The sequence below is a fragment of the Podarcis cretensis genome (assembly GCF_951804945.1).
Source record: "Podarcis cretensis genome assembly, chromosome: 4".
NCBI classification, from domain to species: Eukaryota; Metazoa; Chordata; class Lepidosauria; order Squamata; family Lacertidae; genus Podarcis; species Podarcis cretensis.
The window spans coordinates 65073174-65135497 of NC_137173.1; the positions used below are offsets into that span (position 1 = coordinate 65073174).

A 62324-nucleotide genomic window follows, 5' to 3' on the forward strand; every position below is an offset into this window, starting at 1 on the left:
TACAAAAGGGTAACTGTTAGTACACTGCAGCAAAAACAAGTCTTGTGGCAGCCTTTTAAAGACTGTTCAAAACCAGACATTAACCCTGTCCTGCAGCTCATTAACTGATGACACCACCAGCGAAATCAGCTGACTGGGGGGGGGGGGGCAAAGTCTTTGCAAATCTCCCCAGTGATATCAATGAAATTTCATGGGTCTAAAAGTACATTATAAACAAGTGCAGCAAAGAACCACTGAATAAAAGATTACACCAGTTTGTGGTCGCTAGCATGAAAAACAGTTTATTTGCTTATGAATGCAAATAATTAAGAAAAAACCCTACCAGTGTGTACACTGTACACATTTGAATGACACTTACAAGAATGAAGTTATATACAATATACATTTCAGGATCACAGGTGTACTGATGAGGGGTTGGAGACAGACAAGTAACTTGACTCTGTAACTGTCACTGCCTGTGGGATTAGAGTCCCAAAACTCCAGCAAACAATCATATTTATGCCACTGGTAATAAAGCTTTTGAATTAGGGTCCATATTAACTTATTTCATTACTACAAGGTTGGATAGGAAACAGGAAGGACAGTCAAAAAGGAATTATTGGATGCAAATTGCTATTGTCCTGAGAGCTCAGTTCCTCACTCTTCAGCTGCCATCTTCATCAAGTACTCCTTGTCTATTTTGAAAAGTCTCCATCCTTCCTCAGAAGACAGGTCAGAAGCTCCCCGTCTCTTGTAGAACCTGATGGAAGGCTCATTCCACTCAGCTACTAAGAAGTGCATACTGCTGCAACGACATTTGACAGCCACCTAAAGAAAGAAAATGGGCAAGAATAAGTGAGGTGCTGGGATGTGGTACTGCTTCTTTAAAAAAGTTCTATGTAGGGAATTTCCAGATGTGGTAGCAGTTACGTTGTTTCACTGAATCCCTACTTGATCTATTTTCTAGGTTCCCTAGTCCACTATAAATCTATTGAAAACGAAGATCTCTAGGATAAGTTACAAAAAACATTCCCAATGTGCTTCTTGAGCAGTTCGCAACCTTGAACAAATAATGTCAATATGCAACTGAAGCAGAAGGGGAACCCTAAATATCTGAATGGCCTGGTGGATATTGCAATATTCACAAGTTCAAACATAGTGGTGTGCTACTGCTGTACAGTATTTCCTTGAAATAAGACACATGGTACTGAGCCACACTACATTTGGTCATGCGGTTTACTGCTTATACCTCCTTTGAGAGGATGTTTCCAAAGTGGACTGGTCATCTGAACACTCCCATCATCAGAACAATGAGGCAGTGTGCTACCACAGAGAACTCTATCATGGGCTAGGCTGTCACAAAGAAGGCAGCATCATTAATCCAAGGAAGGATATTTAAAAGCAGCATGAGAGATATCCCAATAGGTGCAGGAAATGCTTTAATGACACAACTCTGTTAAAAACATTTATGCAAAAAAAATTACATGTTGGGACATGTTCTAAATAAAAGTACTTCTTGTACCTATTGGGATACTGCTTTCTATGCTGTATTAATGCAAACTGAATCAAAGGCACACTTATCCATGGGCACTGCACAATCTGGATGAATAATTTCCCACCTAAGTGTGACTTTGGTTAAGTGATCATTTTAGAACACTTTTCCCATATCAGCTTCTTACCTGACTTAAATTCTTTAGAATTTCTGAACCAATGCCCAAACCTAAAAATAAAACAAGTGCAATTTTATTAGTCATGTTTTTAGAAGAGTTGAATCAAACTTAATTGTAAAATGTTTCCTTAAAATTTAAATGGTACCTCTGAACTCATTCATGACAAAGAAGTCTTCAAGATACAGCAGTTTTCCAATCCATGGGTCATACGTGAAGTAATACATGGCAAAGCCCACAACACTGTATCCTGCAACAAAACATATTTACTTTACATACATGTGCATACAGAGTACCTTTTTAATAAAGCAACTAGTTAGTATATACGAAACATCACATGCTTGTGCCAAAATAGTCACTTCGAACATGCAAAATTAATCTTATGCTGCAATAAGCCAAGTTTAGCACTCATCACATTATAACGAATTGCAGTTTAAATAAGATAGGAATTCCTAGCAAGTTAAGGCCATCCTGGAAAGTTCTAAGACCCTCAACAACCAGCATCATAATTTTTGGTCAGTTTCATGTTGTTCTTGCACATACCCAGGAATTATGTAATTGCAACACCTGGCAAGTTGTGTCAACAATTACGGTACATCATAATTATAGCCTTTTGCTGGAGAGTCTCTGTACATACCCTATTGATACCACTTTGGAAAACAATTCAGGCTTCTACAATTTTACACGGCAGATCAGAATATTGTGGCAAACATTTCAGCTCTGCTTCCTTCTAGATTTTGGAACATAAAACTCCCAAAGCAAAAGCCCCTGAAGTTTGTTTTCCACGTTAATTGATGTCCATTTGTTTACAATGCAATCACTCTTTTTTTTTAAAGGACGAGACTACTGTACAGGATTGCCTTTGTGACAGCTAAGAGCAAATACAGCAGCTATTATTTTTTCAATATGAATATTTCAAGGAAATAGTGATTGCTTTCAAGTGTTTTCTTTGTTTCATTGCTTGCGTCATTCTCCTATGGTTCTGCTTGCAAAGGGAACAATTGTTCACTATCCTTACTACATCCTAGTCAATATTCATATTTAGAACTTCAATCTTGTTACATGTAATCCAAGGAACAGAGTTACATGCAGGATTTCTGATCTACCGAGTGTTTTGTATATGCTTTTTTCTCTTTCTTTTTGAGGTACATGTTTTGGAATAGGATTTGACCCTGGAGACCTTACCTCATATATCATGATCATCTACTTTATTGTGTAACGGATCTTTTAGTTACCTCCCCGCCCATCCATGTACACGGAAGGGCCATGTACATGGCGAAGCTAGAGACTGTAACCTGAAGATTGGGGACAAATTAAAGAAAACATGTGATTCAACAGGATTACATAGTGATAAGTCAGGGTCAAACAAAAACAGCCATGTAACGAAGTGGAATTATAGTTTTGTTCTTTTACGATTATATCTGGTTCTCCATCACCTTCAGGATAACTGAACAATAAGATACCATTTGAAAAGTTCAGGAAGTTTTAGCATTCACCTTTGCAATGAAGTACAGATAGAGTCTTACTTATTTTAAGCATTGTTATTTACATTCTGTGATTTTCTAATTAATTTTTTAAAAGTTTCACCTTCAGCTGTCCAGTGTTCTTTTGGCACTTCTGCAACAAGGCAGTGGTAGAAGGGATGTTCTCCAAAGCCGTCCTCAAGTAGATCTACAGGATTACAATAAATGTATTATCTAGCTAGCTTTCCTATCCCCAGCTTGAATTGTCACAAAACTGTCCTCGTAATCTTATTTTATATTACCTTTTTCAGTCAGTACCACTTGATCCTCCATTTCTTCATATTTAGCAAGCTCCTGTCCAAAACAAAGCATGTATGTTTGGTTATATTTCATTGGACCAACTTCTGTTAACATATTTTGCCCTTCTTTTTCTTGCGCCATGGACCATAGTCTATATAGAAAAACCCATTTTATAGAGTACTATCTGCTTCTCTTCTGAGAAGAGTGAAAATTCAGTAGGGAACTATACAGTTAATGGATTATGTACAGTATTGATTCTACACCCTGAAGGACCTGAGGGAATTGCCTAAAGAAGATTAAGGAGGCAGCCCTCACACACATTGCCCCCAAAAGCAGGCCCTATCGAACACTTGAGACTTACTTCCAAATAAGGATGTATGGAATTGAGCTGTTCCACGCCTGAAATGTTTTAAGCATTTAAAATGACAGGAACAAAAGGGTTAATAATAATTCCAATGTATTTAAGAAATGTAAGTTAATGCTAAACCTTTGGGGGGGGGGAGCGGGGAAAATTCCCAAGTGAAATATGTGTTCCTCAATGTTTGTATCTAATGGGACATCCCATCAAAGGAATTAGACCAGATGAACAGCTGAATCACTTTCAAGTGCAGTTCTGGAGCTGGGTCCTTGCTTTTTTTTTTTCTTTACAGCAGTCACATGTGCAGAGGGTAGAAACTGTCGGCAGCCAATTTCGCAACAGCAGGAAGAGGATGTTTTGCCAACTCAGGAGGGCAAAGGTGTCTGTGCCCAGAAGGAAGTTATTTCGCTCGCAGAACAAACAGTTCCCACCCTCAGTGGCCTACCTTTGCCCTTGAACTGTATGTGCTAAGCTAGACAAGAACTGGACGGGGGGGGGGGCTCCTGAAAGATCGAAAACACAAGATCGTTTTTGCTTCCAGAGTAACTGCCATGGTGAGAAATTCTAGGCATGTTCACACTCCCAACGCATAGGATTGCAGTTTAAACTGGTGTGTCGCCGAGTACATACGTGGGGAATTTCTCTCTCGCTATACACACGTCAAACGTTAGCATTTTGGTTTGCTACACAAACCACCTAAAGCAGGTGCAGGCTTATTTAGGGGTAAAAATACTAAGAGATCCGTGCCGTCCAGTCTCTTACTTTTATCCCACCTTAACTAATTTTTGTTGTCGTTCCTTTTTTAAAAAGTCGGGAGGCGTGTGGTGGCAACTGATAAAAATGCCCTACTTTGGCGTGACTCGCTAACCAGACCCTCTGGTTGGCAAAGATAAAAGCGCGCAATCCTTCCTTCCCCCTCCGCCACCCAGGACGGCGCGCTCAGTTCAGAGAACAACTTTTATTATATTTAAAAAAAGAAAAAACCTCTCAAGAGGCCAGTGGAAGTGACTTTTGTTTGTCCACTCTTGTTCATTGCATCTGCTTGTTTCTTGCCTGCGCGTGGCCTGGCGCAGCGCGAGATCTACCTTTATGAGGCGCAGGAGGTCGGCGCAGTCCTCGGGCCGCGCGGCGCGGATATGGAACGAGGCCATTTTCGGCGGCGTTTCCCTTTGCGTCCCCCGCCTCGCGTGAGTCCCCGATAGTTGAAGAGCAGGAGGAGCAGTTTCTTCATTCGCGTCCCGGGCGCGGCGTGGGCAGCTGCGGCGGCGGCACAGGCACAGTCAGGCTGCCAGCATCCCGTAGCGGCTCTCGGAGCGAAACAGCGAAGCCACCGAACGAGGGCGCAGCGGACTCTACTCCGGGTGCCCGCCGAGCAGCCCCTATTTATGCCACCGCCATCCCGACTCCCAGCCAATCACAAGTTGTCCCTCTATTCTCCTCCCCCCCCCCTCGCCGTTCTTCCTTCGCTTCTTACCTCATCTTTCCAGGAAATGATGCCGGGTGGAAACTTCTGACTCATCAAGGCCCGAGGCAAAAGGCAAGCAAGGCTGTGCGGAGACCGCCACCTTCTGGAGCGAGCAACCCGCACATTACCGCGCCCTGGAGGGAGAGGGCCTTTGTCTCAGGCTTCCCGGCCTCCTTGCAACCCCCCTTCCACAAAGGCTATGATCCCACCTACTGATGTATATGCTCACAAGGGAGGACTAAATAGATATGGCAGTTTAGCATCCTATGCACACGTGTTTTTCACATCATCTGCACAGCATTGTTGCCATCCAGGCGGCAGCCCAAGCTGCCCCCCATATTTAATTCGGATTTTCCTGATCCTGAGGAGACGCAGGTGGCGCTGTGGGTTAAACCACAGAGCCTAGGACTTGCCAATCAGAAGGTCGGTGGTTTGAATCCCCGCGATGGGGTGAGCTCCCGTTGCTCGGTTCCTGCTCCTGCCCACCTAGCAGTTCGAAAGCACGTCGAAGTGCAAGTAGATAAATAGGTACCGCTCCAGCGGGAAGGTAAACGGCGTTTCCGTGCGCTGCTCTGGTTCGCCAGAAGCAGCTTAGTCATGCTGGCAACATGACATGGCTGAACACCGGCTCCCTCGGCCAATAAAACGAGATGAGTGCCGCAACCCCAGAGTCGGTCACGACTGGACCTAACGGTCAGGGGTCCCTTTACCTTTTACCTTCCTGATCCCCAGTTGGGCTTATCCATACCTCTGTTTGCCCCTTGCTTCCCCCAGGGGAATCAGGACAAACAGCAATCAGCCCTCAATGTGGTAATAGGGGGAAATCTAACATAAATCATATGCTACTCAACTATGAGGGTATTGACATTCATTTTGTAGGTGGGTTTTGGTTCTACATGTGTGCTGTGCGGTAATGTTTTGCTAGGTGCCATCTATCACCACATCCCCCAGTTCTGTTGGCCAGACACTCCTCCGTGGGCTGGTCACAGGCCACAGAATTAAGACAAAAACAAAAACCTGCTTTGTGCAAGTCTGGTATATCGGAACACTTGTTTGGCACACACCCTGTTTGGCACACACTCCACACACATTTGCATATACATGTACACAGGCAGGGAGCCTCGATGGCGACCTTCTGGAGGGTTCACCCGGGGCAAAAAACCCAGCTAGCCCCTCCGTTTCCAGCTATGGCACTGCCTAAAGGTACATATCTTATGTGACACCTCTCATTGTCTTTATGTTTACTTCAAAGTAGCTGCCAGAGAAGGGCCACAATTTGATCAAGGAAGTGGTGCTGTGGAAAGGGAGGGGAGCAAAGAAACCTATGCCAGTTCCCCAGTCTGAATTGTCTCACAGAGGTTGCTATTAGCCCTGCTCAAAAAGGAATGCCACAGTTGAGTAGCTTTGGGGTAACAATTTTACAAGAACTCCAGAAACCACCTTATGCGATTGATTGGTCTGCCTACCTCAGTATTGTCAATGCTGACTGGCTGTAGCTTTCCAGGGATTTTGTCTGGAGTCTTTCCCATCCCTGTCTGGAGGTGCCGGGAACAGAACCCTGGACCTTTTGCCTGCAAAGCCTGTGAATTTTTAACTTTGTTGTAACAGGTTGAACACCATCTTCTGTTAAGACTTGTTCCATCTAACTCCTTGCTTTAAGGAGACAAACAGAGAGGAATCAGTGTTATATGGTAATCTTCTTTCTAATAAATGTACAAGCAGCTTGGCCATTTGGTTTTGTTTTTAGGCAGATGCAGAGATGTGGGGCCTCTAGGACTTTTTATAGGTTTATAAACAAATAAGTCAGATGGAAATTATGGCCAGTGACGCAGTCACCATCTGGATTGTATTAACTATGGTTAGCCTCTCCCACATATATAAATGTATGGTTTGGGAAATAGGGTTGCCATATTTCAAAATAAAATTCCGAACACCCACAAATTTATTGTGCTTTTTGGGTTTTTTTGTGATTTTAAACTCACATCGGTCCCAGCCAGTGTAACCGGTGGTTTGAGGTGTTTGGAGTGGTGGTTCAACAAAATCTGGAGGGGCATAGGTTGATCATCCTGATAGGTAAAAGAACAAAATTTATTAGAGAGCAGGAAAAATGACCTTGTATGTTTCCAATTACATGTGTGGGAGGGAAGAGAAAAAGAAATAAACTGCCACATCCCATGCATGTTTCGCCCAGAAGGGGAGGAGAAAACACAGCACAGAAAATCCAAAAACAGCATAAAAAAGTAGACATTTTCCCCAGTATCCTGGGAAAAAACACTACAGCCCATTAACTGGGGACCATGCTGGCAACCACACCCATCTGCCACCCACATACAGAGGCAAGCAACTGAAAAATAACTGAGCACGTGGCCCCTGCGCATACACCTGCACCAATGGAAACACAATGCACACAATGCCACAGTGTTCCCATTCCATCAGCCACAGTGGCGTAGTTTCTAGTGTAGCCAGTCTCCAGACACCTCTCATGCAAGGATTCGGTTTCATTAAAGCTTTTCCTGAGCACTGTTTTCTGAGAGCAACACACTGTGGCTGTGTACCAGCTACCATTTAGTCTAGCTTCAGTGAGCTCCCACCGCTGGTGTTTGTAGCGGTGTAAAAAAAAAAAAAAATACACATGACTTTAGCCACAATCCATATCTATCCTATACAGTAGTTGCTTGACAAATACTGCTGTTTCATGCATTCTCTCCATCTGATTTGAAAAGGTAAGCCAAGACGTTCCTGTCACAATTAAGCTGAGATGTGGAGATGTGTATGTTTGAGACAGCTGCTGCATGTGCACAGATGCCAGCTTCAAAAACAGAGTGTGGGACACAGCCGTGCTGTGTTTTAAGCTGCTAGTGTGCATATAGCCTCAAAGGGAAGGAAGAAGAGGCAACATAATACGAAGCATGAGCTTCAGCCCCACTAAGGAGGTGGTGGCAAATATGGCCTCATTTTGCCTTTTGCATGTATAGCAAGAAAGAAAAAGCCACCTCCTTGTAACCCACTATCATCCATATACAGTGGTACCTTGGTTTGCATATATATTGGTTTGCATACATTTTGGATTACAAACATGTCAAACCCGGAAGTGCATGTCTCAGTTTGCAACGTTTTTTTGGATTACAACCCTTTTTTCTTTTTTCTTTTTGGATTATGAACAAAAATTTTTGGAGGCCCCATTAGCGAAAGCGCACCTTGGGTTACAAATGGACCTCTGGAACAGATTATGGTTGTAAACCAAGGTACTACTATATATACATACAGGGGAAATGATATTATTATAAAGCAGTTATGTAACTCAAGTGACGGCAGTAACTCAGTACATTTTAACCATCTCTTTGCAATTTCATTAGAGCAACAAACCCATTCTGTGTATTACAAATATCTTCTTGATTGCCTTAAGGATGCACAGAACGAAAAAGGAACAGTAGTGGAATCGGAAGGGCACCTACCCTGACATGCTACATGCTGAGCTTGCTCCAACAGCTACCTCTAGGAAGAGAAGAGGGAAGGGGAATTGCTACACCTTATGTAGGTAAGTGCATTTTCAGTTCTGCTTCTACCATCTGCAGTATACATTTAAAATAGCACCATACCATTTTAAACACTTTCTTCCAAATAATCCTGGGAAGTGTAGTCTGTTAAGGGTGCTGAGAGTTGTTAGGAGACCTCTTTCCCCCTGCACAGAGCTTCATTTTCCAGAGTGGTTTAACAATCAATTCCTCTTCCCAGGGAACTCTGGGAATTGTAGCTCTGTAAGGGAAATAGGGATCTCCTAACAGCCCTCTGCACCTTTAACAAACTATACTTCCCAGGATTCTTGGGGGGGGGGGGAGCCATGACTGTTTAAAGTGGTATGGTACCAACTGAAATCTATGGTGCAGATGGGGCCTTAGGAATATGAACAGCATTATGGATAAAACAAGACTTGCCGGGTGTGTGGAATAGCCCATGTTTTACATGCAGAGGGACCTACCCAACACAAGGAAGGGACGAGTTAAGAGAAGTACTGTATGCACTAACTGTTTGGCTTCTGTACAGGTGCTAACCAGTCCTTTTGGCTTTCCTCTGGAAAACTGTGTGACCATCCGCTCACCCTGTTTTGCCTGACAGACCAGTCCTGTGAGTTAGCCACTGGACATACCTTGTCCTGCTCCTTCCTTATCTCTTCCTTCCTGCCCCCTCCTTGCAAGTGACTGCCTCATATGCCCTTCACAGCAACACCCATTTGATCTGTGAACCCTGAGACACCATCCCTCCTTGCAGTCCTGAGTGAGCAAACAATTAAGGGGCCCAATGCCATTCAACATGAGGGCAGTCGCCACTAAAACTGACAAGTATTCTATGAAGGAATTTCTGCTAACGTTGAAATACATGTGGACGCGCTCATGAACAGCATGCTATAAAAACCGGATGCACATAACTCAAATAAACCAGTGCAGCTGCACTTGAGAATGGGTGTGTGTGTGCGTGTGTGTCATATTAGGCCAATGTTGAGGATTAAGATACAAAAATGCTTAATCCACATTCCACAGCTAGGCTGCAGCCATGGATGATTTCACATGCTGCCCATGTGAAAAAAACACACAACTATAATTGCAAAACAAGCTGCATCTCCCTTTTCTTAACCCGCTTAACAAAAAATCAGACAACAGATTGGGAAGCAAATTTAAAATATTATTTACTTACTTATAGTCGTGCATTGGTTCTCAGCTACAACAGTAGTAAAAGCTATGCAGGTAAAATATTTATATTTACAGTAGAAACAGCCTTGGGCACGTGCCTGAGCTGGAGCAACAGGAGGCATGTCTGCCCCCATCAAAGGTCAAAATGGGGGGGGGGGGGAGAGAGGGAGAGGGAGAGAGAGAGAGAGAACAGGAAATTACTGCAGTGTATGCTCCTTTCCCCTCTCTATCAATTACCGTTTCTATGGTCTGAATCTCTGCCTTGTCAGCAATACACTGGTACCTCGGGTTACAGACGCTTCAGGTTTACAGACGTTTCAGGTTACAGACTCCGCTAACCCAGAAATAGTACCTCACGTTAAGAACTTCGTCTAGCGGTTTTTTCGTCTTGCGAAGCAAGCCCATTGACGGCTTAGCGGATTAGCGCTATTAGCGGCTTTTAGCGTCTTATCAGCTTAGCGGATAAGCAGATAAGCGGCTTAGCGGCTTAGAAAAAGGGGGGAGGAAGGAAAAAAATGTCGGAAAAACTCGCAAGACATTTCGTCTTGCGAAGCAAGCCCATAGGGAAATTTGTTTTGCGAAGCGCCTCCAAAACGGAAAACCCTTTCGTCTAGCGGGTTTTCCGTCTTGCGAGGCATTCATCTTGCGGGGCACCACTGTATTGTATTGCATTTTAATTGTAAACTTGCTTGATAAGTCACACTGGAGTGAAAAGTCGTATACAGTGGAACCTCGGGTTGTGAACATGATCCGTGCAGGAAGCACATTTGCAACCCACAGCGTTTGCATCCCGCAGCGCCGCGTCTGCACACACAGCGATTTAGTGCTTCTGCGCACAGCGCGATTTAATGTTTCTGCGCATGCACGAGCGCCGAAACCCGGAAGTAACCTGTTCCGGTGCTTCTGGGTTTGGCGCAGTGCACAACCCAAAAACGCGTAACCTGAAGCATCTGTAACCCGAGGTACCACTGTATATACAAAGTAGGAAATAAATAAGTAAAAGGAGCCCAATGATGAAACCAATATGGTGCCCTCTGGATCTTGCTGGACTTCAACTCCCAGAACCTCCTGGCCATGCTGGCTGGGGTGGGGCTCATGGGAGTTGGAGTCCAATGGGAGGGCACCCTATTGCCTTCCCTTAAGGACTGAACTCCTAACTCCAGCCTTTATGCATGCGTTGAACGGGTGAGAAAAAGCCTAATTTTGAATCTAGCCCACTATGGAGTAGATCCCAGCACTCTCAAACACACTGACTTGGGAGCAAGTCCCCACTGATTGGCGTTGCGCTGCAAACTCGCCACCCTAACCCTCTCCGCACGGCCCTGAACTCGCAAGCACACCGGAGAATCAAGCCTAGCAGTATGAGGGGGGACGAAGTCAACGAGAGCGGCTCCTCCGAATGTAATGGACGAACCCGACGCCTAAGCGCGGAGATAGGCCCTTGGGAGCAACTACTGCGGGGAAGAGGGGCGCGTTCTGCCGCAGAAACCAGCAACCCCTCCGAAGAGCTTGCCGGTCCAGGCGGCGGGGCCGAGTTCCTGTTCCAGGCGTGGCTGCTGCGTGCCTTGGTAGAGTGAGTCACAGGGCTGCCAAGGCGGTTTCCCAAGTGCCGCAGGAAGGCGGGCTGCAGCCTGTGCAAGGAGCAAAATGTTGTCCCCGAGGTAAGGCAATTCCTGGCGGCATCGTCTACATCCAGCCGGCTCGGGGCGGGGAAGAGGGCTCCGCACAGGCAGGCGCGCGACACTTCCAGGGCCGAGTGGCAGCGCCGAGGCGGGTTAATAGAAAGCCAGGCAGAGGCGACCGTTTAGGGAGAGCGGAGGCCCGCCCCTCCTTCCCCTTTCTCCCCGCTTCGGCCTGCGCCCTGTCGGAGAAATGCAGGCAGGACGGGAAGACCCGGCCGGAGCCCAGCATTGCTTTCGGACGTACGCCTTGTCTGGGGCCTCCTTTTCCTGGGAGACAAGCGCTAGACACGGCACACGGTCTCTGGGCTCCAGAGGACTAGCCTCGGGACAGCAGGAAGCAGCAAGACGTGCAGTTTGAATCACGCTGACTCCGAAGTCAAGTCCTCCCTGGTTTCCCTGGAACTTACACCTGCGTAAATGTGACTAGGATCGCGGACTTGAAAGACCACCCAGTACTGTTAATTCTAGGAGAAGAATTTGGTGGGGTTGGACACCAGTGAGTCACTCTGGACAGAGTCATTGAGTGGAAGTTCTGCCACCCATTTTTGAGTATTTTAATGCAACGTTTGGCCAAGTATGAAAGTTAAAAGTTATTCTACACTCAACTGTGTATTCATAAAGTACCAGGGCACACAGGACAGGGGGTGCTTAGGCCAATAGCCTTGGCCAGTTTGTGCTTTTGCCTCCCCACCACTGACAGGCCAGCCCTGCAAGGTAGCATCTCCGCATGCTTCAGTGCTCCTTGCTTGTGCCTGGCAGGAGCACCTTGTTGAGAGAGGAACCGCTACTGCTGCTGAACCCATACAACTTCCCTGCTGTCGCATGAAAACCCCCTTGTGAGGCTAACTAAAGCTAGATGATACTAGGATGTGGGAAAGGTTTCCCTATCTACAAAGGAAACCAGCAGATGTACCAAAGCCTATATTATCCAGGCTGGGGTAGATCATGAAAGGGAAAGACAGTTGGTCACCCCAGCAGGGTCAGTGGCATGACGCATAGCAGGGATAGCAGGCACAATATCTCTTCTGGTTTCAGCTGCAAGTTAGGAAAACCTTCACCTGTTGCATAACAGCCATGGAACATGCAATTGTACAGGAACCCACTTGGAGCAAGTAAATTAAGAACCCTACTGAGAAACAGCCAGGCGCATCCTAGTTAGTGCTGCCTTTCTATTGATCTGCATACAGAGGACAGCCCAAAGCAATGAGCAACAGTTAACAGCCAGAGCACAGAGTTCCTCAACCTGGATGCACCATAGGTATTGTAAAGAAGAAGGGGAGGGGTGGTCCCACCAGCTCAACCACTGTTGGTGTTTCAGACTCCTCCCTCATGGGGTGGGGTGGGGGGGAAATGAGTGACTGCAAGTATACTTCTCCCTTCCTTGTTGCAGCGGCCCTCTTAGTGTAGTGACACCTTATTCTTCCTGGATCCAGACACTGATTCTGCAAGGCAAAAATGTTTGTGCCTGTTTGGCCAGCAGTGGCAATGCTGTCAGTGGCCCACAACTTTCCTGCATTTTAGCTGTTCAGCCAGCATTTCTGTTCTGATAGTGATGCTTGCATACTTCCAGCCAGGTGGGACTTCTGCCATATCCTCTGGTTCCCATTTCATGGATCTCAAGTATAGGATTGCACCTTTAATGCCACCTATGATATCATACTCTTGACAGTATTCATTCTCCTTTTGATGCAGGTGGTTTTCATTAAGCAAGGCCTGTCCTGCCCTGGCCAGGATGCTGACTTCCTCCACCAGTGGCTCCCAGGTTTCCCAGACTATGGAGGAAGGTAATGTAACTGGGCTGCAGGCAGGTGTGAGAATACGACCAGAAAGGTTGATCTGTTTGTTTAGTGGCATCTATAGCAGTAATAGCTGTAACTGGGCTTCTATTTATGTGGGAACTGTTTTCGAAGCTAATATGTTCTTAGTGTAACTTTTCCCAGCAGTAAACAGAAAGTAAAAGCAACAAACACAGTGAGTTGTCATTAGAAGCACATCACACCATAGCACCAAATTGCTTAGTGGAAGAAAACTGGACCCTCCAGAGTGATACCCAGTGACCTTGAGGCCTCTCTGCATCAACATCCCCATTTACATGTGACAAGAAGGGAAACTATATTTTTTATAAAATGGCCTTGCCCTATGGCTGCAGTGGGTGAGGGGTGTCTCAATCATGTTGGATGCCTCAGCAGCGCTTGACTTAGGGCAGTGCGGGCAGTTCCCCCGCATGGGGAACCGAGTTGAGGGGGCGCAAAATAATAACAATAACAACCACAATAAAAGCCATCTATTATATATAGGTGTTGTGTGCCAAATTTTGTCCCGGCTCAAGGTGCCATATTACCAAAGTCTAACACGGTCTAGCAAACCAGCCCTGTTATCTTAACCTTCCCACAATTGACAGTGACTGGCTAGTTCCATGCAGGCAGTGGCCTGCATCATCAACACCAGTTCCTTATAACACTTTATTATGTGAGCCATAATAGATAAAAGTGCAAACACGTGTTTTGAATTAAGTAGTTGTTTAACCACGTCTGTTATTATTCTGTATACTGCAGCCTAGAATGTCTGCATTTGCAGGCAGACCCACCACTGATGAAATAAAATTTCTTTCTCTCTTACAATACCCCGGTTTAGCACATGGGAGACATTCTGTTCAGTTTTATCTATGATACACAATTTTGTTACCTTTTTTAAATTTAGATTTTAGGAATCTTACTGAAAGTCATTGTGTTTTTATTATACTTTGTGTAATGTAACTATAATAATAGTTATGAGAAACGTGGAATAGAGGATGAAGATAAAGGAAGCAAACACAGCTATTGAGTATCCTGCAGTGCTATGTACATTTGGAAAACAAACAGAGGGACATCTTAACTTTAGCACAGAAATAAATGATCAGTACAACAGAATTAAATCATATGTTAGCACACTTGTGCATACACTTCTGCATTTTGTGACTGAGTCCAAAATGATCAGGAAAACAATGCAATTAGGGTTTTTGCCTTGTGTTTTATGACACTGATAATCTAAATGACTTTTTCTGCTTTTCAGGACATTCACCCATTCATGTGAATAATGGTGTGTTGTGGTAACCTGTATGCATTTTAATATGGCTATATATCTGCTTCTATCTTGCTTTTATCTTTCTTTGATGGACGGTTACTGAAATATACACATTAATATTTTCTGGCACCGGTTGCAAGTTAGCATTGTTGGTGGCACTAAATGGGTTCACACTGCTAAGCAAATAAAGCATGTCTTTTTAATCAAAATATCGTCTCTGTATGCCTGCATCTTGTGCTGTTATTTATGTTTACAATAAATCAGAAGACAAGTACCCAGGGACTTGTATAAATTTATGTTGAATCTAGAACCCTGTATTCAAATAACTGGTGAGCAAGCTGTGCCTCTTAAATCCCTGGCTCATGACCTCCAGTTTTCCAAAGCTTTCTTAAGTCCATGTCCTTCCAATGGTTCAAAGTGTCATTTACAGACCAACATAAGAAAAAGAGAGGTTGGTAAGCGTGACATTTTGTAATACTTTAGAAATAAATATGGGTCCAATCATACGCATGCAACCTCTTATTCCTAGTCCCTGTGTGAGGATTTGCCTCAGTCCTACTTTTTTGTTTTGTTTTCCTTACTCAGCTCCATACCGTTGCTACCCACTTTTTCCTAATGTTCAAACTTCAGACCAATGACTTCTTTCCCCCATTTCCTTTAACAGTTTACCAGATGGGCCTATAGGGACATTGCTAGTCAACACCTAACCAATTATATGTGCTTCCTTTAATAAGAGTTTGACAGAACAAAGGGCAGTAGCTCAGCGATAGCATATCTGCTTTGGCATCTCTAGGTAGGGCTGGGAAGGACTCCTGCCTGAACTCCTGGAGAGCCACTGCTACTCAAATGTTGACAGTACTAAGTTAGATGGACCAGTGGTGTGACTCTATAAGGCACCCTCGTGTGCACTGTCTTAAGATACTTCATTTGTAGTAATTTGCAATGCTGTTTCCATATTTGCGCGTGATGGTAATACAGCTTGTAACTATTCTTTCAGGCAGTCTTTCCCCAATTTGGACAGACGTAAGCAGAACAGATGTGTTGGGTGGGAAGCAATTTCACTCCTCAACAGTGGTGCAATATCCATGATTAAGGATGAATTATCTCTGTCTCTCAAGGGGCAAATAGCTTTCTGAAGGACAACTTTCAGAGCTGGTGCTATGTGTCAATGAGTTGTGGCCAGCAGTAGCATATCAGCTCACAGAAAGATAAGGAAAGCAAACAATACAGCTTGTATAGTTGAGCAACACCACTTTACAATATGAAAATTGGGTTGTTTTGATACTGTTAGGCTAATTACTGCGAATGAGCAACACCAGACAATTATTGTGTTATTGGGGCCATCAAGAAAAAAAGTCATATTCCTTGATAGCTGGAAATATCTCCCTTTTTTGGATTTAGGCAGTGGAGTAGCAGAGAAATGCTGTTGTTTGAATGTGGGGACAATGAAGAATCATAGAGATACTGGGAGGTTTTTGAGCTTGAGTTTAGCTGTGCCAGAAGCAGCATGGAAGGAACTACAGGGGCCCACTCTATACAGTTGCTCTGTGGAAACCTGAGGATTAGTGATTGTGTTTCCCATTTTAAGGGTCAGCTTGTTTCCACTAAGCTCTGCTTGAATAAGATCATTAGTTTCCAATTCTCTCTTGTGCAAAGGAAACAAAAACCTGTGGTGCTGCTTCTGGAATCTCCTACGACTTGAGAAAGGAAAAGTGTTCAACAAGAAATGTTACTTCTTTTATAGCGCAAAAGAAATACAAACGTGTATAATGGTGGGTTGTTGTTTTTTGGGTTTTTTTTAAGACTGAATGTACTTGGGGAGGGAACATCTGATCCCTACAGTCCAGACAGAAGGAACATCTGGTTGATGTGGCTTCCCTGCTTGTCCTACTGGGTAGATGGCAGAATAGTCTGTATAGGCTGATTCCTGCAGAGGGGTGATATTGATCCATAGGAAATAATACCTGCAGCTCCCAAGGACATTCCTTCAGGAGTATTGACCACTGCTGTACAGATGTACCCTAAACACAAGGACATTCCTTCAGGAGTATTGACCACTGCTGTACAGATGTACCCTAAACACAAGGACATTCCTTCAGGAGTATTGACCACTGCTGTACAGATGTACTGTAAACACAGCCTATGGATGGAAGTCAGTGTTGGCCTTACCATGAGATGAAGTGAAGCTACTGTCTCAGATCATGGACTGAAAAACTGAGGGCAGCAAAAACGGGCCACTCCTTAAATTTCAAAATGTATACATGAAGCACACCAATCTGACCATTCATAGGATGAAAATAGGTCTAGAGCAGAGGTGCTCTAGAACAGGGTGGCTAACTGATGTACCTTCAGATGTTGTTGAATTCTGACTCCCATCATCCCTGCCAACATGGCCAGTGGTCAGGAACGATGGGAGTTGCAGTACAACAAACACCTAAAGGTTCACAGGTGAGCCATCCCTGTTCTAGAATATATATGATAGTAGGCAGGTGGAATCTGGATTCTGTCTTGAGTGCCTAGAAAAATAAGGCTGGACCACAAATTTTGAAATTTGCCCTGGTAGGTTAGGTGGACTGCATGTGTTTATTATAGTTGATCTGGAAGAAGAGTCCTCTGACTCCTGTACTTTAAGAAAAGTGCACTGGACCTCCAGTAATTTCAAGTAATTTCAAGTACATATTTCTCCTGACATGGTTGTACATTATTAAATACAAAATGATTAATATTCTAGTGATATGTAGTGCCATAAAACCTTGCCCAGGGTTGTTGCTGGCTCTGTGAGTTGAGCTCAGCTGACATAATTAGAGCAAAATGATTGCGTTTGTTTAGGTCATCCAGTTTACATGTACCATTTTAATTGATTTGAGGGGTGCATGTCTTTTGGACTGTTAGATTTACTTGCTCTGATGACTAGATGTATTAGCCTTGAGCCAACTGAGGTAACACACAACTGTCAATGGCCCTGCATGGGGATCCATATCGCAGCCTGCCTCAAAAGTGTCATCCATCCAGTTTGTTCAGTGGCAAAGAGCATTCTGATATGTAGCGGCAACTTTTTGCCTATGCACATGGAAGCTTGGCTCTGTTCATGGGTTTCCCTTATAATATCAGAGCACATGAATACAGAAATTTATGAATGTAGACTGAGTAACTGGCACATTCATTTTAGAATGTGCAGGCTTTCTTGCTGGGTCAAATTAGACTCTCTCTCTCTCTCTCTCACACACACACACACACACAAAGTCACAAGGATCAGTTGGATATTTTTGGTTGTAAAAAGGTAAAAACTGTCATAGTCTCCTGTGGTTATAATGGTGTATCCCCTGATAGCAGGAATGAACTTCACCAGCTGTTGCTTTTCATCTTCTCTTTTGCATGACTTTGCTTACTCTTCTGCTTCTTGGGAGGGTAGTAGTACCATTTTGGTTAGTTAATGCATCAAATATTTCTGACTTTGTTGTGTTGCAGTGCGAAATAGATTGAGGGAGATAGTGGGAGCATCTACCAATTGGAGGTATGACACATGCAAAGCTTTCTTTGATTTTTTGATAGTTGCATTTCAAAATAAAGCAGACCTGATTGGAATGTCCTCTTTCAGAGATTTAACCAGCTGTCTTGAAACTCTGAGGGTCTTTGCCCCTACAGGAATGATGGTGATGATTATGATAATACTTCTCATAAATGTTAATAGTTTATATGCATTATCTTAGTATTCCTTTTAAAAAAATCCTTCAGAGAAAGTAAATTATTATTATCCCTAAATTACAAAAATGATTTGAATCTGATAGTGCTTGCCTTAGGCTGTAACCAGGTTCAAGGTGGGCCCAAGATTTGAACTGGTGATTTTCCAGCTCAAAGATCTTGATCTTAACCATTATGCTACGTAACTCTATTCTAGTAAACGTGTATTACAGTTTGCAACCTGTGTCCACCCGGAATCATCTGATTTGTTTTCCTCCAGAGACCATGTGCAAGCAATGAATGAAAGAAAAGCTTTACATACCCTCCTTGCAAAAAACCAAGCTGACCTGCCCCCTAGGAAAATGAGAGACAGCTATATAGAAGTTATCCTGCCTTTGGGAAGTCAACCTGAAATAAGAGAAAAATATCTGAACGTGCACAACTCTGTCAGGTAAAATCCGTTGCCTTTTTAATAGAATGAATATCTTCCTACTTGGTGCCTTACCATTTGCACTGTTATCTTATGTACCATTTTGACTTATAACGCGCCCCCCCCCCCAAACCTGGCTCTCCTAATTATTATATGTGAATTTTCAAAAGGATCAAACTATTGAGATGTTTAATGATAAATTTTTAAACTTCAGATTGTACATTTTTTTTAAACACCGTCCTAGAACTATGTTGGATTCGTCCCAGTATCTTGCAACGTAATCTTACCATGTACCATTTTAACCTTGGTAGGTTTGGCCGAATTCTTGAAGATCTTGATAGCTTAGGAGGTATGTAACAGCCATGCAGTTTCATTGATCTGGTAGTCAGATTAATTTGGGTAATTAGAATTCTGGGGTCAGATATTACACAGAACTGGGATGCGAGAGAAAGGCGTGTGAGTGACTCGGGCTTCCCCTTTTTTTACAGTTCCTGTGTAAATGCTCAAATAGTGAAGAGTGACATATGTGACCTAAATGAGTTGTGCTCATGAATGCCCTCAACCTGCAGGAGCTAGATGGGAAATCTTCCCTTGCTATGGCAAGGGTAGTGAATAGAGAGAATGGTTCCTTGATTTTTTGAGATCCTTAGAGAAGGCAGCCAGTCTGTGATGCAAAGCACGACTATCCAGAAACAAGGGCTGCCAAAATCTCAGAAACCTTTTCGCAAGCCAGGATTTGTGTTTTGGTGGTGCAGTGCATCCACTGGAGCTCTTCACATGACTGATTGAATGAACCCATTTTAATTATATTTGCGAACGAGACATTTTCATGCATGTTCCTTGTTTGTTTGAGCTTGTCAAGTGTTATTCTTGGAATGACACAAATACCACATTGTAAAAATTTGACTGCACTCCCTTTCATAAAAAAAAACTAAATACAGAGAATAAATCATGCAGTCTCTTTCATCCTTTCTCTACAGTTCTGATTTGTTATACACACACAAAGCATGAAGCTGGTCAGATGTCTCCTTTGTCGATTGTTACAGCGCTGGTGGATAAAATTGGTACGGTGTTGTTGGATCTATTAAAAAAACTTAATGCTTGAACTAGGAGTGCTTGCTGTGTTGGGTAAAAAGAGCTAGGCATCATTTTGACATAAATGTTGGGGGGGGAAGGGCAGGAGATAACTGCTCCACCTCTTTTGGATGAGACTTTCTTCAGGCTGCCAGATGTTACAATAAATGTGCATTTGCTTCCAAAACAACACCTGTGTTTCCATGCCCCTACTTTCATTTTAACAACTTGTTATGTCTATTATGTCATGAGTTCCGCCCCCCTCTGCTTCTCCCCCACACTAAATCAGTGATGTGGAGCAGGGCAGTGCTGAAATATCAGGTCACACATTTCCCCATTTAGATACTGCCCCAAGAGGAAAGGCAGCAAAATGTGTTGCAGCCATGTTCTGTGGCAAATGTGCACTTCCTGTTGCATCTTGCTTGACCTGAAGAAGGTGCCTGGCAAACCTTTCTAGGGAGCATTCTACAGCTGGAGTCTGAGAAGGCTCCTCTCCCTAGTAGCCACCCAGCTCACTTCTCTTGCTGGTGGCACCCAGAGTAGGCCTTTAAGAAGGATCTTAAGGGGGGGGGGCAAGGGCAGTCTTTTGGGTATCCTGGTCCCAAGCCATTAAGGGCTTTAAGATTAAAATGGGCACTTTTTCTGACTTGTAATAGATAACCAGAGGTAAGTTAGCTTTCTTGAGCTAGAGAAATTTTTTGTTTTTAGTTACTTATCTTTAGTGTCTATGCTCTGACTCCTCTTTGTTTGCTCTTAGGATTATGGAAGCAGGATATTCGTCCAGACTGTGATATCAAGTTTGTTGGGAATGTTTCATGGGTAGGAAGGACATCAATGGAAGTAAAGATGCACATGCTTCAGGTTGTAATTTTTCCATATAAAAAGTAATACACATTATGAGTGCCTGAGAGTTCTAAAACAAGGGCCTGGTTCACATATGGCATTAAACCACAGTTAAAAACAAACTCTGGTTTAATGTGAATGTGCACCCGCTGCTGAAAAGCTCTCTGTGCTCTGCTTTTGCACTTGTCTCATCACCAGGAAATCTGACATGTTGCGATGTTCCAACCCGGGCTTTTGGTTTGTTTCTCTCCAAACAAACCCTAGCTGGCAATTAAGGTTTGTTCTTGGGTTATTGCTTGCGTGTGTTTTGGGAGAAAGAAACCATGAGCCTGGGTTTGGGCGGAACAACAAGCCAAACACTGACTTGTTTTCTGATGGTGCAGCTGGAGAGAGAGAGAGTAACGCGGTGCCCCAGTTTCCAATAAACCATACCTTGTATTTAGCTATAGTTTAATGTGGTGTGTAAACCAAGCCACTATGAAGGCAGAACATCAAGATCTTCATTACATTATTTGCAGGAACAAGACTAGTTTGCTAAAGATGATTTCCCTTCCATTGTTTTCTTTTAGTTTCACGATGGGGCCTATCATCCTGTATTAGATGCAACTTTTGTCATGGTGGCCCGTGATCCAGAAAACAAAAGGTAAGGCTTTCAGTAGGCCATTGGGAATAATTGTACAGTGACAAGTGGTAAAGTCTTTTGCTGAAGGGAGGACAAAAGAGGAGAGAGCTGCTTGCCCAGTGGGGGCCGAGCTGTGACACTAGCCTCCTTACTGGAAAGTGGGGAGAGATCAGGGTTATGCCGGTGTACTGGTGGAAGTGCTGCATTGGCTCTGTTGGTGGGCTGCATAGCCTCCTCACCCCTCTCCTTCTTGGTAAGTGACAATGATGCCTCTGCCAGGAAGCTAACACTATAGCTCTGTCCCGCCTGGAAAGCTGCTTCTGGTGATAGTCAAACGCTGGTGCATTCATTTATTTCCTGCCCTCTTATTCACAGACCAGCATTTGTGAACCCACTGATTCTTGAAAGTCCAGAAGAGGAAAAAATCTTTAAGGAAGGAGAAGGTATGTAATGCATTCCTTGGGGTTGTGAAGAGTTTCTGGTTGTGGTCCATTCTCCTATTTCATAAAGGGCATTTAAAGATGGATTTTCAGGGTTCTCCCTCCAACTCTGCACTTAAAAGTATTGAATATGTGGAAGATCAACATGATTAATAGATACTAGGAGAAGGAATTTAATTGTCCCAGTTGGCTTGTAACAAGCCTGTCCACTCCATTTCACTTCCTTAAATATCCTTTTAAAGCCATGGAAGCCAGTGATATGCTGGCCACTTCCGCAGGTGAATTATGCATTGGGTGAAGAAATATTTTCTTTTGCCTGCCCCAAACCTACCACTGATCAATTTCCTTTGCTGACCCAATGTGTCATTATTAGTTTTGAAACAGGAGGGGGCTGGATACAGTTATTGGAAACTTATTTCCACCAAGTAATTTTCTGCTCATTTTCATTTACTTGGTTAGCAAACAAGACCAGAAGAGTTGATTCCAATAGGGCTTCCTTGCTAAAAATGGCTCCTACTGCAGAAGAAAGAAACATTGTACATGACATATTTCTTAATACACTGGACCCAAGGTAGGTGGCATGGCAATGAATGCTTTTACAAACTTTACTTCTGTTTGGGTCTGAATCTTCTTAAAGGTGGCAACTTGTTATTCTATCATTTCTCAGCATGTACCTATTTCAGGCATTGAAAAAAGGGCTGCTCAGATGTTGTTTCCCCTTCTTTTGCCTTGTGCAGAAGTGAATGCCCAGGCCAGGAGATCCTGCATTTATTTATTTGCGTTTTATATCACTCTTCCTCCAGTTGGGAACCCAGAGAGGTACAGTGGTACCTCAGGTTACATACGCTTCAGGTTACATACGCTTCAGCTTACAGACTCCGCTAACCCAGAAATAGTGCTTCAGGTTAAGAACTTTGCTTCAGGATGAGAACAGAAATCGGGCTCCGGCGGCGCGGCAGCAGCAGGAGGCCCCATTAGTTAAAGTGGTGCTTCAGGTTAAGAACAGTTTCAGGTTAAGCACGGACCTCCGGAACGAATTAAGTACTTAACCTGAGGTAGCACTGTATACCATATAATTAAAGTACTGGTACAAAAAGAATATTTACAGCCCTACTAAAAAACAAAATCTAAAAAACCGAAGTGACTAACTCTGACCTTAGGTTCTCCTCTAACCCTGGGTACCGAAACTGTTAGAGGAGGCAGTGTCAGTATCACCCATCAGGAGACATTTGTGAAGGGTTTTTTTTTATTACCCTTGTCTCTGGGCAGCATATGCAAGATTGTCCAAAATTATTCTCACTAGCCCCTCTCAAATAAGTTAGATCAATGGTTCTCAAAGGGTGTGGCAGGAGAGGATTGCAAGTATGGCAGGAAGATTCAAGGACAGTCGGTATTATATTTTGGGAATGATTCATGTTCTTATGTAGCTGCATTGTATTAGACTTTCTCGATGTTCCATGATCATATTGTAAAGTAGCTGTCTTCTATGTTATAAATAAAGCACTGCTAGGAGTTGTTTTCTTTTTGTTTTCCAATGTATTTCGTATCAGCAAAAAAATTGGTGTGCCACAAGCAAATTTTTATTCTGAGAGTGTGGCCCAGAGAAAAAAGTTTGAGAACCACTGAGTTAGACTGAGAAGTTAACCCTGTGAAGTATGTTAGGCTGAGAGATGTGGCTGACCTGAGGCTGCCAGTGAGTTTCATGGCTACGTGGAGATTTGAATCTGGTTCTTCCTGATCTTAGGCTGGCATTCTAACTATTGCACCACTTTGGCTCTAAGAGGTATCCCCCTGGCTCCCCAACAAGGTGACAAAGCTGGCCTGAGGTAACTCACACAGAAGCTATTCAAGGGAAAATGACACACTGATCCCTCCCCCCCAAAAAACCCTGGGATTGATGGGAAGCCATAAAATTATCTGAACCTTTAAAGATGAAGTGCTTTATTTTAAAGTCCTGAAAAGCTTTAAACAGCTTTGTCCTGCAACTGGATTTTTTTATTGCAAAAAACTGACCACAAAATGGGTCTTAAAAAACACAGGAGTGGATACATAGGCCATGTTGCAATGAGTGGATGGCGATTCCCACCAGAAACAAAGGCCAGTGTACTTTTTGGCTGAGTGGATATTTGAATCCAGGCCTCTTCATTCCAAGTGCAGCACATTTAACTACATTTATTACACGCATCCTGGTTGGGGCATTCACTATGCGTGTCACGGTGCAATGACGATGATGTGTGTGAGCCTAAGGCCTGCTTGTTGTCTCACTATGTGGGAGACATGGGGGGAGTGACATTCAGACAACCTCAGGTGTAGGTTAAGCAGGGGCTTTGCTTCGTAACGTTGGGCTGAGACAGCATCTAAACTCTCCTCTTCTAATAGGACGGTGAGTTTTCGGAGTCGGCTGCTGCCACCCACCGCAGTGTGGATGGAAGATGCAAAACTGAAGGGTCTGGAAATCTGCCACCCTCAGGTATTTGCAGAGCTATAGCATGAATGTGTTAGGGGTGGGTTTTGTTTTGCTCTTGGTAAATAGATGTTTGACTCCTTATCCAAGCTGTGATATTTGATGGTGCTTCGGTTGTATGATAGAAATTGCAATTTTTTTTCATTCTGAAGGTATCTATCCCTGTAAGTAAGTAAGTAGTCTTGATAGATTTTCGTAGTCACACAATTGGTTGTGAGTCACCTTCAAAAGTCAGCTTAATTTTTAATTGTAGCATTACAAGAAGGCTTCCTAGCTGTATTATTCTGAAGCTCTTTCCCACTGCGGAGGAGGTCCCACTAAGCATATCATGTGAACATTATTGGTTCATGGCTGCTGGCAGTGTATTTGCCAGAGATGCTGAGCAGCTTTCCAGTAAATGTTAGCACATCCGTTGACATACTTAGGAAATCCATTTTTCATCCCTGCCCTCCTCCAGGCACTCCACCTCCATGTCATTGTGTATTACGGCCATGAAAGAGCATGCAACAACCTACGGACTAGATTCAGGTCTTTGCCAATGTGTTTTTAGCAAAAGGTACCAGCTGCTCAGTGTATATTGCAGTCTTGTGCCCGTTCCTCTTCCTGTCCCCACTAATTGGTTACAATCACAAAGTAAAGCTTGATAATAATTGCTGAGGAATATGTAAAATACCTCTTGCATATTGACATGTGATTAGAGCGTATTGATAGCTAGATTGATGATATAATTCCATTGCTCTCTTTTCTTCCTCACCGTTTTAATCATTGATTTGCATTTCTCACTTGATCCAAATTGCTTTTATCACCAAAGCTACATATGTACTTTACACTTAAAGTACAAAGAATCATAGGAGCTGCATTTTAACCCTCACAGAGTTACAATTATTAGTCCTCAGCATTCTTTGGGGGTGAGGAAGGTTGCTTGCATTTGCTTTAAACGTATACTGTGTTGGCAGCCCAAATTTCCCTGCTGTCACTGGACAAAATTTCCTCTCTCACCAGCATAATTTGACTGGCACAAAAAGTTGGTAGTTCTCACTATCCGTCGTTGCAGTTGGTTGGACTGCAATGACTATTGGGAGTCCCTTCCACCTCCACAAATGGTATGATTCAGTGATACACGGTATATTGTATTCTATCGACAGATTATGCATTTTGTGCTTTTTGTTATGTTGCCAGTAGCACAAATTGCTAATTACTTGTTTTATGGCTACCTTGATGGAGAACCAGAAATAAATATACATTTTAAGGCAACATTTTCTGTAAGGGTGCATCATTCACCGCTGAATATTTTTGACTGTAGGAACGCAACATTTTCAATAGAATCTTTGGGGGATTTCTCATGAGGAAGGCATATGAACTTGGATGGGCTTGTGCCTACAGCTATGGGTAAGTCGCAGGATGGTAATATTTGTAGGACTTAAAGCCAAGTCTTTTGGGAGGGTGTGGGTAGGGGAAGAGGGCAGGGGTTCACTTGGGTCTCCCTCCAGACTTCCTCCTTCCCGGCTATGAATGGGAAGAGCACCTTTCAACTCTTGCACCCTCAGATCAGTACCATGTGAGCAGGGAAGAGGCCACGTAACCTTGTAAAGTGATTTGTTTTACAGATTCAGTACAGCAGCCTTCACCAACTTGGTGCATTCCAGATGTTGCCCGACTACAGCTGCCATTTCCCCTCACTATCGCGAGTGATGGCAGCAGCTAGTTGGGAGTTCCAACAACATCTGGGGGAGATCAGCTTGTGGAATGCAGCTGTAAAGTGATGCATCCAAAGACATTTGGGCTAATTTTGTAGGAGTTAGTGAAATCTCATACAACAAATGAGTATCACTAAGTTGGACAGTGAAAAATGTCTTAGAAACTGCCAGCTGGTCTTACCCCTTTCTCTCATAAAACATAATTATTTAAAGTCTTTTCCTAATTGCAGGTGATAGCTATGCACAAAAATCAGCTTTTATGCAGTTTCTGATTTCTCATGTTTTTTCATGTTACTTACAACGCAGTGTTGCCCATGTTGCCCTTTTAAAAATGTATTATTTTTCTCCACTCCAGAAACTCCCGGCCTTATGTGGTAGCTGTAGATGATATCATGTTTCAAAAACCAGTTGAAATTGGATCTTTGTTACTACTTTCTGCCCAGGTAATGGATTTATTCTACTGAAACCATTTTAATAGATCATACTGGTATAAATCATTTGGCTGTCCCTGAAAGTGAGCAAAAACAAGTCAGAGAAACACTGGTTTTCCTTTTCAAATATTAAAATGTTGTGTCTTCCTTGTTCACTTCTGAATTTGGAGGCCCATAGTAGCTCTTTTTTGTTTTAAAGGTATGCTATACTGAAAAAAATAATGCCCAGGTTCGAGTACACAGTGAGGTGTACGATCCAGCTACCAGAGTGCACCATACAACCAATGTCTTCCACTTCACATTTATGTTAGAAAATGAGATACCAAGTATTGTTCCCAGAACATACGGCGGTGAGTACCTATTTTGGAACCTTCACACAGTACCTATTGCATGCTGCAGTGCAAAAGTAATGGTATTATAGGATCATGGGCCCAGGATTGATTCCTTCCTGTTCTGGTTGTCCCCCACCCCAGTACCCCTTTTCCTCTCTTATCACCTCTCCTTCTGGGTTCATTTAGGTAGCCTAGAGAAGAATTGTATAGTACCGTATTGACCCGAATATAAGCTGCTCCCTTAAAATTTCACAGGCACTCATAGCCGTTCTGTTTTACCATATGTCTGTTTCAGCAGTTATATCGTAAAAGCCAATTTGTGTAAGGTTGTGAATTTAAGCTGCACTTTTAACTTTTCACAGTCGGAATTTGGAAAAGTGCGTGACTTATATTCAGGCCAACATGGTAATTTGTGCATTCTGTTTTTTGTACTAACGTAGTTCAAACTGTGTGAATCTAGGTCCACAGTTCCTATCCTTTTTATTTTATTTTAAGGTATTAATCTGCCCACTTCTTCAGTCTGTGCTGTGTGAAGTAACCTAAATGAAAGGAGGAACGATGAAAGTGTTCTCAATGAAGACAGAGTAAAACTTTTATTCCAACTTTGGAAACGGGCAGGCTAAACCCAGTGTGCAAGGAAAAAGTGTGAGAAATTGACTCGAGCATGTCTTACTAATTGACCACATAATCTTAGGAAGTTTGAGAAGTATCCGTATAGATGACTTAGTTGCTTTTTCTTGTCTTTCAGAATCCATGCTGTATTTGGATGGGAAGCGGCACTTTGATTCCGCCATGAAAGAAAACATAGCACCCTAGCAGTGTGCCACCCAAAGGAAGGAAGAGCGCCTTGGAAGCTTTAAGCATATTGCTTCTCCACAGGAGGTGGCAAAGCATTTCTGCCATTAAAAACAGTATGATCATGAATGCAGAAATACTCTAAAGCACTTACTTTTCTATCCATCTATTGTTTATTTCTATTTATACATAGTTTTTAGATTGATTTTTGTATTTCATATTGGTGTTTCATATATTTTATGTATTTTCAACGCCAAAAGACGAACAAACTATATATCATGACCATCACAGTGGTCATTTGCTTTGCAAAGTGAACAAAGGTAGCTCTGAAAGGTGGAGGGTGAAGGAAATGCAGTGTGGAATCCTGCCACTGAAGATCTTTTGCATTGTTACTCAGAGGTGGTGATCAGTATACCATTTAAATTCATATGCTTTTCCTTAAATGTTTTCTACCACTGACTTCAGACTGATAAAAACAGCTAAAGCTCCTGCACACTAATTGAAAAGGATTAAGCAGTTACATGGTGTGTCAAGGCCACATCAGGTCCATGAAGACCATTACCTTGCCTATCACAGTGGAACTTCCTGAATTAAGCAAGAACGTCTCTTGATTTCAGCCTTTGATAAACTCCTACCAGATATGGAAATATTTTACTGAATAATGTATTATATCCTATAATAAAAAAAATTATACACTTGATTGAAATAATCTTATTACAAGCTACAAAAATATATTCCTGGTCGCTTCATATCATGTATGGTAGATCTACCTTCACGTTGAAAATGATTTGGCAAAGACGGTGTTCCAATTTGTGTTTCTAAACTGCGCATCAGTGAAACCCGAGATTCCTTTTGGAGCTTTACCATTTTGTTTTTTCTTCTTTTCATAGATATTTCTCTGTACCAGTTACATTTTGAAGTTTTGGGCTATTCAAAACGGAGAATGCAACTCCCCCTTGTGGCTATTTGAAGCATAACCATGCTTCTACTATGAATAGATTGAGATACTCATCATATTACTGGATGTCCTCCTCCATCTGGGAATAGATACTTGACACTGTATTTTAGTGTTTAAATTATGCATTTAATTTGTAAAAATGTGAGTGTTTGGATTGTGCAGTTTCTGTAACTCATCTAACTTAAAAATACATCCCCAAAGTTTAAGTAACTGTGATAGTAGTAGTAGTAGTAGTAATAATAATAATAATAATAATAATAATAATAATAATAATAATTTATTATTTGTACCCCGCCCATCTGGCTGGGTTTCCCCAGCCACTCTGGGCGGCTTCCATAAAAACCAAAAATACACTAAAATACCACAGATTAAAAACTTCCCTGAACAGGGCTGCCTTAAGATGTCTTCTGAATGTCAGGTAGTTATTTATCGCTTTGACATCTGATGGGAGGGCGTTCCACAGGGCAGGCGCCACGACCGAGAAGGCCCTCTGCCTGGTTCCCTGTAGCTTTGCTTCTCGCAATGAGGGAACCGCCAGAAGGCTCTTGGCGCTGGACCTCAGCGTCCGGGCAGAACAATGGGGGTGGAGACGCTCCTTCAGGTATACTGGGCCGAGGCCGTTTAGGGCTTTAAAGGTCAACACCAGCACTTTGAATTGTGCTCGGAAACGTACTGGGAGCCAATGTAGGTCTTTCAAGACCGGTGTTATGTAGTCTCGGCGGCCGCCCCCAGTCACCAGTCTGGCTGCCGCATTCTGGATTAGTTGTAGTTTCCGAGTCACCTTCAAAGGTAGCCCCACGTAGAGCGCATTGCAGTAGTCCAAACGGGAGATAACTAGAGCATGCACCACTCTGGCGAAACAGTCTGCGGGCAGGTAGGGTCTCAGCCTGCGTACCAGGTGGAGTTGGTAGACAGCTGCCCTGGATACAGAATTGACCTGCGCCTCCATGGACAGCTGTGAGTCCAAAATGACTCCCAGGCTGCGCACCTGGTCCTTCAGGGGCACAGTTACCCTATTCAGGACCAGGGAGTCCTCCACACCAGCCCGCCCCCTGTCCCCCAAAAACAGTACTTCTGTCTTGTCAGGATTCAATCTCAATCTATTAGCCGCCATCCATCCTCCAACCGCCTCCAGGCACTCACACAGGACCTTCACCGCCTTCACTGGTTCTGATTTGAAAGAGAGGTAGAGCTGGGTATCATCTGCATATTGATGGACACCCAGTCCAAACCCCCTGATGATCTCTCCCAGCGGCTTCATATAGATGTTAAAAAGCATGGGGGAAGAGGACAGAACCCTGAGGCACCCCACAAGTGAGAGCCCAGGGGTCTGAACACTCATCCCCCACCACCGCTTTCTGAACACGGCCCAGGAGGAAGGAGCGAAACCACTGTATAACAGTGCCCCCAGCTCCCAGCCCCTCAAGACGGTCCAGAAGGATGTTATGGTCGATTGTATCAAAGGCCGCTGAGAGATCCAGCAGAACTAGGAAACAACTCTCACCTTTGTCCCTAGCTCGCCGGAGATCATCAACCAGCGCGACCAAGGCAGTTTCAGTCCCATGATGAGGCCTGAATCCCGATTGGAAGGGATCCAAATGGTCCGCATCCTCCAGGCGTGCCTGGAGTTTTTCAGCTTTTTCCAGTGCTTTTTTTCCTGGGGAGACGCAGGAGGATGCATACTCCTAAACATTTTGTGAATCTTAAGTTTGGCCTCATTGAGGGGCAGTATTTCAATATGAGTAGAAAAATGAGAGTACCCCTAAACATTTTTTTAAAGAAAAAAAGCACTGGCTTTTTCACATTTGCTGTGTACTGTCTCTCAAAAACATTGTGTGCATAGATTGCGATTCAATAATTGAAGTTTAGGCTTAATTTGGAAACGAGTTCCATCTAGCCCTGTACCCTTTGCAAGAATATAAGCAGATGGCAGCACAAATAAACAATGATTACCTTCTTCTCATGCCCATCTTGCACTCATTTGTTTTGACTCTGCGTTTTCAAAATAGTAATCATAGAATATGGGAGGTCTGAATTATGTAATCAATATATTGGAGTGGGCAACCTCCAGCCTGTGAGCTTCCTGCTTGCCCTGCAAGGCTGTTTTCCACAAACCATATGCACCTACCTTCCTGTGATGTCAGGCAGAAATGCAGCTGCTTTCCCTGTAGAAAGCAGGGTTGATCAATCAGCTGATGAGTGTGTGTGTGTGTGTCCTTGGTTTCGGTGTGCAAGATTAATTTGCACACTTACTAAATTCTATGGAACACGATGCTTACTTCAGAGTAAACATGCATATAGTTGGGTTAGAAATAGTTATTAGTGTGACTAGCAGCATGAGACTTCCAACAGTGTAAGTAATTTTACATGGTAATATTTTAGCACTGCTTCACTGCTATTATTCTACTTTAGTAGAACAAGAAGCCTTATACACACTGAACGAAACACTGGTACAAATCCACCAAGAAGCAACACACAAGCAATTATCAAAATTAGTGGAACTTTTATTGGCAGATTTTTAGCTGTGAATTGTAGAAGAAAGCAGTCAGTTCACTTTACCAAAATATTTCAGTTTTCCTGCAGGATCTGGAATTATCTGGATAAGGAGAAAAAAGTCACAATCAAAACCAAAATAGTCTAATGTTTGTTATATATCTGCTGTATAAAGTGAACTAAGTCCTGTGCTGATGATTGGATGTATATTAGACCCATCCATCCGCCAATGAGTTCCCCAAGATAACACAGGTACTCAAATACCCAACGGTACTTACAAATCTTCTCTTGGCCACCACATTCTCATAGCATCTTCAGGTTTGATCTAAACACATGCAGAAGGCATGGCTACAGCTATTAGTGTATTCCTGTTTTCATGTCACAATAGTTTGATGATACAGAGTACCCTACAGACTCATGTGCCCTACCTCTGGTAAGAACTACAGTTTCCTGGTAAGAACTGCCATTACCCCAGTTGAGATATGGTAAACCAAGGGTGAGTAGCCTTGGCCCTCCATGCGTCTTATCTTTCCCTCTCCTCACTGGCCCTGCTCTCTAACAAGTGTTTTTGCTTGTCTGGAATGTGTCCATGATCTTTGATAATGCTTCTTGCTTGTATGGATTTTGTAATTTCTGACTGTGTTCTTCCCCTCACACACTGGATATGGTGACACATACACCCCAATCATAATGTGAGCATAGGATTGCACTGATAAGCACCATGGATTTTTCTGGTACCAAGGTGCACCTAATGCTCTTCGGATTGTATCCAAAATCATAAGGGGGAAGACTGGAATCATTGGTGTCCTTCAGTAACATGTCCGGATAAAACAAACTACTGTAGGGATGTAGAACTGTCTTGAGAACGCATGCAGTGTTCTTTTGTGACCTGTCTACAATCGCACTTGTGATAAACCACATGTTATTCCATTGCTGCACTTGTCAAGTCACTGGCCAAAAATCTCAGATTAATATCCTCAACTTTGATGTTTCTTAATTCTGAAAGTCTATAATGTAGAAATAAATGGCAAATACTTCTACAAAATGTTTATAAAGACTGCAGCCCTGTGCATACCTACTCAAAATTAACTCCAATTGAATTTAAGGGGACTTATTCAAAGTTAAATGTGCATAAGACTGTAGCCTTAGGGGATGTATTCAGAGACTGGGAAATCTATTGACCAATGAAGATACTGTTATAAGTTAAGAGTGCAAAATTACTAGTACTTGTGATTTTTTGTATCTTACTGAAATGCTATAGAGTTATGGAGCAGGTTTTTGCACAACTATAATGCTATTCATGCAGCAGTTATCGAACATGCAAGCACCTTGAGGAAATACTTAGTCTTGATTTTTCCTTCACTGTGTAAAATCTTAGCAAGAAAAGCATGCTGGAAAAGCTGACAGAGATAAGATGAAGAAGTAAAAGGCAAGGTTTCAAATGGCATTCAAATTGCCCATGCATTGCTTTTGGCCTGCTGATAACATTCCCCACATGACATACGATAAAAAAATTCAAATGGAGCATTCAAGGAAAAACTATGTTCCAATTATATTTATAAACACCAACTTACTGTTTCACTGCCTGGTCTCCAACCAGCAGGGCAAACTAAGAAGACAAGGAAAGGAGACATTAAGCTCATGGTTAAAAATAACCCTGCCTTCCTATTCCTTTTGTTCTGTGGAACATGAAAGAAATAATTCATTTTCTGCAAGTACAAATCTATATATGATGAGGTAGCTGAATGAAGTAGGATTTAATCATAGACTGAGAACTTTTCAATTAGTTTTACAACTAATACCAGGAACCAGGCATCATAGTATTGAAGACTGCTAGAAATGTTAAGACCAACAGTAATTTGTCAAAATATCTAACAGTCTCAGCTTTCTTACTTGCTATCTAGAAGAAATCTTTCTTTTCTGTGTAGGCAACTGAATGTTTAACCCTGCAGGAAATACCTTCTCCATGTTCGTCAGTATACTGGAATGCTTGTACTAGACGAAGAGTCTCATCTACAGATCTGCCAACAGGAAGATCATTCATTGTGATTTGTCGAAGATTTTTCTTGCCATCAATAATGAACAGGCCTCTGTGGAAACATAAATATAAGAGAAATTGGCAAGACAAATATCAATAACCTCATTCTGTGCATATATATATTACACCTGTCTGCAAAACACCGGTATCAACTCTTCACCGAAAGCCATACATTTTATTTCACTATGGGATCTAACTATGCACGTCAGAGATCCACTGAAATAACTAATTGCTAACCCAACTTTTAAGAACTGTGCTCTTGTTCTAGTCAAGTTTTTCTCTCCAATAGACTGCTGTTGTAAAATTAGCAATTCTGATCTTGCAGCTTTTTTAAACACAGATTTTTGTTGAATGTAACAGAATACAGCATCATGCAGGAAAAATATGACAATAATCTATAACTATCTGAGTAGCAGACAGAGAAGGAAATGGAATAGTTAACATTATACCTAAGAGCATGTCCTTGATCCTCTAGGTAAACTCCATAATCTTTTGAGATCTGGTGCGTCAAATCTGAAAGAAGTGGTATCTTTATTGGTCCCAGTCCTCCTTGCTTCCGAGCTGTATTAATCCTATAGCAATGAAGATCACCAAATACTTCAGTGAGAACTATTCCATACCTGCACTATCAACCTAGTATCAGTCAGTTTCTACATGGTAGGTGGTGAATTTAATGGACCTGATCTAGTCTTTGCATCTCCCTCACCCTCTCCTGTGTGCACTTCTCCAGAAATGGAAGTTTCCTGACAACACCTTCCTCCTGCCATTGACAGGCCTCCTGTAACCAGACAGCTATAGTCATGGGATGGCTGCACTTACTTAACAGTCCCAAGTTTCCAATCAAGATTTCTGCCTTGTACAGAAAATGTAACAGCTACTAATAAGTTGTGTAAATGAAAGGGAAAAAGGACTTACCATGCTAAATGAGTGAACTGCGAGTCTACTGAGCAAGCAACCACTTCAGCACCTATTGCTCTGAATTCTTCAATTCTGTCACTAAAGGCAATGATCTCCGTTGGACATACAAATGTGCTAAATTTAAAGAGAGAGAAAAATGTAAATTTCTAAAAAGAACAGATCCCTACTTATAACTAATCACTAAAACAGAGATGAACTGCTTTCTACAATGCACTCAATTTTCCAGCCCTTTATTTTATTATTATTGATAATAATAATAATAATAATACTACTACTAATAATAATAATAATTTATGCCTGCCCATTTATAGCCTTCATTGGTCACTAAATCAAGGATGAGTGTAGGAAAATAAGTTTTATTCCATTACAACTTCTAAAACTCTAGCATCCTATTCTAAACATTTTTGGCAGTGTATTTTATTCAACCATCTTGCAGTGCCACAATAACTACATACTCTGTGATGTGTCCGCATAGCTGTTGATACGTGTCATCCTAAATACTTATATGGTGCTACAGCAAATATTTTGAGTGAACCACTAGACAGAAAATTCTATTTCCAGTCTGTAAGCAGCAGTCAAGTTCAACATTGTTATGTTTGATAGAAAACGATCTTATTTGTCCCTCACTTCAAGAATCAATCAACTATATAATCTTCTTGTACTGAGGATGACAGCCATGATGATAAAGTCATATTATTAAGTGGGGATTCAGAACAAAATGCTGCGGCATATCCCCAGCCCCTAATACAAGTTATTCTGTTGAGGGCTTCAGCAGGCTGGGACCCTGTCCTTGTAGTGCAGCTTTGGGTATAAACATACAGGGGAAGGTTTCAGGAGGCTACTCAGATGATTTCTACAAAATTGGTGCAAGGCTCTGATTTTTATATGCTTACACGAACTCCTTAGGCCTATAGAAGTATTCATGTTTTTATAAGAAGAAAAAAGTCTAAACAGCCTGTTGAGGACTAAGCATGTTCAGTGGCCTACAGAAGCAGATTATCAAGGGGGGAAATTTACTTGCTAGAAACCATAACAATGGAAAGAGACACCTTTTCTTTCCCACCCTCTTGAAAGCCTTTTATGCAACCAGAAACAAATTTGTTGGGTGGTGCAGACCCACAGTGCCTGGTAAATGGCAGTGGGATGGCTGCCAATTACTAGGAGGAGGGACGAAGTAGCAAGAAGATTGGTGTGATAGGGGCACACTGGTGCAGCCAATCCAGCATTCCTACCAGTGTTCCTGTACCACATCAACCTCCCCACCATTTCACTGCTCTTGGTAAACATCAAACTGGAATTGCTGCACCACACCACTGGGTGAGCTTGCTTTTGCTTGCTACAGGGCTCTGCCCTATAGAGTGTATAGTGGGACATTTCTGGAGAGTAATGGCCCTGAGCATGAGTCCTTGCGGGGCTGTAATCCCATTTACAAACTAACAGCTTGCATAGGGACTACTACCATATCTCTAGGAGACCCTGTCCTGTTGTCCTACTCCAAAAAAACCAGACCACACAAGTTCAGAATTAGAAGGATTGATCATTGCATGGGAGTAGCCAGGATTTATTTTGGGGGGTGGGAGGAGGCAGGAATTATGTTGGGGGGCGGGGCAGAACCGAGTTATCTGCGATGCAATTGGTCACTTAGGTAATTTTATTTACTTGATGGGGGGCAGCTGCCCCCACCCACGGAGCATTGTGAATTTCACACATATAACCCCAGTAAATCGAGAAAACTCTTAGGATTATAATTTGTGGGATTTCCATAGCCACTTTCATAATTTTATATTTTCTAATTCTTCCTGTTAAATAAGCAATTTTTTTGGCCTAAAAATGAAAAGACTGCTATGATCAGTAAGCATTATATTGTGAAATTATACATATATTTCATGTGTTTTGCTTACAAGTCAAGTGGATAAAAGAAGAAAACAAGGTATTTTCCTTCGAAATCCGTTAATTTCAACTCTTTAAACTCTCCATTGATGACTGCTGTTCCTTCCCAATAGGGTGCTGGTTCGGAAACTAAAAATGAAGGATACATTGTACTTTAATTCATTTTGCCTGATTGTGCTGGGATATAAATGCAATATTTCTCTTTGAATAGATTAAAACATATAATGTTCATTTTAATGAAGCAATGCTGGAAGAACTCAAATATTGGAAAAATTATTTCAGTTGTGGTTCTTATGACTTACAGTAAGTTACTGAGAACTGGTGTACCAACAAACATACACTAATGCCATAGCACACATTTTTATTTATTTATTTATTTATTTATTTGCCGGTGATGTGTGCAACTCAAATGTTTGGAACTATGTCAGCACAAATTTGGAAATTCATAGGATGGGTGAATGGAATGTTGCTACTAAGGTGTGCACTAAGAAATGGCAGCTAAAGGGATAGCTGCAGTGCTGAAGATTGGGATTTGAGGTTCTACGAAACTTTTGTTAACTCATACTTCACAAGGTTAGAGTATGATATCATCAGAAGAAACCAGCTGGACTCAGGCCAAAGGATGCTACTTCAGCATCCTATTCTAGTGGTAGCCAGACAGACACATATGGGAAGTCTGCAAATGGGACCCCAGTGACTAAGCACCCTCCCTGTTCTGATTCCCAGCAGCTGATATTCAAAATATATTGCATCTGACAGTATCTTCAATGGCACTGTGAAAGGTAGCAGTCTAAATCACAGTAATCAGTGCTTGGTGACACTGAAGATACCACTTGATGAAAAACATAATTGAGATATATAAAAAATGGACCCAACTGCAGCCCAAGTATGAAAACTAAAGAATCACTGTCCATTGATTAACAAAACTCTGTATCTACTCAGACGTAAGCCCTACTGAATTAAATGTAAATACAGTATGTATATGAATTAGGATTGCAACCTAAAGACATATACACAAAGCACCTTCTTACTAGATCAGTTTATGATGACTATTTACAAAAATAGACAAGCCACTCTTGGAACTAAGTCACTATTGGATACAAAGCTTGCCTTCTTTGAAAATTGTCTAAAAAACAAACAAGAAATCTGCCAGATTATTCAATCTTGCAGTTTTCTTACCAAGAGGTACTTAGGCGAAACTTTTTTGAAAAACAGCATATTAAGTTGATTGTACTGTAGTACAGAATGCCACTCTTATCATTTCAGAATGCTGTAAAACACATGGCTACTCATTGAAGTACTATGTTCAATGGGGAGTAGGTGTAGGATTGCAGCCTTAAACAACTTCTTTTAAAAACCTCTCTGCACTTTCAAAGCAATAGCCTTTGTCTGACGTGTCCTTACCAAAAACACACACACACACAAAACCCTCTAATGATCAACCGTGCACCGACAAGGAAAGTAAATATTTGAAACAAGAGGGTGGTGCTTCTTTTAAATTTAACCCATTCTCACTCTACCATTTGCGCTGGGGGGAAAGCCTTCAAAACTCTACCCAATATGCAGGCAGAGAGCACTTTTCTTTGGCTTTAACCTGCTGTTCCTTTTTGGAAGGGGAGCTTAAGAAGAAACACGGATGAGGCCTGTGGCCACTTGATTCTGTTTTGCCTATTGCGGAATAATCACTTTTCTTCTTTGAAGGCCTCTCTCTCTCTCTTTTCTGCTGCAGGAGATCAGCAACGACAAGAAGCCACGTTGCTGCAGCGACATCATTTCCCGTCCCACGTCCCCCGCAATTTCCCAGCAGCGTCTCTAACTAACACGGCACGTCCTGCGCGTCTCAGCAGCACTCGCGTTTCCCCCACTTCCCACCCCCGTAAATTCTCTTCCCCGCAAGGGAACAAAACTGGAGCGGGGGCTGTGGGTGGGTGGGTGGGGTTTTGCTTTGCTTTGCACAATGCCAACGTCGGGATGAACAATAACGAAGAGTAAAAAGAAAAAGAAAACAGAGGGAGCAGGGAGGGGAAAAGGCTGGGCTGAGGGGCTCCTCCTGGCCGCCGCCCCGGCTTCTCCCTCAGCGCCAAGGATGAGGCGACGAGGCAGCCGCCTCTTGTCTCTCTCCCTCCCGCCTTCCCGCTCGCCCCTTCCCTCCCTCGCCTCGCCGGGCCTCTCCGGCACCTACTCTTGGCCTTGCTGAGGTGCAGCGAGTGGTCTCGGACGGGCACCCGCGACGCCTCGCCCGGGTACACCTGGCCCCCCGCGTAGTAGTGGCACTTCTCGTCGCCCGAGCCCTGCGCAGCCTCGGCGGTGGCCGCCTCCTCGGTCATGACCGCCGCCAGCACCAGCAGCACGCCAACGGCCAACGGCCGCGTCGCCAACCGCCACGGGCGCCTCGCGCTCCCCGCCGCCCCCTGGCATTTTGCGGGTGTCCCGGCGCGCGGCGGCTCCATGGCACGTCTCGCTGGCCCCCGGCTAAGGGAGGAAAGAGAAGGGCAGCGCCGAGGCCCGGCGGGAGGAAGAGGCAGGCGCCGGAGCCCGGGCTGCTTCTGGGGGCGGGACCCGACGGCAGACACTGACACGCCCGCCCTCTTCCCCTCGCGGCGGTTCCCCGCTTGTGCTCCGCTGAGGCGCAGTTGCGCATGTCCCTAGTCTGTGAGGGGGAATGCAGCCTCGTCACGGGAGGGAGCTTGCCCGCCCTCCAGGATGCGCCTCTGACCGTTGGGCATGCTGGCCCGGCTGAGGGGATCCCAGCAACGCCTGGAGGGCCACGGGTTCTCATTCTCTGCTTTAGGTGACCCGAGTGTCAGTGTAACACCGGATGTGGCATAGCCACAGCATCGCATTCCGATCAGCAGCTGAATTGTTATGCTTGTGTGGCATTTCCTCCCAGAGTAATCTTAAAAGCTGCATTCCCAAAACTTTCTCAGGGAAAGGACACAGATGTCTGAAGAGCATCTGATTCACAGCTGCTTGCTCCTTTTTGGAACTGAATTGCTGGCCATGAAGGAAGCATAGAAACGTGTTACCATAACAAGGACAACAGCAGCAGCTCCTATTTGCATTCTCGTAAATGGAAAGCAATGAAAGACCCAGCTTTCTAATTCACTTGACCAGAAACAGGTGCTAAATCAAAAGTGATTTATTATCAATAAATGAAATCCAGGACATGGTATCACTATGCTGAATTATCAAGGACATGTTTTCACTTTATTTTTTTGCAATTGTTTGCTATCAATTATTTATTATCAATATATGAAATCCAGGACATGGTATCACTATGCTGAATTATCAAGGACACATTTTCACTTTTTTGCAATTGTTTACTGGAAAATATGGGCAGAGGGGAATTCAGTGAAAAGCAGCAGCAGCAGCCAACTCCTGTGTGCACTTCGACTGCTGCCAATCCTGTTCTGCCATGCCCAATGCAGCTCATGCAGACCAAGCTAAAGTTTGGAGTCAAACTGTGTCAGCACACAGTTTTCCTCTACTGTACATACAACTTTGCTGACAGGAAGCCCTTTTGAAGCTGTCACCTCACTTAATGGCATCAGCTGATTGCTATGTGGGCCCTGTGCATCTGCCAAAATGGCCTGAGGGGTGGTGGTGGGAGAGGTCAGAATCTGGAAAAGGTGACCCACCCCTGGTTGTAGAGGTGCTGCTTTTTCCTTATGTCGTATGAAAGACAGAAAAGCAATTTTAAATGTACTTGTACAGTATTTTATTTTTAAAGTGATTAGTGACTGTGCAGGAAGGCATTTATAGCTACATTTCATGCTTCTTGCATTTTTGTGCCACTTGCGAACATGTTATGTATCTGAATCTCAATTTATAGTCCACCCACCATTTTTCTTGTATTGAACTACAGTGTATGTATTTGGGAATGTTTTCCTCTCTATGGAAGTGAGTTTTATAGAGGCAGATTTCCCTTTACCATGTCCCTTCTTCCCACTCTTGTGAAACTAACAATGTTGAGGGGGAAACCTTAGCACTTTTATGGAGGCTATGAGAGCATCACATGTCCATCTTACTTCTCTGTTGTTGTTACTGTTACTACTCAGCAGAGCAGGCGGTTTTTTCCTACTTCAAATATTATGTATGCACAGCACACCAGTCTAGTTGCACACAGGAATACTTTTATCAACCAAGAAACTAGAGGCACAGGTGAATCTGATATGGTTTCCCCCTGACTTTGTCAATTTCACAGGAGAATAGGGGAGTAGGAGGAAACCATGAAGGAACTAGCAGTATTGCAGGCACATACAGGGCAGTCTGGCTGGTATTTAGGATAGGAATGTGGAGAGATGCCTTCTGAAGGCACGTGACATTTCAGGCAGGAAAATAATGGTGATATGTTCATTAACTGAAAGGGAAGGTTGCCATATCAAAATTAAAACAGATTAAAATGCACATGCAATTTTGACCCTAGAAAGGATGAAATAAAATTATCCATTAGATACTAAACATGTTGACATGGAAGCAAGTCTCAATGCTTCAGTGCAACTTGCTTTCAAGTACAGTGGTACCTTGGGTTACGTACGTTTCAGGTTACGTACGCTTCAGGTTATAGACTCCGCTAAACCAGAAATTTTACTTCGGGTTAAGAACTTTGCTTCAGGATGAGAACAGAAATCGTGCAGTGGCGGTGCAGCGGCAGCAGTGGGAGGCCCCATTAGCTAAAGTGCTTCAGGTTAAGAACAGATTCAGGTTAAGTACGGACCTCTGGAATGAATTAAGTACTTAACCTGAATTACCAGTGTGGTGTAGTGGTTAAGAGTGGTAGACTCGTAATCTGGTGAACTGGGTTCGATTCCCCGCTCCTCCACATGCAGCTGCTGGGTGACCATGGGCTAGTCACACTTCTTTGAAGTCTCTCAGCCCCACTCACCTCACAGAGTGTTTGTTGTGAGGGAGGAAGGGAAAGGAGAATGTTAGCCACTTTGAGACTCCTTCGGGTAGTGATAAAGCGGGATATCAAATCCAAACTCCTCTTCTTCTATTCTTACGTGGCTTAGAATACAGGCAATCAAACTTCAAAACATTAGTTCTCATGGTATCTTTCCTAGCTTAGATTGTTCCGGTTCTAGTCATTTTGGCTCCCTTTCGTTACCTTGGTCCTCAGTGTCTTCTACCTTCCTTTCCATCTGTTATTGTTATACTCAGGGCTTCTGTCGAGGCTCAAAAGCAACAAATATTAATTCATTGCAAGATCAGTTTCATGCAACGTTGGGCTCAAGGAAACCTATGAGGGCTCATTCTATCCTTTGCCTCCTATCATTGCCTTTTCTGTGGTTGTTTGTTGACAGCAAGAGCTATCTTTAAGAGCCAGAGTATCTGATCGCCAAGGATTTGTGAGGAATGGCGAAACCCCTAGTGTCCTAACACAAAGACAGCTTACTGATTTACTGCTACGCTCTGAAGAAGAGCTTCTCCACTTTTCCCATCTTGGAACAGTCAAGGTATTAATTTTCACTTCACTTGCTCTCTGTTCTGAACTGCAGGCCCAAAGCAGGGCTCGGGGGAGGGGTTGGGTACAGGGATACCAAAGAAGGATGTCAAAAACATCAGAATGGCCAATTCTACTGCTTTATTAAAGAAGATGTAGACTTAGCAGCAAAGCGGCCTGCTAGGCTTCCCAGCTTTTATAGATGCAGGATGGGCACAAAAGCAAGGCAATTGCTTGTCCGCTCCCAAACAAATGTGCCTACATTCTTTATACGCAAAGCAGCATATGTCACTTTGTCAAGGACATATCACTTCACCTGACCAGATGTGGGCATAGGCAGCAAATACCCAAGTCTTACAGATGGTTCCCCTTTCTGGTCTCAGAACCCAGCACCCCAAGCCTTTGCATTGAACTTCCCTCTTTAACCTAATACAGCTCTGTGCATGCCAGTCTGGTCGTAATTGCCTTCTCCTCTCTGTAACTGGCATTAGGGTCTTCTTAGCGCTATCCAAAGGTCAAATTTAAATACTGCCAGTTTCTTTGACAAACTGCATAGCAATCAATCTTCCATTTTTGTAATATACCTTCCTTGACACTGTGATTGCTAATTCCCTCTGGTACAAGTATAATATATATGTAATCTGCCTTGTACACAGTGACTGAACTAATGATCTGACCACTCTTCCTCCTGCATCTCCCTAATGTGTGTAGACAAGGGACTCAGTTATACAGCTGCAAATACACCATTTTAAGTGTGTTTTAAGTGCAATATACAATGGAATATTTCCAATATCTTTTTTTTTTTTGCAGTATGGAAAACATTATGCCAAATGTAATATCTGGACTGCAACATGGCATTCATTGCCACTTTTTGGAGGCACTCACTGATATTTAACAATATTCTGCTGAAATTGCTAGCTAGCTCCTTTTATCTTCTCAAACTGAAAAGGGCATTTCAACAAATATATGGCACTGGCTGTCATATATGAGAGAAAATCTATAAAGCAGAGGGAGAGGGGATTTTCTACCAGGGGATAAAAAGAAATGTGGTTCCAAAGTGGTGTTATGCTCAGTAGAATGAACATGATGAAAATTACTAATTGGAAAAGTGAAATGTTCTGGCTCTCACTAAGACAGACTGGTGGGTAGAGTAATGTGCAGGGACTGCAAAGTGCCTGTAGAAAGGAATTCTGCACACATAAAGATTTGGCTTCCTGAGCAGCTTTTGCTTTTACAGTCCTGCCTGGAAGCAACTTCTGGCAATATCAATTAGCTAAACCAATGCAAACATGGGCTGATTGAACAATGGTGACAGGTTATTATCATCTGCTTAGACATTCTTGTTCTGGTGACTGCTTTCCATCTTTTGGGTGATGAAAGTAAGTGTACTTTTCTATACAGTATAAGTCTGGTTATGATTCAGCTGAATATGATTCACAAAGGTGTTTAGTTTATTAGACTTATGATGTACCTGTTCAATACACCTTGGGGGAAAATATGCATTAAGTAGTTATTTTAAAACCACAGTTCCATCTATCCATAATACAGTGGTACCTCGGGTTACAGATGCTTCAGGTTACAGACTCTGCTAACCCAGAAATACTACCTTGGGTTAAGAACTTTGCTTCAGGATGAGAACAGAAATCGCGCAGCGACGGCGCAGCGGCAGCAGTGGGAGGCCCCATTAGCTAAAGTGGTTTTTCAGGTTAAGAACAGTATCAGGTTCAGAACAGACCTCCAGAATGAATTAAGTTCTTAACCCGAGGTACCACTGTATATCTCTTTAGCATTGCTGAGGTATTGCTTCCTGCAATCAGTTGGAGATGGCATTGAAGTAATGGTGCCACACATATCAAGTGATCCTTCTCCATGGCTAAGATCCTTCTATAATGCTTACTCAGAAGTATGTCCTCTTCAGTTAAGATTCTTTTCAATGTTGATTAAAAGCTCCCTATCCCTTTTATTGCTTCCTGTTCCATGTGGCTTTTAGGTTACTGATGAATAGCCTGTTAATTGCATCTGGAACAGTCACCTTCAATGCCTATTAATATCAGTTACTGTTTCCATGGAGTGCACTTTAAATACAGATTTTTCTTTCTTTCTGAATTCTTTCTGTAGCAAAAGAGTAGTATTTCACTATATAAAAATGAAAAGTAAAAAAATGATGAGAATAAATTGGTAAAAATATAATCATAATTAAATACTTTATTTAAATGGAACACCAGTTCAAAGTAAAACAATGCCGTATCAGATTCAGAAGGGAAAGTCCCCACAAATCACATTTGGTGGGGGAAATAGAAACTTCAGAGTGCAAACATCTGGGAGTAATAGTATCTGGTTTCTCCATAAAAGGGGAGTGGAAAAAAGGCAATTCCTTGCTAAACTGCCAGTGTGGCATTTGTCTGTGTGTATCCATAAAGAAGGCTGATCACCAAAGAATTGATGCTTTTGAATTATGATGCTGGAGGAGACTCTTGAGAGTACCATGGACTGCAAGAAGACCAAACCTATCCATTCTGAAGGAAATCAGCCCTGAGTGCTCACTGGAAGGACAGATCCTGAATCTGAGGCTCCAATACTTTGGCCACCTTATGAGAAGAGAAGACTCCCTGGAAAAGACCCTGATGTTGGGAAAGATTGAGGGCACAAGGAGAAGGGGATGACAGAGGACGAGATGGTTGGACAGTGTTCCCGAAGCTACGAACATAAGTTTGACCAAACTGCGGGAGGCAGTGGAAGACAGGAGTGCCTGGCGTGCTCTGGTCCATGGGGTCACGAAGAGTTGGACACGACTAAACAACAACAAAATCTATCTATAGCTATAGTTTTTGCAGAGTGGATTTAACAGACCTCCCAATATTTGACTGCCACTTCACAATGCTTGTCAAATTAATCTGTCAAAATCAGCTCTGAGTCTTATAATTATGAACTGAATTCATAGCACATGCATGTGTATGCATATGTCTGAAAATATCTCTTTCATTTAAGAAATGCCCACCTGTGGGCTTGTGTGTGCATTGGACATGCTCTTGACTCCATTTGGAAATCTCAGATAATAGCATTTGCACAATGCTTTTGAGTTTCTAAGCAGGCACTCCACATATATTATCCTGTTTCTAAACCTTGCAACAAACCAAAGAGGTAGGTCAATATTATTATTCCTGTCTTGCATATGAAGAGGGTCAGGGCATAAGCAAAGAGAGCACACCTTGCCTAAAGACACCAAGTGAGTTCCTGGTAGTGGTGGGATTTTAAAACAAGGACTTATTGAATCTTAGACACCTGCTTTACACCTAGGAACATGCAACAATTGGTTAGAACGTCAAATAACATATGTTACATAAGCAAGGATCAGTGTAACTTTGAAAATCCCTTGGGCTTAGGAGTGGGTTAGAGTTGTTTTTGGAAAGATGTAGATACCTCAATAACCAGATCGCTATCAATTTTTTCAATAGGTGGCAGTGTTCTCCTACTTTCATACCTCGATGGCAGATTTCACAGCAGAAAAAAACCCCATGAAGATAATGGCCTGGATCCAAACTACCACATAACAACTGTGTTGTTCTGTTACAATATGCTCTAGGTGGAGCTGCCTTTGATGATTTGAAAACTATAGCTGGTTCAGAATGCTGCTGCCAGACTGTTGATATGTGGTGCGTGTGTTGTTATTTAGAGCATTTGACTCCATTGCTATTTAATCTGCTTTGCGTCCTGGTGCGTTTCTCAGCCCAAATCAAAGTGCTACTGGTTGTCTTTAAAGTTTAAAGACAGCAAGTCGTACTTTGAATTCCGCTCAGAAACACAGAAGGAGCCACTGCAAAGCTAAATGATTTGCGTCTGGAATACCTAAAGGTCTGGTTGCTCCTACATGGCTCTGTCTATCTATTAAGCTCTTATGAGGAGACTCTGGATCACACCTCAATGCTGTCTGAGGTGTGCTTGTTGGTTATGGAGGACAAGTCTTCTCAGTGGTGGATCCTAAGGTCTGGAATCTTCCTCAAGAGGTTTGTTCAGCCCTTCCCTCCTAACCTTCAGGGAAACAGCCTTGTTTAGAAATGCCTTTTATATAGTTTTGTTTGTAAACAAATTACTTGTGGTTTTAAATTGATGCTATTGTTTTGTTCTGTTTACAACCTGTTTTGGGGACTCCATTTGGAGTAAAAAGAAGGATATGGCTATATAAATAAATGAAATAAATGAACGACTTCTGCACTCTTAAGGGTGTGTGTGTGTTTCTCATACAGCAGGGGGTGTGAACTTTTGGTCCTTTTGGCCATGCTTGCTGAAGCTGATGGGAGTTGTAGTTGAGCAACATCTGGAGGGCCAAAGGTTCCCCACACCTTTCATACGGTATATGAGGGAATGGTTGTAACTCAGGGGCAGAGCTTTGGCCTGGCATGCAGAAGGCCCAAGTTTATTCCCAGGTATCTTCAGGTAGAGGTGGGAAAGAGTCCTGCCTGAAACTGGACAGCGAGCCATTGCCAGTCATGGTTAAAAAAACATGTACAAATGGTCTTAAGTTCACTTTTCCACATTGTCAAATCAATTTTCAATTTTTTAAAAGTTCTCATGAAAATTTATCCACATTTTAGTGCAAATTTCTTCTCATACTCATTTTTTGTATGAAAAATAGCTTTACAGTGGTACCTCGGGTTATAGCTGTTTCAGATTACAGACGCTTCAAGTTACAGACTCCACTAACCCAGAAATAGTACTTCGGGTTAAGAACTTTGCTTCAGGATGAGAACAGAAATTGTGTGGCGGACCCATTAGCTAAAGTGGTACCTCAGGTTAAGAACAGTTTCAGGTTAAGAACGGGCCTCCAGAACGAATTAAGTTCTTAACCCGAGGTACCACTGTATATACAAGCAAGCAATTTCCTCTTATTTATTGCTTTTTGTATGCTGTTTTCACTAATCTAACATTTTTATGTACACTTTATCTTAGTATATACCTCTATGTACACAGCACTTGACTGGAGAATGATATTACAAAATTCAAAGATGTGTACTTTAGAAGGATGCCTTTGTTTTGGTTTGCAAATTGTTTTGGGAAGTGTGGATTAAGTAGGCTTGCCTTGAAATGCAAACTGAACTAAATTTCTCTCTCATCCCTGCCCCTGCCGAATGCAACATAGCAAACTTCTTTTGCAACGTGAGACACAGTTGCAAATGCAGCAGAATGAGGAGGCGGGAGGATGAGGTGATAAAATCAACCACACCACTTCAGGCACCATTTTTATAATGCTTTCCAAGATATGATGGGAGTGGGGAACTTTTGGCCCTCCAGCATCCATCAGTTCCAGCCAGTAGAGCCAATAGCCATGGATGATGGGAGTGAGACTCCAACAACATCTGGAGAGGCACAGTTTTCCCACCCCTGATATAAAAACTCCCTGCAAATAAAATAAAATAAAAACATTGCATACCAGGAAGAATGGCTCTAGCCAAACACTTTCTCTGCTGAGAACTTTTTTTTTTTTTACGGAGTTGTTTTTACATTGGAAACATTGAAAAATGTGATTATAATTCATTCTACCGCCTTCAAACTCTCCCATCACATTCCAGTATTCTTTTGCAGCATGTCTACATCCAGCCTAAGGAGACTTTCTAAAGTGATGTGGCAGAGGGTGGCAGAAAATATCCGAAGGCCAAAGAAAAGTAGTTGAAAAATTGCATTGGGCATGTCCCAACCCCAGGGCAAGCTAAAGTAGTACTTTGATCTATCTGTGTTATGTGATTATCCAATGATTATTTCAGAAGGGTGGGACTAGATTAGGGGTATGTGGAATCTGAAGAAGGAAAAAGAGTTAAAATTGCATATTTCCTGGAACAGGCAGAGGGAGCAAAGGTGGCCAGAAAAGAAAGAAAGGGAACCAATGGAGACAAACCAAAAGCCACCGTCTGGGGCGTTTAAAATGTTAAGTGCTTGGCGTGGGATGCATTTTAATTGGTCAGGAGAGGATATATTAATTGCAATTTATCCCTCCAGGAGCCCATGTGTGTTGGTTAAACAGAGTTACAAAATCCCATTCTTGGCAGCAAAATGAAAGAATAAGAATTAGGCTGTAAAGTCTTGTTTTGAGCAAGTCCAGCTATGAAGTAAGCTGGCTCCCCTTTCTTACCCCGCTTAATAAAGATTCAGACAACAACCTGGGAAGTACGTAAGTATAAAAATATAATCTATTTACTTATAATCTTGCATTGGTTCACATCAAAGTCAGCAATAAAATCTACGCAGGCAAAATACTTACATTTACAGTATAACCAGCTTCAGAGCACTTCTGCCCCCATGGCAGGTCACAGGAAGAGAGAGAGAGGAACAGGAAGTACTATATGCTCCTATCTCTCCAGAAGAGGAGGGAAAATGACACCACACAGAACCCTCCCTACCAATTGTCTTTCTATGGCCTATCAGCTCTGTGGACTTAGACCCTTCTCACGTTAACAAGCAAGAATATGCATTTTTTAGACTTGGAAATGGAACGTCTAGTTGCACCGGAGTGCCCGGGAAACACGCAGTAACGGGCACAGAGTTGCACCGATCACACACACACTCTCACACACGGTGGCTTTCCTAAGGTCGGCTTGAGAAGACACGGGAAAAGCTACTAGCGCTGCTGCAGCAGGGCGCGATAACCGACACACACTCCCCATGCACGCGTAGTGGCGAACCCAAGACACTGTTCAGAAATAGCGAGACTTGGCTAGGGGGTTTGGTTGGGAGGATTACCAAGGAAACACAGAGGAGCAGCAAAATTTAAGACAGAAAGGCGAATTAAGCTCAAACAGCCAGCTAATATACTAGGCAGATAACCGCTCACACACGCTCCCTCCCCAACCCGAGCTTCGCAAATACTTCCCTGGCAGCAGCAAAGAAGGTGATCCTGTTGAATCATGACGGGACGACGAAGAGTGAGGCCGAGGAGGGGCTGGCGCCGCAGTATTAAGGCTGCTGTACACGCCGAAGAATTGATGCTTTTGAATTATGGTGCTGGAGGAGACTCTTGAGAGTCCCATGGACTGCAAGAAGATCAAACGTATCCATTCTTAAGGAAATCAGCCCTGAGTGCTCACTGGAAGGACAGATCCTGAAGCTGAGGCTCCAATACTTTGGCCACCTCATGAGAAGAGAAGACTCCCTGGAAAAGACCCTGATGTTGGGAAAGATGGAGGGCACAAGGAGAAGGGGACGACAGAGGACGAGATGGTTGGACAGTGTTCTCGAAGCTACAAACATAAGTCTGACCAAACTGCGGGAGGCACTGGAAGACAGGAGTGCCTGGCATGCTCTGGTCCATGGGGTCACGAAGAGTCGGACACGACTAAACGACTAAACAACAACAACAACAACACACGCCCCCTCGGAGGCACCTGGTTGGGTGCCTGCCGATGGGTGTGGGCGCCAGCCAGGTGAGTGGGAGGCAGGGCTCAGGCTCCCGCCCACAACCACTCCCCTCTCTTCCAGAAGAAGAGTCTTTGTTAGGTTTGGCTGCTAATCTCCCACACTTGGAGCATCTAGGGAAGGGAGCAACCAAAAAACTGTGAGAACGCATGTAAAGTGGCTGTTGTTTTTTTGGTAAGTTTCCATACATTCTCCCCGGTGACTGGGATTGTGGAGGTAATGGATAAGTGAACACACATGGCCCTTTTGCTGTGACGGACTAATGGCAACTTCTTTCCCCTTCATGTGAGAATGCTGGCAAGTGACAACAGTGGCAAGTGAACATGATTATTCATGCATCTGACAATCATGTATATTCTTTAGCTGTATAGCCAGTCTGTTAGCAGACTTCAATGTGTGAATAATGTATCCTGAACCATGACAAATGAGCAAAGCCTTTGCATCAAACTGAAATGTTTATGACTGTAGTATAAATTTGGCATTAAAATAGTGCAGTGGACTACCTTCTGTTATTACCTTTGCCAGAGTTTTTAGTCAACTGCATTGAGTAGGTAAGGTAACTGCCACTGTTTCAAACCAAATTAATTTGACTGAAAAAGCGGAAACCTCTGTTTGTATTTCCAGAAGGGAAATGAAATGTAGGTTTTACCCAAAGCTTTACAAGATAGAGAGAGCTACCCATTACCTACCCTTATCTTGTCTCAGCAGACAGTAACACTCAGACTTTGCCTTGCTACAGAAATTATCCTGGACTTTTAGAATGGATTTTTTAAAAAGCCTGAAGGAAACCAAGTCTACACATACAGTGAGGAACACTGATCTCCAGCAATACTTCCACTTTCTGAAAACATCAGGAAAAAACAAAAAATCTGGTCAAAAGTACATGAGACTGAAAAGAACAAGATACATAAGAAAAAGATGAATCTAGACTTAAGCCTAACTACCCACAAATATAACACATACTCTAAAATATGTGATCCTGCATATGTAAGATGTAAATCCTCCTAATTTACTCAGATGTAAATCCCATTGATTTCATTCAGGGTAACCCCCAAATAAATATTCATAGAACTACAGTCTATGCCTTGTTTTGACTGTATGGAACATACAAGCCAGTCAAACACTAGACAGCTTTATTTTAAATGATTTTGTGATGTATGCTGTACAGTATCCCTATTATACACTACTTAGAAACCATCATATTAAGCGGTTTCTAAATTATAAAATAAATAAACAGAATGGTTGGGATTCAAAAGAAAGTCTACTCTGACACTGAATTTCTTACCCTCCCTCGAAGAAAGTCTTAGTAGCAGCTACTAGAGGAATTATTATTATACATTCAAATCATAGTGTGTGGCACTCATGTCACATGACCTGCCTCTACACAGGGCCAAGCTAGGAAGGCGTCACATTTATTGCATTTCTTCATTTGCCCCCTCCATGGGAGGTATGGAGGGTGGCAACACAAGAATGGGCCTTTTCAGTGGTGGTTCCCCACTTGTGGAATACTCTCCCCAGGGAGGCTTACCAGGCACCATTGTTACATATCTTCAGACACAAGGCAAAAAATCTTCCTTTTCCATCAGGCCTTTGGCTTTTAATTATCTATGGGCTTTTTAATGAGTGTGATGTTTTTACCTAGTTTTTTTTAAAATACAGTAATAGAATTGTCTTTTAGAGGTTTTTTTTTAGTAAAAATACTGACTTAACTGTATGTATGCATTTGTTTTTTGCTTAAGATACTGAAAGTTGCTATGAGCTGCAATGGCAAAAAAAGCAACCATTACATTTAATAAATAATGATAAATAAATAATGATAATAATTGCTCCACCCATTTTGCCTCCAGCCCCACCCACTTTTTGATTCTGGCACCACTACAGGCAGGTAGCCTTCAGATGGTCACCTGTGAGGAAAAGTGGCCTTCAGGCAATTAAAGTTCCTCACCGCTCAGTGTACATGGTAGAGGAGAACAGGAAAATAGCCACATCAAGCAAAAAAAATGAAGGATCCTCCTTGGTGGACTGGTGCAATGCTGCAAGCCAAAGTGCAAGTATTTACTCAAAACAATGATTGCAGGTGCCAATGTTCATAGTCTAAGAAAGCCAAAAGATTCCTGATTATTTTATATTTGTGTAATTATGTTACTGCAACGTGACAGGAAAATTAATTCACAGCTTTTTCTGGACAAAGTCAATGTGTTCTTCCATCCATTCTAAATACTACTTTTTGGCCAAATAATGTGCCCTCTTGCTATCACCAAATTATTGGAAAAGTGCTGATTCTGAAAAGTGGTGAAAACATTTGCAGTACTAACATGCCTGTACTTGTATTACTACATTATAAAAGCATACAATTTGATCTAGTTCTAAGTGCCCTTAATAGTCCTGTTTGAGCAGCGTTCTAATATGCAGAATGGTATTCATTGATTTGGAATGATGTGTTTTGGGAAGTGAAATCCTGGGTAGTAATATTTCTTGATTCAATCTGCTTAAAGGAGGTAAAGACGTAAAGATTTGAATTTCTAATGGGAAAGCAGTTCGACTGAATGAGCATATTAAACTTTGCTTATGCAAGCTTTACTAAGCATTAGTTGTATAACTGAATAGTGATAATAAATCTGGAAATAACTTTTCTTTATTAGTGTCACATACTGCAGTTAAAATAATGGTAGAAAAAAAGATGTGCACTGCCTCATAAAAAAATGAAGGTTCAGGATGATCTTGTTTTCCATACTATTTATGACAGTCCCATGGCTCTGTTCCTAATTTTTGTATGTCCCGTTGCTTCCTGCTGAAACCCTGTAATTTGTTTGTTGTTGTTGCTTGTCCTGCTTTTGTTGCTTGGGAGTGCAAGAATGCCCCTCCAGATAGTAATATTATGCATACACTGGGTAAGCATCGCAGAACAACTAACAAAGTAGAATGGCACGTGGATGGTTCAGTCTAAACCCACCACCAGCACACAATTATTGCAGCCACAACATGTTGCAGAATGTACCAATAAAACAGCGACAACATGCCAGTCTACCTTAGACAGAAATATGTAGCTCAGTTCATTTTTCTTCATCGAACAGTCAGTGACAAAGGTATGCATTTTTGCTTATAAATTGTCCTGTCCCTAAGGGTTAGGTCCTTGGTATTCAATGTGATGTGCAAGACGGGAAGGTTGCAGCCGCCTCAGCGGCACCACCCAAACTTCAGGTGACGGACTGTTCTGCTGTTTTTCTGAGGTACGAATCAGAGGTACAGACTGAATGTCCTTCCAGAAAGGTTGTGTGGAGAGCAGTCTGACTCCTAAGCAGAAAAAAAAGAGAACTACAATAAAATAAAAGCATGTCTCTCTCGTCACACTGAGACACATGAGCCATTTTTAGTGAACTGACCCTTCTAAGTAATCAACCTTGATCCATCATTTGTTACGCTTTTGTCACTTTTAAAAGAAACCATCTCAGCCTATTCATATCTCATGCCAGTTAATAATGGAAATAATCCTTAAGAACCACTTACAAAGGTACTTGCAGTGCAGTAGTTCAGTTTCCTCCCCCCACCCTTTGAGTCAGTTAGAAATAGGGGATGACAAAAGGTAGATGAATTAAGCTCCATGGATTGATCTGATTTGTAAAAACCAAGTTCTATAAGATGGATAAGAAGATGCTCCTGAAAATATGTTTCAAGAGGGAAAAATAGTTATGTGCTGAAACACCCCCCCCACCCCAAAGAACTTTCCAGAATACAAACTGAATGGTACCTCTCTTTGTGGACAACATTACAGAAGATGGTTCCATCTCTATCACTAGGGATCTATTTAATACCATGTAAACGTTTTGTTTGCCGCTCAGCTTTTAAGATGCTTTTATTACGAGGAGAATTAAAATTAATTCGCCAAGTGTCTGCGCAAAAAGTAAAGAAAATGATCAGAGTCCTTAGACAATAGAGAATGAGTCCTGACTAGAAAAAAAAAGAAGACGACACGGCGGATTGTTTAATGTACCTAGCATAAGGGGAAAGTCTGCAGAGTGGAAGATTTACTGAACTACATAACATCAGCTTGAGTTACTATTATCAAAGCAGCACAGATGGCCAGACAAAGGAGCATATAATGAAATAAATAAGAGAGAAACACTCAGTGATTTTAGAACAGATGTTAGCAAGCTCCTTAAATATTTCTAGAATAAATCTGTTGAATGGCCTGCTGTCGTAATCAAAGCAATGTCATGGAGGATCTCAGGCTTACATTAGTCAAAGAACGGTGAGGTTAGATACTTGAAGTTTGGAGTACCTGCTATCACAGGTATGTGAGGTGTTTTTAATTCATTTAGCTACACAATGAGTTGGTTTGCACAGTATGGTAAGCCAAACTATGGCTAAGCAAAACCACACAATTATGGTGGGCTCTGCAGTGGAGCTCACAGCCCCTTTTGGTGGTCCTGCCAGTGGATATTGCAGGGTGTGTGTGGATAGCTAGGACCCCAGGCATAAGCTTCTCTGTTGTGGCGCCATGTTTGTGGAACTCCGTACCTTTCAAGGTGTGCCGGGTGCCTTTGGTATTCACCTTTTTTGGGGGTCAGCTTTAGATGTATTTATTCACTCTGGCTTTTGGAGACCTTTTAATGTCAGGTGCTGAGCCATTTGCTTCTGTGTTGTCTTGTAATATGGAAATTTAATTTATGTTCTTATTTAAATATTGTATCAATATAATTGTATCTTATGGCTTTATCTGCAGCGTAAACCACTCTGTGATCTTTAAGGGCCTACAAATGTAAATTAAATTCAATTTAAAAGTAATTTAAATGAAGCAAAATAGTTTAAGATTCAGGATTCAGAATAAGTCCCCCCCCCCACACACATAGCACATCATTGTGGAATTTGCTGTCACAATATATGGTGATAACCAATATCTTAAATCGCTTTAAGTGGGATTAAACAAATAAAAGTATCAATAACTATTAATGATGCCTGTACACTATTTTCCAATATCAGGCATGCCTCTGAATGCCAACTGATGGGAGCAACAGCAAGATATTTACAGTTAAAGCCAAAATGGCCTAGAACCCTCGTACTTATGAGACTGCCTCTCCTGGTATGCCCCACAGAGGACCTTACGGTCCACAAACAATAACATCTTGGAAGTCCCAGGCCTCAAGGAGATTAGACTGGTCTCAACCAGGGCCAAGGCCTTTTCGGCTGTGGCCCCAGCCTGGTGGACCGCTCTATCGCAAGAGACCAGTGCCCTGCGGGATTTGACATCTTTCCGCAGGGACTGCAAGACGGAGCTGTTCCAACAGGCCTTTGGTCGGGGCCCAGTCTGACCCCCCCCTCTTCTTTTTTGTTATAAGACCCAGTGTGTAAGTGGCCTCCCTAACCCTTTCCACCAGCTCATATAAGACCAGCACAAACAATTGGGCCTGGTGAGCACTCAATGTTCCCCATCCCCTATAGTTATAATCCGTGGGTTGCCATCTGATTTTATTGATTTTAAGATGTATTTTAATCAATTGTTTGATTTATGTTTTTAATGTATCATACTTTGATGTTAGCCGCCCTGAGCCCGGTCCTGGCTGGGGAGGGCGGGGTATAAATAAATATAATTATTATTTTATTTTATTATTATTATTTAACTTTGTAGATGAACAAAGGCATAAAATAAAGAGTGTGACTGCAGTTTAGAGAGCCCCCATAGGTGTAAACCAAGTTTTCTGCATTGCACAGAGGGGTGTACAACTTCTGTTCTGTCACTTATCACCCCCCCCAAGCAATAGCTACATTGCATCACAAATCACTTTCAAAACTTCCTGGAGTTTCAAAAGTAGCTGATCAAGTAGTGTGCACAGCTGCTCTTAGGAAAACAGAGTCCCACTACCCAGCTGGAACCTGCCACATGGTTTTGGGGATCATATGTAAAATCATTTCTTAGCAGCTGAAAATGGTTTGACTCACATGGTGCTAATATTTCTTAATGACATTAACAGCACGGAAGGAACCATCTAAATGGGTAAGAGGTTACTATTTAATTGAGAAAGAGAAACACATGCATGCAGAGAGCTTTACATTTTAGCATTTTAACAAGACAAGCAACATTTGTTAAGGCCTATGAATTATCTTGAACAGGAGGCTATTTAGTGTTTTAAATTATACCAAGGAGTTTAGGAAAGATATTTAAAGTGTGGGTTTACAGTTCTGCTCACTTTAAGCATTGCCCCAGAATGCTTTAAATGGGCTCCTTAACTAATTTGTGATATTTGAGATAAATATGTAAACAGAACAGGAAGTACTGAAGGACACAATACTGTATGCTTGAAGTACCAATGAGAGAGAGAGAGAGAATGTATGCATGGGATCACGTGTTCAGATGTTAAGTCCTGAGCATATAAAGTAGGATCTCTATGAGGAAGAATCTGGTTCTTCTGTGATTAAACATTATGGCTTGTGGCAAGTTAAGAGATCCTGCTCTTGAAGGCAGAATAATTTTTATATCATATCTAGAAACAATGGACGTCCATGTCAAGAGAACTAGGTCAGAATGTAAAGATCAAGGGGGAGACAGAGCAGAAACCATTTACAGTGGTACCTCAGGTTACAGACGCTTCAGGTTACAGACTCCACTAACCCAGAAATAGTACCTTGGGTTAAGAACTTTGCTTCAGGATGAGAACAGAAATTGCGCAGTGGCAGTGCGGTGGCAGCGGGAGGCCCCATTAGCTAAAGTGGTGCTTCAGGTTAAGAACAATTTCAGGTTAAGAACGGACCTCCAGAATGAATTAAGTTCTTAACCCGAGGTACCACTGTACTGGACAAGTAAAATGACTAGAGTCTCAGTTTAGGAAAAAATTGGGGTGATGCAAAACAATTTTTTGATGGACAGGTTGGCATCTATGAAAGTAAACATCCTTTCTGTGATTGATTCTAAAGTAAGTGGATATGTAGATACTCTTATGCAAAAACACAGACTAAGGCTTAGCTGTGTGTCCTATCAGCTTGAAAGCGGAGGCGGAAAGAGCTGTGTAAACCAACCTTCAAAATTGCTGAGCTTGCTTAATATAGTATTTGCAATTAGCATCCCTTTCATCATTACTAGCAACCTTATGAAACAAAAACATTTTCGCAGATAAAAGAAAAGCACTGGGAATATTTTCCACGTAACATCACTGCAGCCGGGTCATAGAGGACACAGTCTTTGAAAAATTGAACATAGCTGTCTAAAAGTAAGTGAGAGAAACATTACACATGAAGCAAGCTAAGACAAGAAGACACAACACTTCTATCTAATGACACCTTCACTCAAGGAAAAGAATCAAGTCTTGGAGAAAATGTAATTAAAAGTCAATATAGATCAAAAACAAAGATGAGACTTATGGGATGAGAGATGATCCCCTTCAGTCCTTTCTTTCATGTATTCAGAGAATGTGTGAAGCAGGAGAAGGGGGTCCACAAGTTTGGGAAAAGGAAACCCTATGCACCCATAGATTATTCCATGTGATCAGGAAACTGAACTGCAGCTGCATTCTTGCTGTCTTGCTGTGCACTGTGGTCTTCAGAAATAAGAGTTACCCAGGCTTGAAGCCTGAAGCAGTCAGCAAATGCTGGACATTTCTCATCTCTGAATACAGTACTATATAGGTCCACAGCCTTTTCTCTCTGAAGTACTCTCTAGCTTACGACTTTGGCTGAATACCTGGTATGGATTGGTCTGCAGTCAATCTCCTTGAACCATCCTAGGAACAAATCCATCATGAACACTACATCCATGCTGAGAATTATTCCTTTGCTTATCAAATTTTGAAAGCAATGCTCTTTGTAATGCACATTAGAATGACCAGAATTTTGTGGTGCACGCACTTTGGATTTGCAATCTGTTTGCTTCCCGCTGTAAACCATAAATCTCTCTCCACAGTGCTGAACCTTCACTGAAAGAGGGATTGGTATGATTTTCTATATTGCTATTAAGAATTGTGCCGTGCAATCCTTTGATTGTTTGTATGGAATTGGAAGTTCACTGGGGATTACCTGCAAATAAGTGTGCATAGGGTTGCTGTTACATTTTATCTTCTATAGGTCATTGAAAGGTCGTCTACCCATAATAAGCAACTAGGTATATTGCAAGTAGGGAAGAACTTCCGAAGATCAAGGCTTATATCTGCCACTTTTAAAATGCGAGTTACTGTAGGTTAACATAATGTACAACAGAAGGAGGATACACTGGCCCCATTTGACATAGTGAAGTACTTTAAAACCCTGTTTCAGTGTGAGAGTGTTATCCAGGTTCGTAAATCAGTAAGAGAAAAATGTTTATTTTGAATGGATTGTGTTTTCTGTATAATAGTGCCAGGTCTATCTTAAATCTGATAATGTACTGTCAGAGTAGATGTGATGACACATGCAGCTTGGCTCCTACTGAATGCATTTAAAATGGGACAGGGGTGATTGAAAGCACAGGAAGCAGGGAACTGAATCTCTTCTCCTGCTGTTTGCCCTAGAACTGTTGCCCCTAGCATCCCCCAGTAGCAATTATTTCCATAATGACTCAGTCTGTATGTAACACTAAGCCAAACCACTGTTTAGTGTCAATGAGCAAATGTGTAGCTTCCCAGAATGCAGAACGTGCCTGAAGAGCTCCACCCCAGTTCTGCTGCTGCTGTGCTACCAGGGACAAAGCCATGGTTTTTGTTTAGCATTGCATCTGAACCTGGGCTCATGAGTGGTAAACCAAGAACAAACCTGGGCTTGTCTGGAGTGAGTCAATGCACAGTTAAATGGGAGTAAGATTATTGAATTTAATTTAGAAGAAAGATGCATAGGATAGGCCTAGTTTTGATTGTGTATTCTGGATTGTGGCCTGCCCATGCTCTGAATGTTTAAAGAAGCCATTCTTTCAAAGTGATCAGTACACAAGATGGTACTTTGTGCTCACATCAATAGAAAAAGAATATTCCACATGTAACACTCATGATCTGACCGTAGTAAAAGCCAATGGCATAAAAGTGTCATGCAAATATAGTAAGATGATGATTAACAATAGATAATTAAGCATGTGGAATTCTTTGAAAAACAACAGTGGCGCAAAGCTTTCTTGAGAGCCAACTGTTTAACCTGAACCAGTGTTTGCTTATAGAACTGATTTGGCTGCCTGCTTCATTTACACAATAGTAACAGGGCAACAGGAGTTTTTACTGGAAACGCCATAGCGGTGGAACTATTTTCAGCTCTGTTTCCTCCATCCTTAACAATCTAACAAAACAGAAGAGCAAAGGAATGTGATCATGTTGCTATTCTTAGCCCCATTCCTAGACCTAGAGGAGTAATGATACATTAATATATATACAAAGCAACCAGATAAAGATCAACAATGGCAAAAAACAAGCCTTCACTTATTTTGAAACAATGATGGGAATGGAAAGCTCTCTCTCTCTCTGTGTGCGTGTATTTGTGCAAAGAAGTAAATGGGCACATTCTGTTCTATTGTGTGGGTGTGTATGCTCTGTACACTGAAGGTGTTTTAATCCTCTGATTCTCTCATTTTGCTGTTTTTGTACCTTTTTCTGATTGGAAGATTTGAATTCTTATTTATTTGTTGTTTGTGTTGTAGTTTTGGGTTAAGCCATTTCGAAACGTATTTTATAAGGATCATTTTTCATGTTTGTCACTGTAATGTATTAGGATCTATATTGCTTTATCCTCCAGCAAACTTCCCTGTGGCCATTTCTAGTGAAGGGCAGTACAGAAATCTCAAAACAAATTAGACAAGTAAAATGCTGTTATTACTTTGGGGGGCCCCAGGCTGAAAACCCCAGGATGATGATGATGCTTCTGATGACAGTGACAACAACCACCTTTTATAGGAGACTTACCAAATGAGACATATGTCAGAGTTCTAAGCATGTTCCCTTGGAGTTCCCACTCAATTAAATGGGTTTTACTCATAGCAAGTGTGTTTGCCAGTGAAGCTGAGTTTCTTCTTTCTGCTAGCAGTCTGATTGCTCATGCCCCCCCCAAGTCTCTCACTTGAGGTCTATAGAACTAAAAGGAAAAAAACTCAGGTATGTTTACTCAGAGATAAACTCCGGTGAATGGAATGGGGCATCCTCCCTTGGAAAATTGTTTAAGAGTGTAAGCTAATACTCTGATCCCAGGCATATTTATTTAGAAATAAGTGAGCCACTTTGTGTTACCATTGGCCATGCTGGCTGGAGCCAGTGGGAGGTGGAGTCCAACATCATCTTTAGGACCCCCCCTGCTGACTACCTCTGGTTTTGGGTGTTTCTAGCCAATTTACCGCACAGGGACGCGGGTGGCGCTGTGGTCTAAACCACAGAGCCTAGGACTTGTCGATCAGAAGGTCAGCGGTTCAAATCCCTGCGACGGGGTGAGCTCCCGTTGCTTGGTCCCTGCTCCTGCCAACCTAGCAGTTTGAAAGCATGTCAAAATACAAGTAGATAAATAGGTACCACTCCAGCGGGAAGGTAAATAGCGTTTCTGTGCACTGCTCTGGTTCGCCAGAAGTGGCTTAGTCATGCTGGCCACATGACCCGGAAGCTGTACGCCGGCTTCCTCAGCCAGCAAAGCGAGATGAGCGACACAATCCCAGAGTTGGTCACGACTGGACCTAATGGTCAGGGGTCCCTTTACCTTTACCTAGCCAATTTACCATTTCCGAAACACTATGCAGACTGAAACACAGGCATCCGTCAACATTTTCACTTCTCTGTATTTTGCAGTGCGCTTCTCCAGCCAAGTAATGTGTACAAAAACACATACCCTCAGAGGAAGTGTGCTTAAAAAATGCATGTATTAGTGAAAGTAACAAACAAAAATTCATTCCATTAGGGAAATTATAAATATCAGGGAACAATGTGCTTTGCAAAAAGGTGCGTATTAGGCAAAATCGCTTCCCAAACTGTGCACGTTTGGAGAAATTTGCACTAAAGGGCTGTCGGATTTTTATGAGGATTTATGAAAAAAGAAGAAGAAAAGCAAACAGATGTGGAAATGTGGAAGACTAGACTGAAAAGGTTAGAAATTGAGAGAAAGCAAAATTGACAGATTTGCCCATCCATACCCCTGATCTAGGTAATCAGTATATTGCTTAGAAACAGACACTGACAATTTTGAATGAGCAGAGATTTTTCAGCTGTGAAAAGGATTTAATCAACATATGGCTGGTAGTGGGAATGTCATTGCAGGGGAGATCCCCACCTCTGAACTGCAGACATTCATTATACAGTGGTACCTCTAGTTATGAACTTAATTCGTGTCGGAGGTCCGTTCTTAACCTGAAACTGTTCTTAACTAGAGGCGTGCTTTCACGAATGGGGCCTCTTGCTGCCGCTGCGCTGCCAGCACACGATTTCCATTCCCATCCTGGGGCAAAGTTCTCAACTTGAGGTAACTCTTCCAGGTTAGTGGAAGCGTTTGCAACCTGAGGCGTTTGTAACTCGAGGTACCACTGTACATACTATGTTGTGATCCCTCTGCATTCAACCTATTCATGCAAGGAGCTTCCTCTGTGCGACTGGAGGCATAATAAATCTGTGTAGGTCAGGCCCAGTGATGTCACTCTTCCCAGGCACATTCATTGAACCCCATTTTCACACCTTAAAAAGGGAGGAAGAGTTAACAGAGAGTCTGAACTCTCTGTTCAGGCTTGGCAGGGCTCCTCAGGTTTTTCTTTGATGTTTAGCTGCCTGGTATAGAAATAGCTATGTCCTTCTACTATTCTCCATTTGTACATCTAAGCAAGTTTCAAAGTATTTGTTATATTCATTATACTTTTTTTTTTAAAAAAAGTGTATATAAAGCTGTTATTTTTTATTTTGCAAGGAAAGCAGCTATGAGGCATGATCTGATACCTAGCTTGGAACCTATGGGCTAATCTTTTTTTTGAGGGGGGAAGGGAAGAAGGAAGGTGATGCTGGTGGGGATTTTTGGCAGGAGATTGGAAAGGGGCTTCAGATTGAGCAGTGTGGTGTCAATTGGGGGCCCAATGGCACCTTGTCCTTCCAAATTGAAGCAGCCGTGTGAAGCACACTTCAAAAAGCAAGATGACCTTAACCTATAGATTAGCCCTAAAACCAGTATTACAGAGACCCATATAAGTCATCAGTGGTCTCTAATTGGAATAAATCTAAAGCCTGTTTGTTATGATGTTGGAATTTGTAAAGCCTTTTAACAAAATCATGTCATTGTTCTTTTGAAGCCTTTATGTGATGTGTGGTCGTGCATTTTTTAAATCAATGCTGGTATACATATAGTTAACATGTGAGGCACTTTTTTCTACTCACTGCAGGAATCCTTTAATATTTTTTAAGAGATTGTTTCTCAGAAATTCCTTTCAAATTAGTAAAGGATTCCTGGAGTGAGTAAAGGAAAAGCATCTCACATTTTAACTACATATTTACCAGTGTTGATCCCAGGAGGATGAGGATTATAGAAAGCTGTCTTGTACAAAGTCAGATTTGTTTATTTATGCAGCCTAGTGTCATGTACTCTGACTGGCAGCCGCTCTCTAGGCTCAGAAACACAGCAACTGTTGATTCATCTTTTTCTAAACTGCAGATTGCAAATACAAGACCTGGCTGTGCTGTGAGATCTTCAGGCAGCTGGCCTTTTAAGCCTCACTGCCTGGTGGGGCAGACCAGTAGCCAATGCCTGGCCAGCCAGCAAGGCACTGCCCTCAAAGTGAGGCCTCTGATCGGCCTATTTATTGTTGCCCTCAAATACCAGCTGATGGGAATTCCCCAGCAAGGAGCGAGCATGCTTTGGCTGCTGGGGAAGAAGGTGGAGTGTGAGGGACTACAACCATCACCCCCCCCCTATGGAAGTGGTGAGCCATTCACTTATGTATGGTCCATTATACCACGTTAAAGGCACAACCCTTTCCTCCCTGCTTATTTGAGCTTGTCAAAGAAATGGATATGGCAGTACATTCAGGCTCCTTTGAAGATGATAAAATAGGAAGCATGTATATAAGGGCAAAGATCTCACCAACTGCTGGAACAGTAGAAGAGGTAGATGGAAAGAACCAGCCGAACTAGATCAAGTAGGTAGGCAGGTAAGTTAAGGGAGATCCTGGCAGCAAGAAACAAGAGATGATCGCAGTTAACCTGTGGCTAAGGCAATAAGTGTGGGACGCAGGTGGCGCTGTGGGTTAAACCCTCAGCGCCTAGGACTTGCCGATCGAAAGGTCGGCGGTTCGAATCCCTGCGGCGGGGTGCGCTCCCGCTGCTCGGTCCCAGCGCCTGCCAACCTAGCAGTTCGAAAGCACCTCCGGGTGCAAGTAGATAAATAGGGACCGCTTACCAGCGGGAAGGTAAACGGCGTTTCCGTGTGCGGCTCTGGCTCGCCAGAGCAGCAATGTCACGCTGGCCACGTGACCCGGAAGTGTCTCCGGACAGCGCTGGCCCTCGGCCTCTTGAGTGAGATGGGCGCACAACCCCAGAGTCTGTCAAGACTGGCCCGTACGGGCAGGGGTACCTTTACCTTTACCTTTTAAGGCAATAAGTAGACCTAATAGCAGAAGATAGCATGGTGAGCTCAAATAGTTGAAAACGAAGAAACTATGACATCTAAGGTCAGGCTCTGATGCAGAAGTGACAGCAAGAAGCATCATATATCTAAGGCCTGCCATCCCAACAGGCCTGGCCTCAGCACCTGGCTTATTTGGGCAATTGCCAGGGCCTTTGCACAGGACTAGCCAATGACACATTTTTAAT

The 62324-nt window shown here is 42.6% G+C and overlaps 3 protein-coding genes and 2 long non-coding RNA genes across 14 annotated transcripts; 3 read left to right on the plus strand and 2 right to left on the minus strand.

Annotated features, from left to right (window-relative positions):
- Positions 1–254: 254 nt before the first annotated feature.
- SAT1 (spermidine/spermine N1-acetyltransferase 1) lies at positions 255–5301 on the minus strand. Of its 3 annotated transcripts, none has more exons than XM_079972314.1 (6): positions 5242–5301; positions 3412–3463; positions 3234–3317; positions 1795–1896; positions 1659–1699; positions 255–807 (listed from the first exon to the last, which is right to left on the minus strand). In XM_079972314.1, exons 1-6 carry the CDS (start codon positions 5284–5286, stop codon positions 637–639), a joined length of 495 nt encoding a protein of 164 aa, XP_079828440.1. In that variant the 5' UTR covers positions 5287–5301; the 3' UTR covers positions 255–636. The 3 variants fall into 3 exon arrangements, with proteins under 3 accessions (XP_079828440.1, XP_079828439.1, XP_079828438.1); XM_079972313.1 differs by lacking the exon at positions 5242–5301 and adding an exon at positions 4853–5141; XM_079972312.1 differs by lacking the exon at positions 5242–5301 and having other exon boundaries at positions 3412–4731.
- Positions 5302–6701: 1400 nt separating this feature from the next.
- LOC307214007 lies at positions 6702–9765 on the plus strand. The gene is made up of 3 exons (XR_013837823.1): positions 6702–6923; positions 8639–8770; positions 9454–9765. It is a non-coding gene; the product is annotated as an uncharacterized lncRNA (long non-coding RNA).
- Positions 9766–11223: 1458 nt separating this feature from the next.
- Positions 11224–28174, plus strand: ACOT9 (acyl-CoA thioesterase 9). Of its 2 annotated transcripts, XM_079972290.1 has the most exons (16): positions 11225–11581; positions 13295–13386; positions 14654–14680; positions 18134–18179; positions 18627–18797; positions 19088–19125; positions 19757–19840; positions 20608–20711; positions 21263–21336; positions 21691–21758; positions 22215–22326; positions 24135–24225; positions 25523–25608; positions 26272–26359; positions 26547–26697; positions 27428–28174. In XM_079972290.1, the coding sequence occupies exons 1-16, from the start codon at positions 11568–11570 to the stop codon at positions 27493–27495; spliced, it is 1314 nt and encodes a 437-aa protein (XP_079828416.1). In that variant the 5' UTR covers positions 11225–11567; the 3' UTR covers positions 27496–28174. The 2 variants fall into 2 exon arrangements, with proteins under 2 accessions (XP_079828417.1, XP_079828416.1); XM_079972291.1 differs by lacking the exon at positions 14654–14680 and having other exon boundaries at positions 11224–11581.
- Positions 28175–30915: 2741 nt separating this feature from the next.
- On the minus strand, positions 30916–38347 carry PRDX4 (peroxiredoxin 4). 4 transcript variants are annotated; one of them, XR_013837784.1, is made up of 8 exons: positions 37954–38347; positions 35783–35900; positions 33879–33995; positions 33413–33535; positions 32819–33015; positions 32500–32534; positions 31204–31250; positions 30916–31028 (listed from the first exon to the last, which is right to left on the minus strand). XR_013837784.1 is itself a non-coding variant. In XM_079972306.1 (8 exons), the coding sequence occupies exons 1-8, from the start codon at positions 38219–38221 to the stop codon at positions 31025–31027; spliced, it is 843 nt and encodes a 280-aa protein (XP_079828432.1). In that variant the 5' UTR covers positions 38222–38346; the 3' UTR covers positions 30916–31024. The 4 variants fall into 4 exon arrangements, 3 of the variants coding, with proteins under 3 accessions (XP_079828432.1, XP_079828433.1, XP_079828431.1); XM_079972306.1 differs by having other exon boundaries at positions 32885–33015; positions 37954–38346; XM_079972307.1 differs by lacking the exon at positions 31204–31250.
- A 137-nt stretch (positions 38348–38484) lies between these two features.
- Positions 38485–45433, plus strand: LOC307214002. 4 transcript variants are annotated; one of them, XR_013837812.1, is made up of 4 exons: positions 38485–39637; positions 41075–41227; positions 44203–44355; positions 44670–45433. It is a non-coding gene; the product is annotated as an uncharacterized lncRNA (long non-coding RNA). The 4 variants fall into 4 exon arrangements; XR_013837813.1 differs by having other exon boundaries at positions 38485–39423; positions 42452–44355; XR_013837814.1 differs by having other exon boundaries at positions 38485–39423.
- Positions 45434–62324: the final 16891 nt, after the last annotated feature.

Bases quoted from the DNA above. Each gene is read 5' to 3' on its own strand.
- SAT1 (XM_079972312.1), bottom strand. From the start codon at position 3,550: ATGGCGCAAGAAAAAGAAGGGCAAAATATGTTAACAGAAGTTGGTCCA. The intron at 3,318-3,411 runs GTAATATAAAAT...GTAATCCTGTAG, and splicing joins AGTGGTACTGACTGAAAAAG to ATCTACTTGAGGACGGCTTT. The intron at 1,897-3,233 runs GTGAAACTTTTA...GTTTTGTTGCAG, and splicing joins AGAACACTGGACAGCTGAAG to GATACAGTGTTGTGGGCTTT.
- ACOT9 (XM_079972290.1), top strand. The intron at 18,180-18,626 runs GTATGACACATG...GTTTTCCTCCAG, and splicing joins GGAGCATCTACCAATTGGAG to AGACCATGTGCAAGCAATGA. The intron at 21,759-22,214 runs GTATGTAATGCA...TTACTTGGTTAG, and splicing joins AATCTTTAAGGAAGGAGAAG to CAAACAAGACCAGAAGAGTT.
- PRDX4 (XM_079972306.1), bottom strand. From the start codon at position 38,221: ATGGAGCCGCCGCGCGCCGGGACACCCGCAAAATGCCAGGGGGCGGCG. The intron at 33,536-33,878 runs GTAAGTCCTTTT...TCATTGCTATAG, and splicing joins CAGTTCACTCATTTAGCATG to GATTAATACAGCTCGGAAGC. The intron at 33,016-33,412 runs GTATAATGTTAA...ATGTTTCCACAG, and splicing joins GATCAAGGACATGCTCTTAG to AGGCCTGTTCATTATTGATG.